This window comes from Gadus morhua, chromosome 11 (assembly GCF_902167405.1).
Source record: "Gadus morhua chromosome 11, gadMor3.0, whole genome shotgun sequence".
Classification (NCBI taxonomy): Eukaryota; Metazoa; Chordata; class Actinopteri; order Gadiformes; family Gadidae; genus Gadus; species Gadus morhua.
Window position 1 is genome coordinate 5,719,442 of NC_044058.1, and position 72,089 is coordinate 5,791,530.

General features: G+C 45.8%; 2 protein-coding genes and 1 pseudogene across 4 annotated transcripts; 1 reads left to right on the forward strand and 2 right to left on the reverse strand.

The window, feature by feature from the left end:
• Nucleotides 1-2,157: 2,157 nt before the first annotated feature.
• Nucleotides 2,158-31,410, forward strand: LOC115554262 (killer cell lectin-like receptor subfamily B member 1B allele B). 3 transcript variants are annotated; one of them, XM_030370919.1, is made up of 8 exons: nucleotides 2,158-2,243; nucleotides 20,754-20,873; nucleotides 21,343-21,435; nucleotides 21,699-21,812; nucleotides 22,336-22,392; nucleotides 30,207-30,358; nucleotides 30,490-30,584; nucleotides 30,767-31,410. In XM_030370919.1, exons 2-8 carry the CDS (start codon nucleotides 20,789-20,791, stop codon nucleotides 30,906-30,908), a joined length of 738 nt encoding a protein of 245 aa, XP_030226779.1. In that variant the 5' UTR covers nucleotides 2,158-2,243; nucleotides 20,754-20,788; the 3' UTR covers nucleotides 30,909-31,410. The 3 variants fall into 3 exon arrangements, with proteins under 3 accessions (XP_030226779.1, XP_030226780.1, XP_030226781.1); XM_030370920.1 differs by lacking the exon at nucleotides 2,158-2,243 and adding an exon at nucleotides 5,636-5,741; XM_030370921.1 differs by lacking the exon at nucleotides 2,158-2,243 and having other exon boundaries at nucleotides 17,040-20,873; nucleotides 22,339-22,392.
• A 577-nt stretch (nucleotides 31,411-31,987) lies between these two features.
• On the reverse strand, nucleotides 31,988-32,970 carry LOC115554264 (transient receptor potential cation channel subfamily V member 6-like). Its single transcript, XM_030370923.1, has 2 exons — nucleotides 32,931-32,970; nucleotides 31,988-32,724 (listed from the first exon to the last, which is right to left on the reverse strand). The coding sequence occupies exons 1-2, from the start codon at nucleotides 32,942-32,944 to the stop codon at nucleotides 32,451-32,453; spliced, it is 288 nt and encodes a 95-aa protein (XP_030226783.1). The 5' UTR covers nucleotides 32,945-32,970; the 3' UTR covers nucleotides 31,988-32,450.
• A 29,096-nt stretch (nucleotides 32,971-62,066) lies between these two features.
• Nucleotides 62,067-69,801, reverse strand: LOC115553823 (transient receptor potential cation channel subfamily V member 6-like; annotated as a pseudogene).
• Nucleotides 69,802-72,089: the final 2,288 nt, after the last annotated feature.

The window sequence follows — 72,089 nt, forward strand, 5'->3', positions numbered from 1 at the left end:
TGGTTTCCAGAGCTGGCCACGCTCTCGCGGTCGGCGCCGTGGCCAGTACCGTTCAGGCCGGATGCGCTTTCACAGGCCCACGGGACTGTGCAGCACCCGCCCGATGTCTCGGGACGGCTGTTGGTTTGGCTCCTGAGAGGTTGATCCTGCAGGGCAAAGGTTTGCCTGAGACGGTTATCAACACTACTCAGAGTGCTCGTGCGCCTTCTACTTCTTCCCTCTATGCGGCGAAGTGGTGCGCCTTCTCTAATTGGTGTGAGAGGAACCACGCTGTCCCATCTCAATGCGAGGTGGGAAGCGTGCTTTTGTTTCGTTTAAGTTTCTGCGAAACTTATTGGAAAAAGGTTTGGCCTTCTCCACTATCAAGGTCTATGCGGCAGCCGTTTCGGCTGGCCATGCAGGCTGTGATGGTGGACCGATCTTCAGCCATCCACTGGTCAAGAGATTCTTGCGTGGGGCAAGACGGGTTAGGCCTGTTTCACACGTGCTTACACCACGCTGGGATCTCCCCACCGTGTTGCGCGGATTGTCCAGGGATCCTTTCGAGCCTCTTTCTCAGGCCCCTTTGGATGCCCTGTCATTTAAGACAGCATTCTTGTTGGCCTTGGTTTCTGCCAAGCGGGCCGGTGAGCTAACCGCTCTGTCTGTCAGCCCGAGTTGCTTGTTGCTAAACGAGGACAGCTCCTTTGCGTTGCTTAGACCTAATTCTGCGTTCCTCCCGAAGAACATTAATAGTTATTTTCGGTCGAGGGATATTGTGCTTAAGGCTTTTCACCCGGCGGAGTTGAGGCGGAGTTGCATCTCCTGTGCCCGGTTCGGGCGTTGGCTATGTACGTGAATCGCTTGGCCGCGTTCCGCTCCACACAACAGTTGTTTGTGTGTTATAGCGACGCTAGCAGGGGCCGCGCTCTCTCTAAGCAGCGGTTTTCTCGCTGGGTATGTGAGGGTGTTTGCTTAGCCTACTCTCGGCAGGGCTTGGCGCCACCGTTGGGCGTTAAAGCTCACTCCACACGGAGCGTGGCCGCTTCAACGGCTCTACTCTTGTCTGCTTTGTGGAAGACATCTGCGCGGCTGCGTCTTGGTCTTCCCCCGGCCCTTTTGTCCATTTTTACATGTTAGACATGTCCAGGGGCTCACTCTGCAACTCTGTGCTGGAGTCCGGGACCCCTTTTACGGCTTAAGAATATAGACATGTTCTTTAAAGCGGCGTGGTTGGATTTCCTCTCGCCGGCTGGCGAGTTGGACTTGATTACCAGTCTCACTCTCCCACCTTTTTTCAAATGAAAAACAGGCTAGGGGGGTTTTCTATTGGCTCGCCAATTGTCAGGTGGTTTTGTTTGCCAGTGTGGCACTCCCGCCGTTTTCTTCTAATAAGAAACGGCCGAGAGAGTCCCCTTATTGGAGAGCCGGATTCCGTAGCTCCGCCCCCGGTGGTAGCGGACCTAATGGAAACCGTGTTGCTCTGGTTTTTCTTTTCCTTTTCATGGGTTCCATGAAGCACGGATTAGAGCCGGAGTCTTTACAGACTCACTTTTTTCTCCCTTGATCATTGCCTTGCTTGATCTAGGAGGAATTTGTTTTTTATTAAGCTGTTGTGTTTTACACTTCCTTGGCTTTTTTGAGTCTTAATGTGCTCTAGTGACTTAGGTCGTTTTGACTGGGGTCCAGCAGGAGTACATTGATTGGGCTCCGCTCGCAGCTTCACCTTAGCCCATAAGGCGAAGCCTAGACGGCGTAGCCTACATGAAATAGAACGATAGTTATGTTATTATAACTCTAGTTCTATGATTGTAGGCGTAGCCGTCTAGTTTCCCACCTGCTGTACCCTCCAAATGCTGAAAGAAAAGCGTTGAGGACGAGAACTAGAGTTATAATAACATAACTATTGTTTGGATTTGACTCAGGCCCACAGTAGGGGCAAATTATACTGCCACATTAAGAATAAAAAAGTTTTCACACCATAGGCCATAAATATAGCCTAGCCTTGGTAGACCATGCCTATACACATGGGCGTAGCGGACGCGGGGGACATGTCCCCCGCACTTCCCGTATCTGTGCCCTCTGTCCCCCGCACTTTTTATAGCCATTACCATTCAATTCATTTTTAACACGTGGAAACACGTTTTCCGAGCCGCCTTTGAACGCACCATGAGCAGGCGGAGCCAGGTGGCAAACACCGCTGTCGTGTTGTAATTTCGATCACAGAGACGTTGATTCATGTTCAGCAAACCAGCAGCCAAGAGGTAAAAAACTTTACCTTGTTTTATCCAAACAAACCGTGTAAGTTGAGTAATGCTGTTGCATGTTGTTTAACTAAATGATGACTGACTAATAGATGTCAATATATCAAGTTAAGCTAGTTAACAATTGTTAACTGTTACCTATGTCAAATCGCTTGCTAGGTGCAGAGGTGATAGTAACTAGTGACAATTACTCTGACACATTTCCTTGAGTAACTTTTTGGATAAATTATACTCTTAAGAGTTGTTTTACTGCAAAATACTTCTTTACTTATATTATTCTAAAGTAAGCACAACAACCGTGAGAACTTGTGCTCACGGTTGTTTTGTACTTATTTGTGACTAGACCATGACTGACATGTAGCAACACGTGCACCCAGTATTGCTTTCATGGAAATGGAATGCACCTTGCAGTCCATGCTAAGTTCGAAAAATACATATAGTCTAATAAATGAATAACAAATGTGGCCAAACTTCACCCAAGGTCCAAAGAAGGTCCACACATATTAACATTACAGTTATTTAACTGTAAAGGATAATAAACATTGAAACTTTATTACTTTTTAGTTAATATAACCATTATTTCATTTGTATTATATTATTGTTTCTACTTGGGTCGAAACTTGATTGGCCGGGGAGGAGAGAAGCCAATTGGATTTTTGCAGCTTTGCAAACTTTGTGGCTGAAAGGCGACCGTGCTGTGCAGGCAGCGCAGTGTTTATTATTTATTTGCAGATATTATTTGACCACAGCATTATTTGTGTTTTAAAGAAAGCAGGTATAGGTCATACCATCCATTTACTTAGTCAGTGGAGCAAGTAAGTTTCATATTAATTTAGTCTTTCGGCCTGTAGCATATAAACAAAATGAAGCAACTGTCCCATATTTCTAACTGCATTTGAAGTAGACATTGAGACTCACCAAAAATGGACGCTTTATGACAGTGATCATGATTTGTCTCAATATCAGAATAACAACAATGGGTCAAATAGCACTGGCTGGTGGAATGGCCATAAAGTAGGTCTGTATATGCAGTGTAAGCTTGTCCAGGCCCTGCAAGTCAGGATGTAGGCTATGAATCTGAATGGCAAGTAAATAGGTAGTGGCCATCCCCAAAATGCATCAGAATACAGGAAATAAAATCTATTTAATTCAATTTTTTTTAGGGGGGGGGTGGGGAACCCCAGAGCCCCTGTCTATTACTGTGCCCCACCAATATTTTTGATCACCAGCCGCCACTGGTCTTAGTCTTGATTAATTTCCCACATCTGTGCTGTCATAATTGACGACGGCAAATGTAAAATAGCTACATCTTCATGTCGATATGTATATTGCTGTCACTTTCACTTGTCAATTCTTGCCATTAAATTAAATTATGTGGCTTATTACCCTGTTACCTTGTCACTTCCATTCCATTTTGGTGCCGATAATTTGAAACAGGAATGGTGTTTTACAGAACTTTGCACTTAATTATCTGGCTACTTTACTTACCCTGTAGATGCTCGAGGGACGAGGGTCATTCTGTGTCAACTCAACCAGAGTTTGGCAGCTTTAGATTTTATATAGTATATCATTTTAAAGAACTAAAGTCGGTCCCCTGGTGCTGTGCTGTTGTTTGTGGTTATTTAGCCAATAAGGAGAGGTGCAACTGATTGCGAGAGGATGATAAATCACTCAATAGACCTCTGAATAATTTGTCCCCCTCACTTCTGAAATGATGGCTACGCCCCTGACTACACATGCCATTCGTACCTGGAACCCGCACCATCAAGCACCGGGTTACCACAGTACATACAGGGTTCTTCCCGTTTGTCTCGTCCCACCCCTAGTGCTGATAATGTAGTGGGCTGGTCTGGACAGAAAATGCCAGAGCTGAATTTGTCTGTCAGCATCCGCCGGGTTGGACGGTGTGCTTTGTGTTCAATGTACATCTGTCTGGTTGTATTTGCGGTAGATTGATGGTTAAATAATGTCACACCACGATCGGTTATACTTGCAGGCACTCACTTTTTAGTGCACTGATTGCTGTCCGATAGGCTAAGTTAGCCCATAGCTAGCATTATTCCTTCTATTTCTAGATCTTCTGACCAAGTTGACCGGTACTTACGACATAATCGCTGTCACTAGATATAAAGAAAACGTCGACTTTCACTCGGAGCTATTCACTGAGAGTAAAAATAAATAAAAGTGTCGTTATTGTATGCTCTGCTGTTCATTGACTAGCTCAAGCGCTCGTTGCTGCGTTGCTAAATGATAGCAACTCTTCACTCAATCTCCTCTGACCATGCATTTAATTGGCTTTGACCGCCAACAGTTCTCGGCAGTTCCTCATTCGCCCTCTCACGTCTGACAGGTTCGAAATTATACTGCTGTGGGCCATCATGCATGTTATTTGTGGTTCATGCCACCTCTCAGACGCCATAGTTCTCTAGTACTAGGCTGAGGCTACCTTCCACCACGTCTCCCCAACTTGATGTCATCGCCGAATGGCGTTAGAAAACACCTGTTACTGCCAAAAACGACAAAAACTGGACTTTAACACTATTTTGGATAGATTTTATAAATTATACACATATTTTGAGTGCTTTATGTACCCATTAATCAAAACTTCCGGTTAAACTGCACGTAGGCCTTTAACATTAGTTACATATTAGTTACTGCTACGGACAGTGTGTTGTGTTTGTGTTGTGTTTGTGTTTTACTGTGTTCTCTCCCCAGACTGATGCGCTTTCCCCCCCTTTCTGATTGCAACCCTAGCAATAGGGAAAATGAGTGCACCTGGGCTCACCTGATGGCTATATAAGGTGGGAGCAGACAGGCGCACATCCCTTCCTTTTTGTGCCAGCAAGCAGTTGACGATTGTTTGTGTGTTGGAGCTAGTGACGAAGTGCCGTTGTTGGTGTGATAGTGTAATAGCGTAATAGCTCACTCGGGTAGTGAGCTATTGGTTCTGAGTAGTAGAGTATTTGGTTGGTTTGTAGTTCTTTTTTTTGTGCTTTCCTCTTTTGGGAAAGTGGTTCTTAGTTCTTTGGCATGTCAATAAACCATTTTGCTTACCGTTACCCCGGTCTGTGTCTCCTCCTTGTCCCCCGGAAACTAAAATATTATTTGTTACTCCCCTGATCCCCCTGGATACCATTTGGGGTCGTAACAAGTGGGGGCTCATCCGTGATACGACAAGGAGTAGTTCGATAGTTGGTTCTATTGGAAACACTCAGGTTTAGCATTAGCAGTGTTGGCTAGCATGGTGAGTGACATCTTCTGTTCGGCCAGGTGTTAAGTCTTAGCTAAACCGTTAAAGTGGCTTCCTCAGTTAGGTAGGGGAGTGTCCAGCTGGACTGTATTTCCTTCGGGCACTCATTCGTTATTTTTCCTTTTTATGTTTTCGGAGTGAATCCTGGGTGGGGACTAATTCCCTGACGGAGGTAGGCGTTTCAAGGCTCCGTCCGCTGAAGTTCAGCCTTTCAAGTCGCCTCGAGCCCGGCAAGCTCCAGAAGACAGGTAGATTACAATAAAAGATTTTCACCCTTTTCACCAATTGGCTTGGTACTCATTAAACTTTTTCGAATAATAACAAACAGGTCTTGGGGAACTCTAACCTCCCCCCTAGGGGGAACTATAACTTCCCCTAGGGAGGACTCTAACCTCCCTTCGGGAAAATAAAAATAAAACCCTTGGGGGGACTCTAACCTCCGCTCTGTGAAAAATGACTAACTAACTTCCCCTAGGGAGGACTCTAACCTCCCTACGGGAAAATAACTAATTAACCCTTTGGGAGGACTCTAACCTCCCCTCGGTGAAATAAAAAGACCCTTGGGGGGGCTTTAACCTCCCCTCGGTGGACAGCTTCAGAGGGACTTGCAAGGAACGCATCCATCGATTCTGTTTCCTCATTTTCTCCTTGCGTCAGAAAACTTGACTGGTTTCCAATGCCTAATTATTTGGCGCTATACATGACAATTTAGACCAGCACTCAATTGGAAGCACAGGTGCACCACCACCCCAAAACAAACCACAACCAAAGAGCCGCCCCGCATCTACCTGAAAGTCCCTTGGCCTAACCATTTCATAGTCTAGTCTTCTGTGTGCTCACATGCAATTGAGTTGCAGAAGCAACCCCAGCGCGTTCGACACACGAAAAACAACAAACAAAAATAAAAAGGCAAAGAAACAAACTCTGACTGTTGTTTGTGCGTATGCACCAAACAGCAGCTCAGAGTACTCGGCCTTCTTGGAGACCCTGAATGGAGTCCTGTATGGGGCTCCAGTAGGGGACTCCGTAGTTCTGCTGGGAGACTTCAACGCCCACGTGGGTAACGATGGAGACACCTGGAGAGGCGTGGTGGGGAGGAACGGCCTCCCTGATCTAAACCCGAGCGGTCGTTTGTTATTGGACTTCTGTGCTAGTCATGGATTATCCATAACAAACACCATGTTCGAACATAAGGGTGCTCATAAGTGTACCTGGTACCAGAGTACCCTAGGCCGAAGATCGATGATCGATTTCGTGATCGTGTCATCTGATCTGAGGCCGCATGTTTTGGACACTCGGGTAAAGAGAGGGGCGGAACTGTCAACCGACCACTATCTGGTTGTGAGTTGGATCAGGGAATGGGGGAAATTTCCGGATAGACCTGGTAAGCCCAAACGAGTAGTGCGGGTGAACTGGGAACGTCTGGAGGAGGCCCCCGTCCTAGGTATCTTCAAACTCACGGAGCTTTTCTGGCATTCCTGTGGGGGTTGGGGGCATTGAGCCAGAGTGGGCGGTGTTCAAAGCCTCCATTGCTGAAGCTGCGGTGGCTAGCTGTGGCCTCAGGGTCTTAGGCTCCTCAAGGGGCGGTAACCCTCGGACACCGTGGTGGACACCGGTGGTCAGGGAAGCCGTCCGACTGAAGAAGGAGGCCTTCCGGGATATGATATCCTGGAGGACTCCTGACTCGGTTGCAAGGTACCGACAGGCTCGAAGGGCTGCAGCGGCTGCCGTGTCGGAGGCTAAGCAGCGGGTGTGGGAGAAGTTCGGAGAGGCCATGGAGAAGGACTTTCGGTCGGCACCAAAGTGTTTCTGGAAGACTATCCGGCACCTCAGGAGGGGGAAACGGGGAACCATCCAAGCTGTGTACAGTAAGGATGGGACTCTGTTGACCTCAACTGAGGAGGTCGTCGGAAGTTGGAAGGAACACTTTGAGGAACTCCTGAATCCGAATAACACGCCCTCTATGTTGGAGGCAGAGCTTGAGGTTGATGGTGTTTCGTCGTCAATTTCCCTGGTGGAGGTCACTGAGGTAGTCAAACATCTCCGCAGTGGCAAAGCACCAGGGATTGATGAGATCCACCCAGAAATGCTAAAGGCTCTGGGTGTTGAGGGGCTGTCATGGTTGACACGCCTATTCAACATCGCGTGGGAGTCATGGGAGTCGGGTACAGTGCCAAAGGAGTGGCAAACCGGGGTGGTGGTTCCCCTGTTCAAAAAGGGGGACCAGAGAGTGTGTGCCAATTACCGGGGTATCACACTTCTCAGCCTCCCTGGTAAAGTCTACTCCAAGGTGCTGGAAAGGAGGGTTCGGCCGATCGTCGAACCTCAGATTGAAGAGGAACAATGCGGTTTTCGCCCCGGACGTGGAACTACGGACCAGCTCTTCACTCTCGCAAGGATCCTGGAGGGGGCCTGGGAGTATGCCCTTCCGGTCTACATGTGTTTTGTGGATCTGGAGAAGGCGTATGACCGGGTCCCCCGGGAGAAACTGTGGGAGGTGCTGCGGGAGTATGGGGTAAGGGGGTCTATCCTCAGGGCCATCCAATCTTTGTACTCCCAAAGCGAGAGCTGTGTTCGTGTTCTCGGCAGCCAGTCAGTTTCGTTCTCAGTGGGTGCTGGTCTCCGCCAGGGCTGCGCCTTGTCACCAATCCTGTTTGTGATATACATGGACAGGATATCGAGGCGTAGTCGTGGTGGGGAGGGGTTGCAGTTTGGTGGTCTGAGGATCTCGTCACTGCTTTTTGCAGATGATGTGGTCCTCATTGGATCATCGGCCTGTGACCTTCAGCACTCACTGGATCGGCTGGCGGCCGAGTGTGAAGCGGCTGGGATGAGGATCAGCACCGCTAAATCTGAGGCCATGACTCTTAGCAGGAAACCGGTGGATTGCTTACTCCGGGTAGGAAATGAGTCCTTAGCCCAAGTGAAGGAGTTCAAGAAGAGTTCAAGGTCTTGTTCGCGAGTGAGGGTACTATGGAGCGTGAGATTGGCCGGAGAATCGGAGCAGCGGGGGCGGTATTGCGTTCGCTTTACCGCACCGTTGTAACGAAAAGAGAGCTGAGCCGCAAGGCAAAGCTCTCGATCTACCGGTCGATCTTCGTTCCTATCCTCACCTATGGTCATGAGGGCTGGGTGATGACCGAAAGGACGAGATCGCGGGTACAAGCGGCCGAGATGAGTTTTCTCAGAAGGGTGGCTGGCGTCTCCCTTAGGGATAGGGTGAGAAGCTCAGCCATCCGTGAGGAACTCGGATTAGAGCCGCTGCTCCTTTACTTAGAAAGGAGTCAGCTGAGGTGGTTCGGGCATCTGGTAAGGATGCCCACTGGGCGCCTTCCTTGGGAGGTGTTTCAGGCACGTCCAGTGGGGAGGAGACCTCAGGGAAGACCCAGGACTAGGTGGAGAGATTATAACACAACACTGGCCTGGGAACGCCTCGGGATCCCCCCGTCAGAGCTGGTCAATGTGGCCCGGGAAAGGCAAGTCTGGGGCCCCCTGCTTGAGCTGCTCCCCCCGCGACCCGACCCCGGATAAGCGGATGACGATGAGGATGAGGAGGATGAGGATGAGAAACAAACGGCGTTAAGCGCCCTTCAGCTGCGCAGGGGTTCACGATAGCTTGGTAGGTTTAACCTACCATCCCCCACCCAGTTACCAAGTACACCTGTTCCCCCAAATCAAGCGCTGCCTGCACAGCACGGTCGCCTTTCAGCCACAAAGTTTGCAAAGCTACAAAAATCCAATTGGCTTCTCTCCTCCCCGGCCAATCAACAAAATCTCGGCCAAATTAAATCATAAGGCTGCCAAACAAAATACCAAAATTATCTCATTTATGTGCATGAATAAAAATGGCCAAATTAGTCTTCAATTAACCTAATAAACTAACCAAACAACGCGTGGGTCTCCCCAATTCTGATAACTGAGCTGCGCAGGTACTTTACACCTGCCAGCAAGATTCTTACATTTTAATTTAGCACTGCACATTAGGGCTTTGACTCCGAACTTCGTGATTCGAATATAATTTGAATATCAAAAAAGAAATCAAAATTCGAACGAATATTAGGCAGCCCTTAATATTCGAACCTGTTATGGGCAGGCCAAGAGGGAGAGACGTCGGAGAACCCGACGCAGTCTATTCATAATATTGTAATGACCACGGAAGAGGCAGTGAATAAAGTATTGATTAGACAGCGATTTATTAGAAACCTAATAAACCGTTGGAACACGCATGACCGGTAACCATAGCAACGCCGGTAAACAAACATCGCAAAGCCCAATCCAGGGTTGAATCCGAATACTAATACTATAGTATGCATTTTGTAGTGCGCCACAAATATAGCGCGTCCGAATGCTCAGTACGCATTGTGTAGGACGGAAAACGTTTCCGAATGCGTACTACCGCCACAGTATACAACGGTAGGTCACTACGCTATCCCACAATGCAACCGGAGTCTGGTAACGAACGAAGAAGAGATGGCTGACCCGACACCACCAACAGCGGCTTAGAAACGTCGTAGAAAGCGGCGAAAAAAAGAGACATTAAAAAGAGTAAAAAAGTAAAGTAAGTAATTAAGTAAAAAGAGACATTTTTAATAGCAACGATGACAAGACGGAAACAGGTAACTTATCAAGGTAATTTTGCCGGCATCTGAGGGGAGATACGTCATCCCCAAACATCCGGTGGAGTTTCGGCGGTGTTCGGAAGCGTTCATAGGCGTTCTACGCATAGCTGTAGACCGTACTACACTGTAGTACCGTCAAGTAGTAGACACTGAACAGAAATAGTATGTAATAAGTATTCGGATTCAGCCCAGGTCTTACTGAAGGCATTTAATGGTCAAAATATTATTAATAAATATTCGAATATATTCGAATATTAATATTAATGAACAAACAAACTTCGAATATGATTTTTGGGCAAAAGTCAAAGCCCTACTGCACATCCACACTAGGGATGTCCCGATCCAGCTTTTTGCACTTCCGATACCGATATTGTAGCTTTTAGCATCGGCCGATACCGATACCGGCCGATCCAAGCATGTATTAAAGATTAAAGATATTTACTTATTTTGTTGTACTACTCATTAGGGCTGTGTTCAAAAAATCGATCCGCGATCCGATATCGATTCCCGCTCAAAAATCACAATATCGATCCAAAAATGTCTGGATCGATCTTTTCCAGGTGACTAAAGGCACTATTTTCTTTGACACGCAAGGCGCACTACAAAAAGCGAGTGCCGGCTAAACGAAACCGAAACTTAAAGGAGCATTTCACCGGTGGAGGCATGAATATGTATTGAAATTGGGTCCTATCTGTAGTCGAATAATAAAATAAAATTCTAATTTGGTGCCGTCTTGACCGAGAAAAGGCAGAAAGTGACTTTTTGGCGCTTGTGGATTGAAGACAACAACTCCCACCATGCACAGCTTCGCTGGCGGCCACTCCCGCTGATCATCTCCGCCTATCGGACACCTCCTTGTTCCATCTACTAATGGAACAAATCAGCGTGGAGCTTGACCCGACGTCACTGGCAGAGAGTAGTGACGCTTGCACAGAAGCATACGGCCGACATCTTTCTTTATTCTGGGAGGAAATAGTAACATAGTTACGCCATTAAATGCGTTTATGTAAACATTTTTTGCGAGAAATGTGCATTTTACTTTCATAATGTTCGCTCGTTGAATGTGAAGGATGTTTGGTTTGATAGTTATGACGAAGAGGGAACGCTCCATTCACTTGCATGGACAGCGTCTCTGGTTGCTAAGCAACCTCAACGTCTTGGCGGACTATCTGCTGATCAACACTACGAATGCTGGAAACACACCAGACACACCATGTGAAGTTATTTAACCCGATTATTGTTATTTATATCCGAGATTATTTAATCTAACCCGATCTAAACTCTATCATGCACCCAAACACGGCGGTGTTTGGGTTTCCTACCTCGGACTCCTAAATCCAGCGCAGCCACAGGCGCGTTGGCGCGTTGAACCATTTTTGTGACACACAATGATCAAGCGTCAAGTTAGACACGTTACACGCGTTTGGTGTGGCCGTAGCATTATGCGGTTTCACCCAAAAAATCGGCTTCGTATGGCATTTCACAAGTCTCTGGTTGTCAAAGACTGGGTACAGGGGTTCTTCTTGTAGTTTTCTAATATAGAGGGCCACTTAATTTTAATTTATTTATATTTTATTTGGTCATTGTTGTTTAGTTCTGGTCATTGTTTTAATTCTGCCATGGATATGTTACTTAAATTTCAAATAATACTTGGATTTTTGTCTAAAATATATACTTGATTCTTGACTCTTCTCTCTCTGTGTCCCTCTTACACGTACACAGATACAATCACAAACACATGGAGCAGTTTTGTCTATGGGACAGTATTTATTTGCATTATGTCTGTAAATAGATCGATATCGAATCGGATCGAATCGTGGATCGAATCGGATCGTGACCTTATGAATCGGAATCGGATCGATCCAGGAAATTCGGATCGATTCCCAGCCCTACTACTCATGTTGAAAAGGGTTTTACTCCTAAGAACAATTAGCCAACTTGATTAGGTTAGTTTGAATAATCCACAATATTTGGTAATGAGAAGCTGACCTGTTTATTCAGGGTTAAATAAACACAAAATAGACAAAATAATAAATAGTCAAATTACCACACACACACTGAATTGGCATCAGTGCTCTGTTCTTGAACAACAAGAGTGTAAACAATATTGTAAACAATATAACATTATATATAAAAGCAACACACACAAAACCTGAGTAGAAAATAGTCAAATTACCACACACACAGTGGCCCTCATTTATCAAACGAACGTAGAAATGAGCGCAAATCTGAACGCATGATTCATCTTACGATAGGACCCACGTGAGATTTACGAAACCTTCGTATCACACCAATCCCAGCGTACGAAGGATCTTGGTGTTGATAAATACGGCGGCTGAGATCGATCGTAATTAACGTAACACGCCCATATAAAAGCACGTCTTCAGAAGTCTCGCCCCTAACTTTTACGACATGGAGAAACGTCCAACGGTAAAATAGAGGAATTTTTCCGAGACCCAAATGGAGACGCTCGGGTCACTGGTGGATGCGAACCGTCTGGTTTTATTTGGTAGCCTAAAAGCTGGCATTAAAGGCCAGCAAAAGAATGCTATATGGAAGGAAATAACTGTTGCAGTGAATAGTGTTTCCAATGTTCGTCGGGCTACGGAAGAGGTTTGTTAATTAAATTAATTAAATAATAAATGAAATGTACAACTTCTGTTATCCAGCTTAAAACATTTCACATATATGCTATTGTTTGCATTCCGTTAAAGTTATTTAATTCCGAATAAGGTGAAGAAAAAATGGTCCGACATGAAGCTCAGCACCAAAAAAACGTGTTGCGGCTGTGAAGCCGGCCAAGCAAGAAACGGGAGGAGGCCGGTGCAGTGCGACTGCAGCGTAACTCACCGAGATGACTCTGACCATGTAGTGCGCCCTGATGTAGACGATGCCCAACGTTGCTATTTTGGAAAATAAAAGAATCGTGCGTGCCCCCAGGCCATCGGGCTACCATGTTCAGGATTGACATTCTGGCATCGCAAATAATCGGAACATTAACTGAATGGTAGCTTTTGCGGTTGATGTACGCGTAATCATTAATAGATGGTTCATACGCACATGGGTACAATCAACCGCACCAGTCACATTTGGAAACCTAGCAATAGCATAAAAAGCCCGTTTGATTCCAGTTTGCTGATCGTTATTATATGGGAATTTAATGTAACGTTCGGAGAGGGACATTATAGCTGCCAAAACTGCTGGCATGGTTCGGCTAATACTTGGCTGGGAAATAGCAGACCTGTCCCCGATCTCCCGCTGCAAGATCCCGGTGGCCAAAAATCCCAAGGTAGAGCAAACCTGCACAGGTATTGCGTTTGATCGCCTAGTTTCTCGCCTTAACTTTGGCCCCAAAGCATTGCATAGCTCCATCAGGAGATGCCTTGGGAGACGAAAACGACTCAAGAGCCATTCATCGCCCTCCTTAAAAAAATCTGCGCGGTCTCGAAAAACTCTCTCGTCTGTGCGTTGAGGTCCTTAACAGAGCCAGATCTGCCATCGCTGAGACACGACCACCTATTTGGCAAAGCTCCTGTTAATATAGACAGCTGAATAAACATTTCACCTGTCACATTCTAATTATTTTCATAGCAATACTGTTTTTAATTAGGCCTGACTTGATTGTAATTGTTTGAACGGCTGGGCTAATTCCAATTTATTTAGTAATTAATACAGATGTTGAACATGGGCTACTTGTGCTGCACTATTCATCATTGAAATACCCGTATGTTGCGCCAAAAAAACTTGCGTACACGAGCTTAGACCTGACGTGAGATTTCATCGCAGCCTGCGCTCACGTTCAAATTGATAAATGCCAAGCTCAACGTTGAAATGAGCGTACGTCCATTTTACGCACGTTTTCTGTCGTACGCTCGTTTGATAAATGAGGGCCAGTGTGCGCTAGGTGTGCTGAACAACGCGGACCGGATTTCGGGGGAAAAGCTGAAAAAAACTGGAATGGATTACCTACATTGGTGCGCTACGAAAACACGGACCGGAGTTTTGAAAACAAACTGGATCGGGAGTCCGGATCGGGATTTTCCCGTGCAGGCCGATCCGATATTGATATGCATTTTTTTGCTAATATCGGCGGCCGATCCGATCCAAATATCGGATCGGGACATCCCTAATCCACACTATGCTCCCAATAGCCAAAAGTGGGAATCAAAATGACAAACTGATACATACCAATTTCCAGGTTCCAAAAGCACGGACGAGCCCCCATAATGTAACATGCTTGTCTCTGGCATGAACATAAACTGGGGAGGCCACACGCAGGGTAAAGGAATAGAAATTATTTATTAAATAAGATTGAACAGAAACTAAGGTAAAGTTAATGGGATGTGGTGTAAGCAGAGCCGGACAGTAACGGAGTACATTTACTTGAGTACAGTACTTAAGTAAAATTTTGAGGGATCTGTACTTTACTCAAGTATAATTTTCGGGAGTACTCATGACTTTACTCGAGAGGCAAATATTGTACTCTTTACTCCGCTACATTTCTATCCATAACCGTGAGTACCCGTTACTTCTTCTAAAAAATAAAACATAAACGGAGAAAAGAAAAATCTCGGAAACCCTAAATTTGTTTTTCCCCTCTCAAACGTGATTGGATTGTGCAGGCGCCACTGTGATTAGGACAGCCTTCAGCCTATCAGCAATCACCTTCGCTTTCCGCCAAAGTCAACTCCATGGTCAGATTTAGATGAGAAACGATTGTTGATTTGATTGATGAAAAAACAGAGAAACTCACACATACATACAATTGTTAGCTGAATTTTCTTTTCTGATGTTACATATTTATGTAAGCTGAGCAATTTTTTTTATGTTCTTGAGTATACTGTATACTGAGTATACTGTATACTATTGTGCTTTTGCCTAGTGGGCAAGTGAGAAATGTTAAATAAAGCAACATGGTAAAAAGATGAAAATGACTTGATTTTACTTTCAATTCCTTTTACATTCTCCAATGTATTAACATTTTTCATAACTCCATGTAGGACGTTTCTTTACATAAATGTAAGCACTGTGGCAGTAGTAATGCAATATTTAGCAAATGTACTCTTGTACTCTTGATACTCAAGTTCTTTTAAAAACAAGTACTTCAGTACTTTTACTTAAGTAGACATCTGACTGTAGTACTTTTACTTGTACTTGAGTAAAATTTAGCAAGGGGTATCTGTACTTTTACTCAAGTAAGGTAGCTGTGTACTCTGTCTGCCTCTGGGTGTACGTCAGTAATATGTGATGTAACCAAAAGTGTGGTGTGAGATCAGTCATGGGAACAACCAAACAAAAGCCTAAAGCCAGCGGAGGAGAGGAGAGAGCCCCTGGGTGTTGGCACGGCAGGCCTTTTCTGCCCTCGCCCATCAGCAGGTTCATTGCACACACCTGAGACCTGCACACAAGAAAGGGCGGGGACAGAAAAGGCAAGCAGCACAAATGGGGGGAGCCTTGAGAGACCCGCCTGGGTCGTTACAGAGAGGATAGTGGGGAAGAGGTAGAACCATACACGATGCCACGGTTTGAACCACGCTCTACATCTTCAGGTTCCATGGTAAGTGCCCGGGTGAAAATGCGTATAGCTCGTCTTCAGCAGGAGACGCAGGATAGGAAGGAAGAGCGAGAGTTTCAACTCCAGAGAGAGTCGGAACGGAAGAAGTTGGAATTTGATTCAGAGCTTGGTTAAAGAAATGGAGTCAGAAACGGCTGTTAGGATGCGCCAGTTAGAGTTACAGAAGAGTGAAGCCGACGCTTCTATCTCTGGCAGACGACCACCGTCAGATCCTGATAACGTCTTTGACGTACGTAAGAATGTGGCAATGGTTCCTATTTTTCAGGAGACTGAGATAGAGTCCTACTTTGGTGCATTTGAGCGCATTGCCCTGCTCTGCATTGGCCAAAGGATGTGTGGGCTATACTCCTGCAGTGTAAACTAACTGGTAAGGCTCAGGAAGTGTGTGCTTTTCTCTCCACGGAAGACAGTCTTGTGTACGAGACGGTAAAAAGTGCTATTTCTTCGAGCCTATGAGCTAGTGCCAGAGGCCTACCGGCAGCGTTTTCGATGTCTCAGGAAAACGATAACCCCGATTTTTTTAAACTGCCAGGGAGAAAGAGATTCTCTTCGACAGATGGTGTGCATCCTGTAAGGTAAAGTACTATACTTTACTGCGTGAGCTGATGTTGGTGGAAGAGTTCAAAAATGTGACTGAGCGTACTGTGATTTACCTGAATGAGCAGTAGGTAGGTACGCTACAGCAGGCTGCTACACTAGAGGAGGAGTTTGCTGTCATGCACAAGAGTGTTTTTAGTAAATCAGATCCTCCCTTCCATCTTGGTTTTTCGCAGAGGTCTGATGACGCTCGTTTCACTCAGCCCAGAGCAGCCTTGTCAGGTCCTATGGCGGAGAGACAGTGCTTCTTTTGTCACAAACCTGGTCACCTCATTGCAGATTGCATTTCCATGAAGCGTAAGCAGCAGGTGCCAGGTCCAAACCAGCTGGGGTAGCTAACAGGCCGACGAAGGGAATGGGCTTAATTAAAACGGTGTCCTCCGGTAGCCGGCCCGTAGATATCTATCCCTGATGAGTGTTTTAAGCCATTCATCTTTACCGGATCGGTGTCTCTCACCGGAAAGTCGGAGGACCAGCGTTCAGTCACCATGTTGCGAGACACGGGTGGCTCTCAATCATGAATTCTTGCCAGCATCCTGCCTGTGAGTGATATCTCTGCCTGTAAAACAAGTACTATATTAAGAGGTATCGGGATGGGTTTTGCACCTGCACCTCTACATTAAATCCATGTTACATCAGATTTGGTTACTGGTCTCTTCCCAGTTGCTGTCCGCCCCTGTTTTCTAGACGAAGGTGTCGACTTCATAATGGCGAACGACATAGCGGGAGGTTAGGTTTATCCTACTTCTGAGGTTGTTAGTGTTCCTATTGATGACTCAGAACCTGATGACCTGGTTAACCACCATCCGGATGTGTTTAAGGTTAGTGTTTTGACTGGGGCTCAAGCTAGCCCTAGCTCAAGAAGTTGAGTTGTCTGACTCCTTATTTTCTTCAGTGTTGTCTGAGGAAGTGTTGCAACCTGGTGATGGGTTGGTGGATTGCACATCAAAGGAGAGTGAGGAGTTGAAAGAGTTTGTTAGTGCTTCTGAAATATCAGTGTCATTGACTCAGGAAGCACTAATTAGTGCTCAGAAAAGGGATTCTTCCCTATCATAGTGTTTTGCCGCAGTATAGGGAGGCGACTGTAAGGGCAGTAGGAAACAGTGCTTCTGTGTTGACGATGAGGTGTTGATGCGTGAATGGGTTCCACGGATGGGCAAATCATCAGAAGATTCAATTGAGGATTGGGGCACGGTTCAACAGCTAGTGGTTCCAATTGGGTGTCGGCAGCAGGTGCTAGAATTAGCGCATGAGCATCTATGGTCTGGTCATCTAGGTGTCACGAAGACGCATGACCGAATGTTGAAACATTTATTTTGGCCGGGAATGAAAGCTGATGTGAGGCGTTTCTGTAACACCTGCCGCACCTGCCAGTTTGTGGGGAAACCCAACCAGGTTGTGCATCCGGCCCCCTTACGACCTATTCCTGCCGTTAGTGAGCCATTCACACAGGTCATTATGGATTGTGTTGGCCCTCTGCCCAAAACGAAGTCTCTTAATTAGTTCTTGCTAACTGTGTGTGTTACCACTCGTTTTCAAGAGACAATTCCCCTGCGGAAGATCACCGCGCCGACCATTACGAAAACACTGACTATGTTTTTCACTACCTTGGGTTAACCAAAGTGGTACAAACTGATCAAGGAACAAATTTCCTTTCCAAAACCTTCCAACAGACGTTGCAGTCTTTAGGCATATCGCACTCTGTGTCTAGTGCGTACCATCCAGAGTCCCAAGGTGCACTTAAACGTTAGCACCAGACTTTGAAGTCGATGTCAAGGAATACTGTCATGATACGGAGAAGGATTGGGATGAGGGGTTTCCCTTTGTTCTCTTTGCAATTCGTGACGCTACACAGGAGTCTCTCGGGTTCAGCCCAGCTGAACTAGTGTTTGGGCATAATGTGCGTGGCCCCCTTAAAGTGTTGAAGGAGCAGTTTATGTCAGATTCCTCTCAAGAGACTAATGTATTGGATTTTGTCTCCAAGTGTAGGGAGCGTCTGCATCGTGCAGTCCTGCTGGCTAAAGAGGCACTCTCCTCATCCCAGGACAGTATGAAAACACAGTTTGACAGGAAGGCGGTTGGACGGCAGTTTCAGCCTGGTGATCCAGTTCTGGTATTACTACCCTTGCCTGGATCTGCTCTAACGGCTCGTTTCTCTGGTCCGTATGTGGTGAAGAGTAAGGTGTCAATCACCGATTAGGCGATTACATCATACACACACCTGAGCGCCAACGAAAAACACGGCTATGCCATATCAACATGCTTAAGCCTTATCATTCCAGGGGAGAGGTCCGAGAAGGTAACTTCAGATACTGTTGCTCCCGAAGCAATTTCTGCTTCATTGGTTTGTGGGGAAGCCATGTCTGATGATGGATTGCCTACGGTCCGCAAGGTTGTAGGTTACTGAACTCAGAGTCGATGTCTGAAATAGGAACACATCAATCTTATCTCTCTGATTGTCAGCGGGAAGATGTAATCTGTTTGCTTCACTCTTGTCCCACTCTGTTCCATGATGTGCCATCGTGCACCAATGTGTTAAGCCACGATGTCTAAGTCGGTAATGTCGCCCCTATCAAGCAGCATGCTTACCGTTGCCCTATGGCAAAAAGGGAGGTCATGAGAAAAGAGCCAGAGTATCTGTTGTCAAATGGTTTAGCTAAGCCAAGTCGCAGCCCTTGGAGCTCACCATGTTTGTTCATTGCAAAGTTAGACCTGTTAAAGGGATATTGGCAGGTTCCTTTAACCTCACGGGCTTCGGATATCTCATCTTTTGTAACACCTGACCATTTCCTGCAGTACACCGTAATGGCCTTTGGCATGAGGAATGCACCTGGTACTTTTCAGCGTCTGATGCAACTGGTGTTGGGGGATGTGCCCCATTGCAATGTGTATCTTGATGACGTGGTGGTGTACTCTGACACCTAGGCTGACCATCCAGGGCTGTACAGTGCGACAGTTTTGATCGCATTTGCTATTAAAATATATAACGTGTGAAGATAAATACAAGTCCACTCGCACCGGTGCGAAAGGGTGAGAAGGACCCGTGCCGAAAAAAAATACGTTTTTCTGTACGACTTTCAATGGCACTGCTAAGCGCGAATGTGTGGGAGCATGATGGGAGCGATGCATGTAGGGAAATGTATTTTGAATTATAGGCTCGCCAGTTTCGCTGAACTACTAAAAAACAACATTTCCCGAACATTCGCACGTTGAGGAAGAGGCTTTCTAACGGTCGCGGGAAATTCACTTTTAAGCAAAACAGAAAAATGAAAAGGTATTTCTCTGTATTCAGAAGTTCTTCTTCATCAAATAAAGATGGAAACTTGGAAAAAAATCCACGTATGGAAGAGATTGGTGTTGGTTCCAGTTTCTTGCCAGTAACTGTGTACACTGACCATAACCCTTGTGTTCCTAGGCCAGATGTACAACCATAACAGAGGTTAATGCATTGGGCTTTGTTAGTGCAGGGTTAGAATCTGGAGATCCGGCACAAGAAGGGGACACAGAATGTTGTGGCAGACGCACTATCCCGCGGGTAAGGTGGGAAGAGAGTAGGTTACCCATTTGGACATGTTTTGGTGTTGAATGTACGGGTAACTGACTCACGTGAATGGTGAAGCGAGTTGTCGGTTTCCCATGTGGTGACAATTAGAGTTTGTGGTGGCTCTGATGTTGCACAATTACATGTTTGCTCTTATGGGAGGGTATGTTACGGACGTAGCGTGTTGTGTTTGTGTTGTGTTTGTGTTTCACTGTGTTCTCTCCCCAGACTGATGCCCTTTCCCGCCCTTTCTGATGGCAACCCTAGCAATCACCTGATGGCTATATAAGCTGGAGGCAGACAGGCGCACATCCCTTCCTTTTTGTACCAGCAAGCTCAACTGCTTGTAGTTTGTGTGTTGGAGCTAGTGACGCTGTGCCGTTGTTGGTGTGATCTTCTGATCTTGTGGATCGGGTAGTGAGCTTTTGGTTCTGACTAGTAGAGTATTTGGTTGGTTTGTAGTTAGTTCTTTTGTTTTGTGCTTTCCTCTTTTGGGAAAGTGGTTCTTAGTTCTTTGGCACGTCAACAAACCTTTCTGCTTACCGTTACCTCTGTCTGTGTCTCCTGCTTGTCCCCCGGAAACTAAAATATTCTTTGTTACTCCCCTGATCCCCCTGGATACTATTTGGGGTCGTAACAGTTACATTGTCAGTAACTAATACATAGAAATGCCCCAATTCCTCATTATTAAATATCATCAGCTATGTGTAGATGAGGAAGCATGACAAAGCACTGGTCAGAATTATTATTTATTTGATGATGATATAAAAACGCCTCTTAATGGGGAAGCGACGACTTGTCGGAGAGGAAGTGGCCAAGACCTCTTGGCTGCCCTGTTTCGTGGTTTAGTATATTGTTTCAACGCACAGATTTGAAAGAATTGGTATGAACATCAACGGTTCAAAGCTAAACTAACGAGTCCATTCAGGCTAAACAGGTAGGCAGAAAGTTCAGATTGTTGTCATGGAGATGAAGGCGATGGAGGTGGAGGCAGGACTTCTGGACAGAGCTGGACCGAGTGACCAAAAGCTGGAAATCAAAACTGAAGGTAAGACAAAGGCTCTAGGTTTCACCCTATGAATGAAGCAATACAGTGTCCAAAATAAGCATAAAAAAAAAAAAAAAAAAAAAAAATCACTTTTCTCTCATATTTAAAGATTTATAATGATTCTCTCTTAATGTGTTTGTTTAATTATATTTTTATTTGAAGTTGATACGTATAATCCAGTCAGTGCATTCAATAAGATGTGACAGCAGAAGCAGAATAACAGGACAAGAAAATAACACATACACAAATGTTTTTATTTATTTTAATAGCAATATGCAGCAAACAAAACATGTATCTCAAATAAAAAGTAGAACGCAGAATGTGAATAAGGAAGTATTTATTATATTAAATTTATTAATGTATTTTTTGATTATTAATAGTTATTATGTGTATGTAGTATGTATAACTCATTTATTGGTTTTACCTATATTTAATTATAATATTATTAATGTTTGTTTTGTGGCGCTAGCGAAAGAAGCCTCAAAGGAGTACTGCAAGCTGAAAGCCCCAGCTGATGACATCTACTCCGAGGCTGTGTTCCCCAGCCCGACGCTGCCAGAAGGTACCAGGGCTGTTCTGAGTTATGTTTGATATTTTCTTGATGATCTTGGTGGAAATTTTGTGTATTTATGTCTATGGTCAATTTCTTAAAATAATCTGGGAAAATATAGATTGAGCACACACACACAAACACACACACTTCCGGTTCCTCTTCTTCGGTTGACTCTTCCTCCCCTCTCGTCTCGTCTCCTAACCTCCCCTCTTCGTCTCCTCTCCTCTCCTCTCCTCTCCTCTTCTATTGTTGTCTTCTCATGTCTTTGCCAGTGAAACCCACCAAGCCAACTAGGAGCCTGAGGAATGTGTTGCCGACTTTGTGCATTGTCCTCGGTGTGATATGTCTGGCCGAACTCATCATCATCTATATTCTGAATGGGAAGAGTGAGTATCCCCTCATATGTATGTATATTCACATGATTCATCATTTATATAAAAGGTGCTGTAATAAGGGGAGCAAAAAGGATCGGAAGAGAGCAAGATTGATACCAAACAACGCCAAAAAAGTGGCGAACCCGCCCCATAAGTGTTTCTGCTTAGTGGATAAGGATATTCAGATTGGGAAATGGCGCCGTTTCAGACAACCAGGCCTGGCGGTCTCCACTTAGCTGCTGCCCCGACCCCATCTCACTTCGGGGGAGAGCATATCAAGCATCCCTATTTATTGTCATCACTGATGAAGTTCACCACCCACACTTGATACCCCCGCGATTGAGCCGCCCCGCCTCCTTGTTGGCAGCTGACACCAAGCCACGCCCCCTGCAATTATAAATAGTAACTCTTAATTGTTTCCTACAACACCTTAAGAGCAGAGCGGTTCATATCTCATAGGTGCTGTTACATTAAATGGACATGTAGTCGAAAGTAAACAACACTTCTGGTGTTTTCTGCTCCATCCGTCCTGCAGCAGCTTCTACCCCCAGGTCTCCCTGCTTCAAGAACACCAACACTCCGACCACCAAATGTGAGTATACTTCTTTTCTATTTTACATAAGAAACCAGTCATGAGGTGTGCTGAACTGCTATTATCTATCCTACTCACCAATGACAGAAAATACTCTGTCTCTAGGGCTACAACGGGGGGGTAGTGCCCTCAAAGCCTGGGATGAAAAGCAGTTTTTTGTTTGCAATATTTTATTTAAGTAATTAATGTCAAGTACCTTTTAAATTGGCTGAATAACATATTTGAGTGACTGAGCATTATATATAAAAAAACTGTGGGAGGCTCACTGTCACCCTTACAAAATGCGCCAAATGTTCTCCCACTGCACAAGGATTCCCAAAAACAGTGACGCAGCTCATCACGGGTTGAGTGACGATGCTGGAGCGCTGATTTGCACAACGATAGTCGTGTCTTTCCCCAAGAACGGGAAATCAGCCTAACCCTAAAAAGAAAAGAAACTAGGGAAAGAGAAAAAGAAACAAGCTAAAGAAGGGCGAACACAACGGTTTGAGAACCGTGGTTTAGAATGTTTGTTGTTTGGATTGAAGACAGTCAGCGAGGAATCTATAGCTTGGAGCATAATTGCATTGAATAACATTAATCAATCAACATCATAAATTAATCAGCATTATGCCTACAATGGCATGTGACATTATACAACCCAGTCGCCAAGAAAAAACGTCTACGGTGTACGTTTCCATGAACACTGGATACGTAGCATTTCAACGTAAAAAATAGCGTGTTATACCTACAGTATCCACGCGTGCCGCTGTGGAGGCGGGTTTCGGGGTTGGGTTTCACGGCTTTCGCGGCAAATTGTGGACACGATTGTTTAGGGGGGGGGGGGAGGTAGACTGTTGTTGACCGGGGAGGGGGGGGGGGGGGGGGGAGACACGTTTGTTGAGGGGGGGGACGACGACACGTTTGTTGAGGGGGGGGGGGGGGGGGGGGGGGGGGGGGGGGGGGGGGGGAGACACGTTTGTAGGGGGGGGCACGCTCGACAACGTGAGTTGGTTTTTATTGAACGCTCGACAACGAGAGTTGGTTTTTATTGAACGAGACTTCAACACGGAACAGCTGCACGAAACGATGGTCACGTCACTCTCGGTGACAGTGTCGACAACAATGAACACACGAACAATGTTAATAGAACAACACACAACCACATAACATCCCGAACCCATTAACCCCACTTAATCCTAACAACAAAACAAGTTAACAAAAGCCCCATTTGTCAACTGACAACCCCAATTCCCAGAATCCCCCGCGGCTCCGGAACACGGCGTAGCTTATATTAATCTTTATTATCTGAATGGGAAATGCAATATTTTAGGACAGATACACCATTAAACGCGTGTCTAATGACATTTCTAGCGAGAAATGTACATTTTCCTTACATAATCTTCAGTCAGTGAATGTGTATGATCTTTATTAATCTTTATTATCTGAATGGGAAATGCAATATTTTAGGACCGATTCACCGTTAAACGTGTTTCTAATAACATTTCTAGCAAGAAATATACTTTTTACTTGCATAATCTTCAGTCAGTGATTGTGTCTGATCTTTAGTTTTATAGTTATTAGGATTTGATCGGCTCGCTCGCATGTTTCAACGACGTCAGGTTGTTAGGAATAGGGACGCTGCTTTCGCTAAACTAGCAGCTCACGTGCTTCCTGCGTTTGTGTTATTAAACTGTTACTTTATGTAACTTTTAATGATATCATCTTGTTAGAAACACGTATATCTGAGAGCCAACCCAGTCTCCAAAAGCATACGTTGACAGTGTACGTTTCGTGAACACTGGATTACGTCGCATTTCAACATAAAATAGCGTGTTATACACACACACGCACGCACACACACACAAGCACACACACGCACGCACAGACACACCCAGACACAGACACACACACACACACACGCACACGGTGCATTTCGCTACTAAAACAACAACAAAATTCCCTCAAATATTATTACTAAAGAACCGTTTTCCAAAGAACGAAATGTAAACCAATGTATTCTGAATGGGAGTGTTTCTCAGATTTTTCCATGCTACACAGAACGAAATGTAAACCCATGCAAATAAAGACTTCATGGTCATAATAATTTAAATATCATTAATATCCTGAGTGTGTTGGGTGGTATTCTATTTTTTTCAACGGGGCTGCATCCAGTCACTTGACCGTCATGGTTGCTATGGTGGTTGCTATCGACCGCCCCCTCTAATCCTTACATGGCTCTAAAAACCACGCGGCAAAGGAGTTGCCATAATGGTGTTGTTTTTGTCGTAAACTGGGGTCCGACGGTTAAAAAATAGACAGATAATTCCGAGGTATCCTTAAAAGGCAGCTTGGATGTTTTTATTTTCTGCAGTTTAGACTTCTTTTATAACCTATTTTTGAAAGCAAAACACCAAGTTCATTGATTTAACGAGGCAGGGTTATTTGAAACAATTTATTCAATAAATATTTGTGAGAGGTCATTCCTTCTCCTGAGTTTGCTTCCTATTTATGTCTAGTGTACACCCCTACTGTCCAAAGGCATCCCCCCCCCCCCCAATATGGATTTGGAGAGTTGTTGCCACGTCCCAGTGGTGGAAGTATCATATAATATGAAAGAGGGCATTCAATTATACTACAATGATCAATTAGGAGGCCGAAGCCCTAAAGGAAGTGATGCAATAGGTGACTGAGGCGAGAACATTTAAGTAAACTGTACCTTGGGGTCTCTTATATATCAAAGGGGGTTTCAAAGGACGCATATACGCTTCAACCTGTGGCTCCAGCCCTACAAGAAATGACTCAGCAAGTGCTCCATCTCGTTGCACCTGCACCGAGCGGCTCGCTTGCAAGATTTTGGCCTGAAGTTCTTCCCAGACCTATACCCTAACAGTCCAACATGCATATCTGAGAATCAGGCCTCTCTTCAATAATGACAAAATGTTATGAGAGAAATACAGATTCACTTTTTGTTATCTCATAAGCGGCGTGGTGCCGGCTCCTTTTGACCTTTTGACCCCAGACTTCAAAGACGTGGCCACAGGCCAGCTGTGTCTACACACATTAAGCCACAAATGTACACCTCCATCCCGCAAAAAATGGGGCCTAGAAACTAACCTCTGTCTTATGTACAGTGACTGTACTGTTGGAGGTCACGCCCCTTTTCCGGCCTTTTCGAGATAGCTAGGGATGCTAAAATGTTTACACACATTTCCCGGGGCCCCCGAGAACGACATATCCAAGATTTGTAGTTCTAGCCCATAGAGAAAAAAAGTTTTCCCAAATGGACTGTCATTTGGACAAAGCCCCTTCAGAAGTGTTGCCTGCGAGACCTAATGGTTCAGAATGTGGTGGAAAAACAGTTTTTGAGATAGGAAGGTCCTACCGCCCTGAAATTTGAATACCATATTCTAGGGCCTAACTGGGACCCCCGCACCGAAACTTGGCCCGGTCGGACCCCGAGTGCAGGAAGGGGGGGCCTGGACTTTCATAATCTTCCTTTACATTCGGTGAATGTAAAGGATGTTTGGTCGGATGTTATGACGAAGAATCATAATGTGAATGGGAATATTCTATTAATGTCTTGATATCATCTTTCGTCTCAACACTTCTGCTGCAGCCGCTTAAAGTCTCACTCCGAGAACCTTAAAATATGAATCAATCCATTAGAAGTATGAAATATCTTCCCGGTCGTGCAACAGGGCAAACAAGGTGTCCTTTGACATCTACGTTTCGAGACGATTGCAACAGTGCCACACATGATCATATTTGAATATGTTTTGGGGTAGTAATTAGCTGTCGATTTTGGAGGCCTTTATCAATAATGACCAGCTATAGATTTGCTTCCCGATGGAGATTTTTGACAAATTACATGTTAATTAGCATCTACACGTTAAGCTGAGTCCAATGAGATCAAGCTCGCCCTCTTGCTACACCGAGATCATGTCCTAGACCTAGGTGTACCATGTAAAATACATGTTACCATTAGCTACAGTGTCATGCTTGGTGTCATTGGACTCAGCTCAACGTGCAGATGCTAAATAACATGTCATTTGTCACAAATTTTTATCGGGAAGCAAATCAATAGCTGCTCATTATTGATTAAGGCCTCCAATTTCGACAGCTAATTACTACCATTAAACATGTTTGAATATGCTCATGTGTGGCACCGTTGCAATCGCCTGGAAGCGTAGATGTTGAAGGACACCTTGTTCGTCCTACGCCACTGGGAAGATATTTACATGCTTCTGATTGACTAATGAATTGATTCAGCTATTCCCCCAGAAGTCTGGGGTCAAAAGGTCAAAAGGAGACGGCACCAGCCCCGTGGAAAAAAATAGAATACCACCCAACACACTCAGGAGATTAATGATATTTAAATTATTATGAGCATGAAGTCTTTATTTGCATGGGTTTACATTTCGTTCTGTGTAGCATGGAAAAATCGGAGAAACACTCCCATTCAGAATGCATTGGTTTACATTTTGTTCTTTCGAAAACGGTTCTTTAGTAATAATATTTGAGGGAATATTTTTTTGTTGTTGTTTTAGCAGCGAAATGCACCGTGTGCGTGTGTGTGTGTGTGTGTGTGCGCGTGCGTGTGTGCGTGTGTATGTGTGTGTGTCAGTGCGTGCGTGTGCGTGTGTGTGCTTGTGTGTGTGTGCGTGCGTGTGTGTGTATAACACGCTATTTTATGTTGAAATGCGACGTAATCCAGTGTTCACGAAACGTACACTGTCAACGTATGCTTTTGGCGACTGGGTTGGTTCTCAGATATACGTCTTTCTAACAAGATGGTATCATTAAAAGTTACATAAAGTAACAGTTTAATAACACAAACGCAGGAAGCACGTGAGCTGCTAGTTTAGCGAAAGCAGCGTCCCTATTCCTAACAACCTGACGTCGTTGAAACATGCGAGCGAGCCGATCAAATCCTAATAACTATAAAACTAAAGATCAGACACAATCACTGACTGAAGATTATGCAAGTAAAAAGTATATTTCTCGCTAGAAATGTTATTAGAAACACGTTTAACGGTGAATTGGTCCTAAAATATTGCATTTCCCATTCAGATAATAAAGATTAATAAAGATCATACACATATACTGACTGAAGATTATGTAAGGAAAATGTACATTTCTCGCTAGAAATGTCATTAGAAACGCGTTTAACGGTATATCTCTCCTAAAATATTGCATTTCCAATTCAGATAATAAAGATTAATATAGGCTACGCCGTGTTCCGGAGCCGCGGGGGATTCTGGGAATTGGGGTTGTCAGTTGACAAAAGGGGCTTTTGTTAACTTGTTTTGTTGTTAGGATTAAGTGGGGTTAATGGGTTCGGGATGTTATGTGGTTGTGTGTTGTTCTATCAACATTGTTCGTGTGTTCATTGTTGTCGACACTGTCACCGAGAGTGACGTGACCATCGTTTCGCGCAGCTGTTCCGTGTTGTAGTCTCGTTCAATAAAAACCAACTCTCGTTGTCGAGCATTCAATAAAAACCAACTCTCGTTGTCGAGCGTGCCCCCCCCCCCCCCCCCCCCCCCCTACAAAGTGTCGCCCCCCCCCCCTACAATCGTGTCGTCGTCGTCGTCCTCAACAAACGTGTCTCCCCCCCCCCCCCCCAGTCAACAACAGTCTACCTCCCCCCCCCCCTGCGTAAACAATCGTGTCCACAATTTGCCGCGATAGCCGTGAAACCCAAACCCCGAAACCCGCCTCCACAGCGGCACGCGTGGATACTGTAGGTATAACACGCTATTTTTTACGTTGAAATGCTACGCATCCAGTGTTCATGGAAACGTACACCGTAGACGTTTTTTCTTGGCGACTGGGTTGCATTATATATATCAAATAAATAAAATCCCTAGTAAATAAAATAGCAAAGCCTATCATCTTGAAACCCATGGCCCTTAGTTTCAGAAACAGGCACAGAGAGTGGAACAACAGCAGGTCCCTCTTCATCTCCTGATGTATCTGAGGATGTGAGACAAGTTGAGCTCATAAAGTGGCAACTAAAAGTTATTTCAAGCAATCATGGGGCACTTCAGACGGAAAGGAGCTAAACAACATTAATAACAAATAGCCTATTGTATGCTATGAGCAGGTTAAGAGGCTGTTATCAATCCTGTATGCTTCATGCTTTTAGAGAGGTCTCTCCTTCAGCAGACAGTGAGAAAGAAGGCATGATAGAGGAAGAGGGAGGTGAAGAGATTGAGGGAAACGAAGGCTGCTCTAAGGGTGAGGAGTGGTCAGAAGAGGAAAGGGAAAGAACTGAGAGCACTGCAGATCATTTGGACCCAGGACTACTGTGAGATACTAAGATATGGATCAAGAGAGTAAGAGAGACTGCCTTTGTATAGGGCCACAGCCTTTTTGCTACACTCCTGTATATTTAGTGTGTTTAAGACAGATAAAACACACACAATTACATCCAGGAGAATGATGATTAATCCCCCTTTTCCTATTCTAAATATCTTATTAAGAGCCTCTTTAATTAAGATTGGTATTTTTCACACTTTTGACAATGTTGCCACACAATGAGTGCCACACAATACCACCAAGCGATCGAATGGGTGAAATATTGTTCAATGTTCAGTCTTTAAAAAAGGACTAATCTATCTTTTTTCCACAAGCTATTTGATTTTGCAAGCGAATATCATCAAACTAAAATTAATGTGTGCAATGCTCTTCTAGCTAAACACACACACACACACACACACACACACACACACACACACACACACACACACACACACACACACACACACACACACACACACACACACACACACACACACACACACACAGAGAGACAGAGAGACAGAGAGAGAATATACACAGAAATCGTACTATTTCAGAATACATTTAGACAGAGCTATTTAAACAGTTTCACAACCTCCCCACAATGCAGATGTCAATAATCATATCCGGTAACGTTTACCCAAGACACAGAGCTGCTTGTGTTCTCATCCAGCAGAAGAATGCATAAGGGGATGCCTGCTCCCTGGTGACCGGTTTACCCCAAGCACAAAGGCTAACATTTAGATTACTCTGAGGAAGTTAGGGTGGGCTACCCCAAGCACAAAGGCTAACATTTAGACTACTCTGATGAAAGGTATGGTGGCAAGACAATGCAAGGAACAGGAAAACAAAGCTTTATGATTGAAAGGAACCAACATATGGATTTTTCCAGCACAATAGTTATACGAAAAAGATATTAGCAAAGCTTGCGGTTGAGACCTCTAGCCCTACTCTGCGTGCATAGCAATGAATCTCAGACACAAGTAGGAACAGTTATTGTATTGAGGGTAGGCCTAACAGTTTGAGAGACCAAACAGCAAGCAGGGCTGACGTCAGTGCAACCCGCTTGACACCAAAACCATCTAGTACACCCTAGCAACCACCTAGAACACCATCTTACACCATCTAGAATGCCCTAGCAACCACATAGAACACTAGAGAAACCAACTGGAACATCTTAACATCCACCCTAGGACACCTCTAAGCAACCATACAGAGCACCCTGGCAACCACCTACAATATCCTCTCAACCGTCCACACAAAATAAGCCACATATAACCACCATAAAACTACAGCACTACTCCACGACACTCAACTGTACATTTAAAATATACCAGGTCCTAGAAACCTCTTCATCAGGCGGCACACCTCAATTTGTTCTGAAATTGTACTTTTTCAACTACTTCTTTCATTCTCATCTCAATACAATTGCTGTGTACTTATCTTTGTGTTGTGCTGTGTGTGTGTGTTGTGTGTGTGTGGTGGCGCGTGTGTGCGTGTCTTTCTGTCTGTCTATTCTTCCCTCACAGCCCCTGACAGCGACCGATGCCCTGACAGCTGGGTGTTCCTTGGGGGCTCCTGCTTCTACCAGCCCAAAGAGAGAAAAAGCTGGGAGCAAGGCAGGATCTTCTGCCAGAATCTAACAGCGGACCTGGCTGTGATCTCTGACAAGAGCATCCAGGTAACATCAATACTTTCCTTCTTTCCCATGTCCTCTTCTCCTCTAAGAGCAAACCTGGGAATGCCCTCATCTACTCTTACAGCCTATCTGTAAATAAACAACGGTATGAAAATATAACTTGATGTTTTCAGAATTCTCTGGCGCAACAAATCAAAGTACCGCACTGGATTGGCCTACAATACCTAAGGAGTTGGAAATGGGTGGACAACCGGACCCCATACACAGGGTAAGAAAAGCATAGGATCTCTGGTTACATCTGGAGATAAAACAATTAATCGATATAAGGCGTGCTTTTAATTTGATTGAGGGATCATTAAGGGAACGAGCTGGATAGCACACACGCACACAGTCATCATCATCCACTTCACCATCCTCTAAACCTCTGTATTTTCTGTTTTTTCTCGGTAGTAATTTGCCTGCAGGAACTAAGGAGTCGTGTGCTTTACTGGAGAGCAAGACACCTGGAGAACAAGCCAACATTCGAGGTGCCAGATGTCCAATTTCTGCCCATTTCATTTGTCAGAAGGAGGCGTCACTTGCTAGTGCCTAGGGCTTCTGATGCTCTTCTAGCTATAGGCCTGTGTCTCATCCTCATTTATATGAAGTATGATTAACAAGTATAATGAAACTCATTGATGCGGCAAACTCTATCCTTTTATCTCAAAGCCCAGCACTGTATGACCAACTGACTAGGCTTCATGCAGTGAATATTAGCCTACTTTGTTTGGGTGAATATCCTCAATTTATGTTTCTATGCAGATAATCTAAATGAGGAGTTTGATTTCCTACCATACTCTTTCACTCAAGGGCATTTCAAAGCATAAAGCTTCTTTAAAACCGTGCTTATTTATTTATTAGAATGAACTTAATCCACTCCACTTGGAGCATAATGTGATATGATGCTCCAATATTCTGATTTTACACCTTAAGCGTCTGCTGAATTTAGTATTATTCAACTATTAATTGTATTCAACTAGTAGTCAACTTTTTGGCATATTTGCTTTCGATGTATCCTGTGCCTATTTTCGAAATAAAGACATCTTTTCATTTAAGAGTGGTTATATTGTCATTGTACATTTATATATATTATATTAAAAAAAAAAAAAAAAGGTCAAATATACAAACAAAACATGGCCACTATAAAACCAAACATCTAGAGAATCAAAAAATACACTCACAATAACAAACACACAAAAGAAATGAGTGCAATAGTCACTTCCACGTCCGTTTTAGCTGTGACCAGACACAATCAGATACAACTTAATTCATCTCAATGGTCCACACACAACACAGCGCAGCATATCTCTGTTACTTCTATAAAAATAATACATATATTCAGTTCTATGGCCTAATACTGCTTAAACTGCACCGATGGCTATGTACAGACATAAAAAATAAAAATAGATGTCTTCTTTGAGTGCTCTAACGTAGCGATGGACCAGGGGGAAGGACAGCCAGAGGGTTTTCGTAGGCCACGAGTCTTTCTGAGAACAAGCTACTTCTACTTCTAGACCAGGGGTGCCAAATATGTGGATTGCGATCGACCGGTCGATCGGTGTCGATATTAACATTTCAACAAAAAGAATTGCATCCCTATGACATTTACCACTGGATTGATGAAAATTGTCTGTTGGACTTTGACCAACTTTTTCAAGACTCTCAAGACTGCTATCCATTTAGGGAAGATGTTGAGGTTGATTTACTCAATCACAAAAAATTGCAGCACTGTTTCACCTGAACAAGTCTGCAGTGAAGGAAGAGATTTTGATAGTACGAACTGATATTGAGCTTCAATCCAGGGCTCATGGACAATTTTGGAACTTACTCACAAAGGAAAAGTATCCAAACATGAGGAAATGTGCTACTTCCTTGACTGCATTATTTGGCTCTACTTATTTATGCTTGTCCTTTTACCACATAAAGATTATTAAGTGCAAACACCGTTCCACCATGACTGATTGTCTTTTGGAAGCATGCTTGAGACTACTACCAGCAGCCGCTGTGTCTAGCATTTTGCCATGTAGGTAGATCATTTTGACCTGCTCATTTTTAAAGTAGCTTGCACGCCCTTAAAGTGTGGGCCCCCCCTGTTCTAGACAAATCGGATATCCCGCACCTCCTGCTCCTCCTCCTCATACTCAGGCTCCAGGTCCATGCTCAGAGCGCTGCGGCGGATGGCCTGCCAGCCCGCGTGGACCTTGTTGAAGCCCCTCCTCTGCTTGTTGCTCCTGAGCTCCGGGCCGCCGCCACTCTCCCCGCCTTTCTCCCCCTCCTCTCTCTCGGCGGCACCACCCTCGCCATCCTTGGCGAAGGCGTTGATGTAGCGCCGCATCTTCTGCACCATCAGGTCGTTCCTGTCCTCCACCCTGCGGACGGGAGACCAGCACAGGAAGAGCTCCAAACGGTTCTACTGATACGGAGTGTGTTTCATTTTAATGAGGAAGAATCTCTGCCAATGCTATGTATTTGCTGTAGCTTTGATATAATTGTAGAAGTAATGTATGCATGTATGCTTGAAATATGTTCAATGGCAGAAGCAGACGCAGCCAGGAGGTCTGTAGGGGTTCCTGACCTCAGGTACCACATCTGCTTCAGGCCGTAGTTCAGACCACACACGCATCATTTTTTTATATGTTGTATATTGACCTTGTTTTTCCACAGGCACCGGGGAAGCCTTCTCTCCAGCATCAGAGTGGTGGCCACCACCTGCACACACACTTTACAATTTACAAAATAAAAATGAATTGATGGAAATGATTTCAATAAACTCACCCTCCCATTATGTGGTGCATTTACAAGGAGGGTGCGTAATACTTGCTTTCTAATATCCATATCAACACTTTCCACAATTTGTACCAATGTGTAACACTTGTTGAATCAAACGTGTGCGCACTTATTTGAGTGCGTGTGTGATCGGCGTGCGCAAGCCCAAAGCCGCTCCCCACCTGCGTCCTCCAGAGCTCGTCCCTCTCCTGCGCCACACGCCAGTGGGTGTCGCTCATCATGGCGATGAGCAGGTTGAGCAGCAGGATGTAGGACACCACGGAGAAGGTGCAGTGCAGCACGTGGACGATGGGTGGCGTGTAGAAGGTGTGGTCCACCGGCGGCAGGTCGATGAGGCCCACACTCAAACTGGGAGAACAGCGTGATGGGGAAGGAGCGGTACGCGGGGATGGACTCCGGGTCCAGGGTCATGTACACCATCCACAGGGCTGCCGCGGCAACCAAACAACTGACAGAATGTGTGGACACAATGAACAATCAATAAACACTAGTATATACACATATATATATATATATATATATATATATATATATATATATATATATATATATATATATATATATACATATATACATATATATATATATATATATATATATATATATATATATATATATATATATATATATATATATATATATATATATGTATATACATTGCATCTCCACTAGGGTTAGTGGTAATTGAATAGGGATATGTATGTGCTGAAGTTATAGCAGTGGTACAGCTCTACAGTTATGGATTGCATTAACACTGTATGTGGTCGTCAAGAAAGTATTGCAAGACTTGACTCAAATGTGGAAACCCGATGAGGACAATGAAACTGAGCCACATGAATTTGGTCAGGTCTCCAAATATATCTAGAGAGAGACCAGAAACACATTGCAACACATCAGATTAATAAAACAATACTCATAGTCATAGTACTAACTAATATATATCTTGTTATATATATATTTATATTATCCATAAATTTATCTTGTTTGTATATTTGTATTTCTTAGGTTTGTATCTTTTATATATATGTACATATTTATATTATATATATATATATATATATATATATGTATATATTTATATTATATATATATATATATATATATATATATATATATATATATATATATATAATATTATACATAATATTATATTTTATTCTTAATATTTGTGTATGTAAAGCCTATCTGGAGTTCGTGACAAAAATAATTTAAACACAAATAAATATGTGACATATAAAATATATGTTAATATAGATAAAAAATAAATAAATAAATAAATATATATATATATATATCAGTGTATATATATATATCATTTTGCTTCCGCGTTATGGGGCCAAGACACGTGACCTATTCCCTGACGTACCGGATGCAGAGATCTTCTTCTTCTTCTAGTTTAGTGGTGGATCATAGTTTTTCCCCATATACCCGCCACCTACTTGACTACTACACAGGAGTTTGTGACAAGGCCGTTTGCAAATTATACTTTAAATCGTAAAAATAAATTCAAAGAAAAAACCAAACTAACGAAACAAAATAATACAAACTAACAAAAGAAATGAATAAAAAATGAATAATAAAGCTAATTTATCAGCAATTTCATTGCCATATATTCCATGGTGGGCTGGAATCCAACAGAACTGAATAACTAAACCAAGGCTTATAATATTTAAAAGAAGATGCTTTACATCTATCACCAAATCTTCACGTATTGAATTATCTGTTATAAAACTATATAAAAGTATCTACAACCCATCTAAGAGCGGTTATTATTGTGGCCATCTCGATTGAGTATACTGATAAAGTCACCCACTCTATATCCATAATATGGATATAGAGTGGGTGACTTTATCAGTATACTCACTGAATAAACAGTTCATAAACACAAGTGCATCTTATTGAACATTATTTATTTTCATCACCAATTATAGTAGAACAGCTTTCTCTAGCAGTTTGTGATGCATTTTGGAAACAGGAGATGAGCCCCTGGTCTAATTATTTAGGTAGCACACATATATTATGAATGCCTTCGGCAGAATTCAAATTAGCCATTTTAATCTAGATTAATCTAGATTAATTTCAAGATTAATCTAGATTAAAAAAATTAATCTATGCCCACCTCTAATATATATATATATATATATATATATATATATATATATATATATATATATATATTAGGGATGTCCGATATTATCGGCCCACCGATATTATCGGCCCGATATTAGCATAAAAATGTAATATCGGTCAATATCGGTATCGGATTTTTTTTGCCTTAAAACCGATTTTTTTTTTTTTTTTATAGCTCAAATAAATGTTTTCAAAATTGTGCAGTACAGTGCACATTGTAATTGACTCATATTTGTGCATTTATTCAATAAAGGTTATTGAGTTTTAGTTAAAGAAACATACTGCCATGTTGCACATAGTTGTTCAGGTACAATGTTTTATCATTTGTGAAGTCAAGTTTGCCCTATTTGTTGTGGGCATTGTCAAGATTATCTCAGGGAGAGTGTAATCCAAACTGTTGTCTGAGACCATTAAAAAAATAAAAATAAACATGGCACTTTTCCCTTAAATTAAGTTGAAGTATTTTTCTTATTTTGCACAGACAATGTTAACATTTGGAAAGCCTTGTTGCATTCAAGAATGCATCCAATGGGGCATCACAAAAACATTAAGCATGTTGTGTTAATTCCACAACAGGAGATATGTAATGTTACCTAAATTAGGTTTGAGGAAAAATAAATAACCCAAATATCGACATCGGTATCGGCTGATATCGGAATCGAAAATTTAGAGTTGGACAATATCGCATATCGGATATCGGCAAAAAAGCCAATATCGGACATCCCTAATATATATATATTAGAGCTGTCAGTTAAACGCGTTATTAACGGCGTTAACGCAAACCAAATTTAACGGCGTTAAATTTTTTATCGCGCGATTGACGCAATTATTTTATAAAAAAATAAAAATAAAAACTTTTTTTTTTTTTTTTCTTTGGCTCAAAACAAAGAAGCAGTAGCCTGACTGCTATGTTCAAATGCCATTTGCTCAAAGCAGTCGTTTAATTGCACTATAGGCTCTTTTTTTGTAACGTCCTGTTTTGATCAGTGTATATGCCAATGTTGTTATCAATAAAAAATCATTTGCACAAGGCAAGCTGATGCACTTCACCATGTTGATAAGAGAATTAAAATGAGAAGAATTATGGGACAAAAAAATCAAGGGATATTTAGCATAGAAAAATAATTTGCGATTAATCGCGATTAATTAGAGTTAACTATGACATTAATGCGATTAATCACGATTAAATATTTTAATCGCTTGACAGCTCTAATATATATATATATATATATATATATATATATATATATATATATATATATATGTAGTGTATGTATGAAGTGCTACTCACCCTACTACTGACCTGTGAGAGGGTCCATCAGAGATCATCCTGAACACAACTATTTACCAACCACAACCTATATGTGCCTTCATTTAAATCTATATTTATTTATTTATTATACAATATTATTAACATTGTTTTATACAAAATTGTAGTCGCACACCACTCATGTTCCACAACCAATAGCAGGCTATTCTTAACAGTAATCATACATTTTCAAAAACGTCTTGCCTGCCACCAAGAAGAATTTACAGTAAATCGAGAAGAAGAAATCATATGATGGGGAGCTGCTTACTTGCGCCTCCTGGTGTTGAGTGCAGTATACTACAGCAAAGTATAATCCACCATAGGGGTGGTTCAAGATATATACAGTATATGCCACATTTTAACAGTTGGTTTTAAAAGACCCCCTCATCAAATCAGGGGAACCCTGCTCCCCACTCACACACACACCCATAATGCCCCCCTAACTTACAGGATGATGTGGAAGGGCCCTCACAGGGCCGTCTGACCAAAGTAGCACGCTCCGAATCTCAGTATGTCTGGAATCTGTCAGTAAAAACAACAATACAATCTGGTTACACTTCCAAAGCACTGTGCACAATACTCCTGTAAACAAGTTAAAGCAAATACACCCCCTCAGAAAAGAGAAAGAAGAGAATGTGGTGACCCACAACTGCTGTGTAAGACATTCAACAAGGGACACCAACAGTTCCGGTTTACGGCAGTTCCGATTTACTACTGTTGTGATTTACGACAGTTCCGATTCTCGGCAGTTTCGCAGTCAGCCCCCGGGGTACGACCCGGACACCGCAGCCGCTGTGACCGCCCGCCGACAGCGTGACGACGGGTGTTGTTACTACCACGCCAGATTTGGGGCCAAGGCCAAGCAGTGTCGCCAGCCTTGCAGTTTTGGGGCCTCGGGAAAAGCCCGGGCCAGTGCTCATTATCAGCTGTGAGCGCTGGTCGGGACTGCAGGCTGTTGTTCGTCATTGACACCTTGTCCGGCCGGCGGCTGCTGGTCGATTCTGGGGTTCAGCGCAGCATCCTGCTGGCAACACCTGTGGACACTATGGCTGGCGGCCATGGTCCCCCGATGGACGCCGCCAACGGTACACCCATTCGTACCTACGGCACGAGGTATGTGGATGTGCGTTTCGGTGGCCGGCGTTTTGGCTGGGATTTCGTCATCGCTGCCGTGTCTACGCCACTCCGTGTCTACGCGAATTTCCTCTGCGCATACAGGATGCTGGTGGATGTTACCAACTACCGCCTGATCGACGCCCTCTCTTTTGCTTCGTTCCCCTGCACGCTGGGGGGGGGGGGGGGGGGGGGGCTTTGTCTTGCGAACACGTTTGCCACCGGGGACCTGTATCAACGCCTGCTGGCGGAGTTTCCTGACATCACCACGCCCACGTTTTAATCGGCTGTGGCTAAGCATGGTGTGGAGCACTACATCACCACGGTTGGCCCCCCGGGTCTATGCACGGGCCCGCCGCCTCGACTCTGCCAAGCTCGCGATCGCCAGGGAGGAGTTCGCCACCATGGAGCGCCTCGGCATCGTACGCCGTTCCAACAGTCCGTGGGCCTCCCCCCTGCACATGGTGACCAAGGCTGATGGCGGTTGGCCTACCTGTGGTGATTTCCGTCGCTTGAATAACGCCACCACCCCTGAACGGTACCCGGTACCGCACATTCAGGATTTCTCCGCCCACCAGGCCGGCGCCACCATCTTTTCAAAGGTGGACCTGGTACGCGGTTACCATCAGGTGCCCGTCCGCCCGCAGGGTGTCCCCAAGACGGCGGTCATCACGCCCTTTGGACTTTTTGAATTCCTGAGGATGCCTTTCGGCCTCAAGGGTGCAGCACAGACGTTCCAGCGCCTCATGGATTCTGTGCTGCGGGACATGCCGTTCCTGTTCGTCTACCTGACGACATTCTCGTTGCCAGTGCGTCCGCGGACGACCACCTGACGCATCTACGGCAGCTGTTCGGTCGGCTCAGTGAGCATGGTCTCATTGTCAACACGGCCAAGTGCGAGTTTGGCCGGTCATCCATCACCTTCCTCGGCCACCACGTCACCCCGCAGGGGGCAGTTCCCCTCCCGGCCAAGGTGGACGCCATCGCCAGTTTCCCACGCCCGCGCACTGTGAAGTCCCTGCAGGAGTTCCTGGGCATGGTGAACTTCTACAACCGTTTCCTCCCCCATGCGGCCCAGCTCATGCGACCCTTGTACAACGCCTTGCGGGGCAGGAAGCCTGCAGACGTGTTGGATTGGCCCACAGAGATGACGGCTGCCTTCGATGCTGCCAAAACCGCGTTGGCCAACGCTGCTCTGCTGGCGCACCCGTCTCCGACCGCCCCTGTTGCTCTTACTACGGACGCCTCTGATTACGCCGTGGGGGCTGTGTGTGAGCGGAGCCTGGCAGCCGCTGGCCTTTTTCAGCAGGAAGCTCCGCGACAACGAGAGGAAATACAGTGCTTTCGACAGGGAGCTCCTGGCTCTTTTCCTCGCCACCCGTCATTTCCGCTTCCTGTTGGAGGGCCGTCGGTTCACGGCTTTTGTTGACCACAAGCTGCTGACGTTCGCCATGGCCAAGTCTTCGGAGCCATGGTCTGGTCGACAGCAGCGTCAGCTCTCCACCATCTCGGAGTACACCACTGACGTTCAGCATGTGGCCGGCAAAGACAATTTTGTAGCCGACTGCCTCTCTCGGGTGGTTATTGGTTCCGTCCACTTGGGCCTCGACTACGCAGCTATGGCTGGGGATCAGGCTACGGACTCTGAGGTGCAGGCCTACAGGACAGCCCCCACGGCACTCCTCATGGAGGATGTGGTATTTGGCACGGCCAACACTACGCTCCTCTGCGACGTCTCCACTGGCCAACCACGCCCCATGGTGCCTGCTGGCTGGAGGCGTAAGGTCTTCGACACGATCCACAACCTTTCCCACCTGGGGGTGAAGGCCTCTGCCAAGCTGGTGGGGGCCAAGTTCGTCTGGCCGGGCCTGCGGAAGGACATCAGGGCCTGGGCCGCTGTCTGTGTGGCGTGCCAGCGTGCGAAGGTGACTCGTCATACGAAAGCCCCCATGGCACTCTTCAAAGTGCCGGAGAGGCGTTTCGACCATGTGAATGTGGACCTGGTGGGCCCGCTTTCGCCCTCTCGTGGTTCCAACTACGTCCTCACCATGGTGGACCTGACTCCACTACAGCAGCTGAGGTGGCCCGGGCGTTCGTTATGGCTTGGGTGGCCCGTTTCGGCACACCTTTCCTCGGACCGGGGGCCGCAGTTCACGTCGGAGCTTTGGACTGCGGTCGCCGGGGTCCTGGAGGTGAAGGTCCACCATACCACAGCCTATAACCCAGAGAGCAGCGGGCTTTGCTAGCGGTTTCATCAGGACATGAAGGCTGCGCTCAGGGCCAGCCTTACGGGCAGCGACTGGGCTGACCGCCTCCCGTGGGTTATGCTTGGCCTTCGCTCCGCCCCCAAGGACGATCTTCAGGCCTCGTCGGCAGAGCTGGTGTACGGCCAGCCCCTGTGCGTCCCTGGGGTGTTTCTTCCGGACGCCACGGCCCCGTGGTCGGCTGCCTCCCATCGTTCAAGTTCAAGTTCAAGTGTTTTTATTTGTCACATACAATAATTGAAGTGAAATGTAAAAGGGTCAATGCACCACACTGTGCAAAAATAAATAAAAATATAAAATAAAATAAATTAGTTAATTTAGATAAAATAAAAAATGTAAATAAAATCAAATTTAAAAATAAGGTGTTGAATTAAAAATTTGAATTCAAGTGTCTCACTGCCTGTGGATAAAAACTTCTCTTAAGTCTCTCAGTCCTTGAGTTAAGGCTTCGTAGGCGTCTACCCGACGGCAGCAGGGTGAAGAGGTTGGCATTGGGGTGTGTGTCATCCCTCCTGATGTTTTTTGCCCTCGACTCCACCCTCTTGTGGTAGATGTCCTTCACGTTGGGTAGGGACGCTCTGATAGTCCGCTCAGCTGAGCGCACCACCCACTGTAGGTTGGCCTGGTCTTGAGCGGTACAGCTTCCGTACCAGACGGAGATGCATCCTGTGAGGACGCTCTCCACGGCTGAGGAGTAGAAGGTCTTCAGGATGGAAGGGGAGACCTTGAATTTCCTCAGCCTCCGGAGGAAGTACAGTCGCTGCCTAGATGACTTTGTCACATGTTGTGTGTGGAGGGTCCAGGTTAGGTCTTCAGTGATGTGCACACCCAGGTACTTAAAACTAGGAACCCTCTCCACAGGCTCCCCGTTGATGATGAGGGGGGTGAACCCGCTGTCCTGCTTCCGCCGGGAAAGTCCACCACCATTTCCTTTGTCTTTTTATATTTAGGGCCAAATTGTTGGACTGACACCACAGTGCCAGGTCTGCCACTTGGTTCTGGTAGGGCTGCTCGTTGTTATCAGAGATAAGACCCAGCACCACAGTGTCGTCTGCAAATTTAATGATGGAGGTTGAACTTCCGGAGGCTGTGCAGTCATAAGTGTAGATGTTGTACAGCAGCGGGCTCAGAACACAGCCCTGGGGGGAACCGATGTTGAGGGTCAGCGGCCCAGAGGTTACACCACCCTCCACTTTCACCACCTGGGGGCGGTCAGTAAGGAAGCTGAGCACCCAGTTGCACATTTGGGTGTTGATCCCCAGCGACCTCATCTTGTCGATCAGGCGGAGGGGGACTATGGTATTGAAAGCTGAACTGTAATCAATGAACAGCATCCTCACATAGTTCCCCCCCCCCACCATCCAGATGAGTAAGAGTGGTGTTAAGCAGGTTGGAGATGGCATCGTCTCTGCTTCTGTTTGCTTTGTAAGCAAACTGGAGGGGGTCGAACGAGTTTGGCAGGGTGGTGCAGATGTTATTTTTCATCAGCCTTTCGAAACATTTCATCACTGCAGATGTCAGGGCCACTGGACGGTAATCGTTCAAACATGATGGTTTACTATTTTTGGGCACCGGTACAATGATAGACCTTTTAAAGCAAGATGGGACGACAGCTTGGGCCAGGGATGTATTAAAGATCATGCTGTACACTGGAGCTAGTTGGTCAGCACAGGATTTAAGGACCCTTTCAGGGATCTGGTCAGGCCCGGCAGCCTTTTTCCCATTTACCCCTTTGAACACCCTCCTCACATCACTCTCACTTACTATAAAGGGGGGTTTGTTGTTATTCCCAAACATATCGGCCATGACTACCATTGAGTTATGATCTTCACTCTCCATCTCAAACCGTGCAAAGAAAGTGTTGAGTTCATCAGCAAGGGAGGGGTCAGAGCTACACACCGAGCCGGCCTTGTACTTAAAGTCGGTCATTATTCGCAGGCCCTTCCACACACTAGCGGGGTCACCAGCGGTGAAGTCGGCTTCCACTTTGTCCTTATATCGGCACTTTGCAGCTTTTACGACCTTCCTTAGGCCATAAGCAGCCACTTTGTAGTCCAACATGTCCCCCGTAGTAATCCCAACATTATAGGCAGCAGTACGCGCTGAAAGTGCTGCCCTGACAGTTCCATCTACCCATGGCTTCTGATTTGGGAAAACTTTTATTTTGACTGTTGGTATAATGTAATTTACCAGTAGGTGTATGAAGTTCCCGACCACTTCCGCAAACTCACTGACGTTGTCGGAGGACTCCCGGAACATTTCCCAGTCAGCGTTGTCAAGCGCGTCTTGCAGCAAGCCTTCTGATTGGTCATTCCAACGTTTTACTTCTTTAGTCACCACAGCTTCGTTAAGGATCTTTTGCTTGTATTTAGGGAGAAGGAAGATGGGCAACATGATCGGACTTTCCGAATGCAGGCAGGGGGATAGCCTTGTAGCTGTCCTTGAACGGAGTGTAGCAGTGATCCAAGGTGTTGTCTCCTCGCGTCGGGAAGTGAATATGCTGTTTTAAATTCAGGCAGGGCCCCGGGAAAGTTTTGGCTTTGTTAAAATCACCGAGAACGATGATAGCAGCTGCCGGATGACGATGTTGTTGTTTGTTTATCACCTCCTGCAGCTCGGATATGGCAGTATCTGTGTTGGCTTGTGGGGGGATGTAAACCGCGGTGGTGATGATTGCGGTGAACTCACGGGGTAGATAGTGGGGGGCGGCACATAATGGACAGATGTTCCTGATGGGGAGTACAGCCCTGGGAGAGAACGGTAATGTTCCTCGGATCAACACCACTTGTTGTTAGTCATGAAACAAACTCCTCCACCCTTGGACTTTCCGGACTCTTCCGTTCTATCCATGCGAGCGATGGAGAAATGCTCGGCGGTGTAACAGGGTGATCCGGGATAGATGGGGATAGCCAGGATTCGGTAAAACATAAAATACTACAATCTCTGATGTCACGCTGGAAGGCAATCCTTGCTCTAATATCATCCATCTTATTCTCTAGAGACTGGACATTTGCTAGCAGAATACTGGGCAAAGGTGGATGGTTTACCTTCCTCCTCAGTCTGTCCCGGATCCCCCCTCTTCTCCCTCTGTGTTTTGACCGTTTCCAGGGCTTGTCGCTATTACTGTTATGACCGTCAGTTTGTCGGAGAATCTCAGCTGGAAACGCCGACTTGCTGTCAAAAGACGTGCTAACATAAAATATGCCGCACTGATCCCTTATTTCTAAAAGCATTCGGTGATCATATGTGATCATACTAAAAGTCACATCAGTAAAAAAGATTAAATATAAAAAAAAATAGGTAAAATGCACAGTCTAAACATAGAGACCCTGACGGCGTCTGGACACAGCTGCGCCGTCACCTTGGCCAGAAGCATCGTGCTGCGTCCCGGGACATTGCGGACGCTTTCGTTCCCGTTCCGACGTCTCGCCATGGCCTCCCCGGTTCCTACGTTCCCAGGGATTTACCGTCGGCCAAGTATGTTTTCATCCGCCACGATGGCCACCGTACCCCGCTGCGGCCCCCCTACGATGGGCCCTTCCGCGTCTTGGAGGGTGGGCCTAAGAACTTTGTTGTGGATATGGGGGGCAGGCCTGAGCGGGTGGCTATAGACGGCTCAAGCCTGCTCATGTGGATGTTGGCGAACCGCTCCAGCTGGCTAAGCCCCCGCGGCGGGGGCGCCCGCCTGCGGCAGCCTCGACCCCTGACCCTGCGGCGGCCTCGACCCCTGCTCCTGCCTCTTGCCCTTCTCCTGTTAAGCGCAGCCGTTCTGGCCGCTTGGTCCGCCCCCCTCTGCGTTGATTTTTCTAGGGACTGTTCTGTACTAGTATATTCTGTTTAACGCTAGTGGGTGTCCGATGTTCTCTGTGGGTTACCTGTTCGGTCTGGACCTGTTGGTTTGGGTGAATTCTGGGGGGGTCTGTGTGGTGACCCACAACTGCCTGTGTAAGACATTCACCAAGGGACTGTACCTTTAAGGTAAACAGTTCGGTTTACGGCAGTTCCGGTTTACTACTGTTGTGATTTACGACAGTTCCGATTCTCGGCAGTTTCGTTTGAACTCATGTACGAGTAACACTGGTTTGTTTTGAAGTGGAGAGTAAAGCTGACTCGACCCATCTCCGTCTCTTGTCTCATCATTTACATCACTCCACAAGAACACTATTCAGAAGAAGCAGGCCTACTAGAGGTGGCTACTCAAGCTATAATGTCGTAGTAAGAAGGACTAAGGTGGAGTATTAAACCTTCATTATACAAACATTTAAAGTGTTTTCTCGGCCCATCTTGCATTGATTCCGTTTTTTTTATTTTATTAGATCAAATATTGAATCACACCAAAGTGTGTTTAATAGCTGATTGCAGCTTTAACTACCTCATTGATGTTCACGGCCTTGTGAGCTTGAGCTGACTTACCTCTAGCAGAAGGATGAGGATGGCTCCCAGGACACTGAGGATCTCTCCGACCAGCCACAGGCTGTCTTCGTAGGTTGCGTAACTCTCCTACATGCCATTAGGAGGGGAGATACACTTGTTTAATTAACGGTTAAAGCTTATAGAATTCCTTGCAGTGGCAACCATTAGTAAAAGCACTCAACCATAAACCACAAAATATAACCTGTTCATGATTTGTCGGCTTGGATTTCTTTTTGGATCTGTTTTTGTAAACAAGGCCGATCTCTGAATAATGACAATAATCTAGATATAAATCAAGTCAAAGTGTGTTTGCCACCTATTCTACTTGCTGAACAACTGTGTCCTTTAGGGGAGGAATACATGGCCGTTTCTCAATTCCTAGTACGCGTACTACCAGAGTATGGAGGTAGATTTGTGTCTTTATTATGCAATCAAAAATAATAGGTTTGAGAGCAAAACTTTCCACACTGCAATCAAAAAATAGGTTTGAGAGCAAAACTTTCCACACTGCAATCAAAAAATAGATTTGAGAGCAAAGCTATCGACACTGCAATCAAAAAATGTTTTATTGCAAGATAAATTAATGTGATAAAAAAAATATTAATGGGAATCCAAAAGTTTTGTTTGTAAACCCAAAAGTTTTGTTTGCAAATCCAAAAGTTTTGTTTGCGAATCCAAAGTTTTTTTGCGAATCAAAAAGCTTTGCTTGCGAATCCTAAAGTTTTGCTTACGAATCCAAAAGCTTTGCTTGCTGTTGAGCTGAATCTCGTGGACGGGACCTACGCCAAAAGATGTAAGACACGTCTCTATTGGCCAGTCTCGATCGGAGTGACAGCTTGGCAACATCCACAGTTAGTAACGAGAGAGGGAGTTCTATTTCATGCAGGCTACGCCGTCTAGGCTTCGCCTTATGGGCTTGTCCCGTGCGCGCGCTTGCGTGCCCTGAAAATCCCGTAGGCCTCCCTGTCAGCCGACAAGGAGACCATGGCAGAGGAGAGCAGGGCGATGTTGTTGACCGCCGCCGCGGATTGAGAGGCACAAACGAACAGGCCGACAATCTGCTTCTGGAGGCGGTCGGGGGGCAGCGGCTTTTCGGATGTTGCCAAACTGTCACTCCGATCAAGACTGGCAATAGAGACGTGTCTTACATCTTTCGGCGTAGGTCCCGCCCACGAGATTCAGCTCAACAGCAAGCAAAGCTTTTGATATCGCAAGCAAAACTTTAGGATTCGCAAACAAAGCTTTTGATTCGCAAACAAAACTTTTGGATTCGCAAACAAAACTTTTGGATTTGCAAACAAAACTTTTGGGTTTGCAAACAAAACTTTTGGATTCCCATTAATATTTTTTTTATCACATTAATTTATCTTGCAATAAAACATTTTTTGATTGCAGTGTCGATAGTTTTGCTCTCAAATCTATTTTTGATTGCAGTGTGGAAAGTTTTGCTCTCAAACCTATTATTTTTGATTGCATAATAAAGACACAAATCTACCTCCATACCAGAGAATGTCTAATATGAGGAGAATGGGCACTCGTTGGTTAGTTCCGGTTTTCTGGACTGGTTGCAGTGATAATCTCTGTCCACGCGGGGCGCCCGCAGGCGAGTCCAGAATGAATGGGAGCCTATGGGGTTTTATCCTCAGAATCCACTTTCTCATGATATAATTTTTTGTCAAGTAATTTGAAAGTTGCGTTCAAAAGGTGGGGCTAAGATAATAAACTCAGCTGAATATTGCATTTTTTAAGGTCACGTATCTGTTCTAAAAAGGCGTTTAAAAACATACGATGACGTCACACATTGTCATACTGTCAGAGGTATTGCTTTACGGCAGTTTCTGAAGCACTTCGGCACTTCCCTTTTCCCGCAACGATAACACCAGTGCCGTGTTCCAATACCCGTACTTCCATGAGTACACTTAAAGTGAGTGCTATCCGTACTAACTTTAGTACGTTAATTTTTCAGATGTGAGTGCTGTTCCAAGTGCACTAACCGGAAATTACGATCACGACTGCCGCCGCGGCTCCTCCCCCGCAATAAACATCCCGCTTTGAACGGTGAACTCTTTACGCCTAGCAGCTATACAAATCTATAAAAACTATAAAAACTACAAAATGACTCTATTAATGCAGGCTATGTTGAAAATGCGCCGACTTTGGCTCAGCCTGGCTCCGCCTCTTCCGCTACGTAGCTAAGATGGCTGCCGTTGAGTACGGAAAGTGTCCTTCGATCCACACTTCACGATTAGCCCGTTTTGAGTACGACATCCGGATCCTTGAAGTATACTTCTTTTCGCCGGATCTGAATTGGAACGTACTACGTACTCAAAATTTGGCTAGTAAGTACGGATATTGGAACACGGTACAGCTGTTGGAGGTAAGGCTTCTTTTTGCTTAATACATTAGTTACAGAGTTTTAGTGAGCTAATGTAAAAAAAAGAAATGCGCAAATGTTTTACATATGTATGTTACTTACAGAGAGTGTTTTTTCTAATCCTCACTAATGCCGATGATAAAGCTTTTTTTTTTATTAACGATTATGAGCCATTTCTTTCTCCTGAAATAGAAACCTGGATTAGAATCATAATTTTAAGACTGCATCAATTTAGTTTAGATCCGTAAACAATCTCCTAGAGAGCAGTGTTCTGTTGTACTCCTCCTCATGCCTCTTCCTTTCTTGATCTCTACAGTTGGACCTTGATGCTGTGACAACGGACAAGTCTTCTTCCTCTGTCCTTTTCCCCTGCCTCTGTTCAGTGTTGTTAAATCATTTCTCTTTTTTTTTATTAGTTACTATTAGTTACTGTTCTTATTGTGTTCTTGTTAGTGTGATGTTTGAAAAAAATTGGCCAATTTGCAATGTTGGTATAATGTTTGTATAATTACTGTTATACAACAAGAAATCGAAAGGACATAAGTACTCATTCATTCGACTTTTGAACTATAATCTATATTGAACTTGCGGAATCTACAATAAAATTTGCAAAGTGCCCAGGCTCTTCGTAGACGGCTAACTATGTCTCTTTCACCTGCTTGTCGTTGAAATATTGCAAATTTTATTGTAGATTCCGCAAGTTCAATATAGATTATAGTTCAAAAGTCGAATGAATGAGTACTTATGTCCTTTCAATTTCTTACAGTTTGGGCCGTTGTTGGCCATACACGCTAGCATTCTGCAAATGAATGCTGATTGGTCAGGGACGGACTTGCGACTGATAACGACCAGAGACCCCTCTTGACGGCATCTGAAGCTGAAGCACGATCAGAAACATTCCGTCGAAGTTAATTTTTGCGTACTGTATTTATATTTTCCTGCAGGCCCTTTTATTTTTTATATAATTATGTATGTTGAAAGTACATGGGCATAATGGAATTTCTTCCATTTCTTGTGTTCAATGTTCAATGTGTTATACACATGGTAGGTACGGTATGACCACCTTAAATAATACAGTCAATGTCCCGCTCAATATCATTTCATTTGTCATTGTCTATTTTTCGAAAATACAGATAGTTTAAAAAAAGAAATGCCTCGTAAATGTGCAATGATAAACTGCTCTAACAGTGGAAACGATAGTTATGTTATTATAACTCTAGTTCTATGATTGTAGGCGTAGCCGTCTAGGCTTCGCCTTATGGGCTTGTCCCGTGCACGCTTGCACACGCTGAAAATTCAAACTATGCACCTATCAGCGTGGGCACCGCCCACATTTCCCACGGTATCGTGTATATAACGCGGTGTATACCGTCGCTCATCCTCCACGCTTTTCTTTCAGCATTTGGAGGGTACAGCAGGTGGGAAACTAGACGGCTACGCCTACAATCATACACTGTAAAAACGAAAACTTAAAATTGTTGGTCTCATTATGATTTCTGAGTAAAATGAATATAAACATGAAGTATTCATGTCAACTGTGCAATGCAATTTAGTCCAACCAACAATGTTGAGTTTTGGGTCAAGAGTTGGGCTCAGTGTAGTATCTTTGTTAGCAAGACACACGGGTTTAAGTCAGACTCTGTCTGAGGCTGGGCCAACTACGGTGCACATGCGCATTTCAACTCCTACCCCCCGGTGAGTCTGGGTATTCGTGATGCCGGTTGGGAAAAAGGGGTTTATTGCCTTTTGTCAATTTGTTTCTGTTAGGTTAAGTGGGGTTAACGGGTTTGGGGTCTTATTGTTTGTGTGTTGTTCATTGTGCGTAGTGTTGCCGCCACCGTTACCGAGACTTGCATGTCCGTTGGTTGGGTGTGCGGTGCACTGTGTGTTGTAGGTGTGTGTTAAATAAAGGCAGCTCTCGGGATCGTGCGGTGTAGGAGGCACGAGAGTTGCATCCACCGTTTAACCTGGGCTCCTGTATCGTGCAGAACAAGTTGACCCATAATGTCGAACTTGTTCTGCACTTTGGTTTGCTGCATTTAGACAGTGATTCTCTGCTGCTGAACTAGCTACATGTTGCTTGTTCTATTGCTGTCTGGCATTCAGAAATGTAAAATGGAAGTTTGCAATTATTAATTTTAATAAAGTGAACTTAAAACTAGTTTTGCATTCTTTGAAATGTTTTTTTTTTTTAAATAATATTAACAATAATATTAATATATTTGAAATAATAAGTTAACAACCCTGACTTACTTTTTTGAGTTTTGTAAAATATAAAATCTTAGTTGGTATAACTAACTTTCAAACTTTGTCTAAAGAAGAAAAATGACATTTTGTTGGGCTCAAAACTCAAAATTGATTGCAGTAAGTTGCCTTGCAATTCTGAGTTTTCTCAACTTTTTATTTTTTACAGTGTAGAACTAGAGTTATAATAACATAACTATCGTTCTATTTCATGTAGGCTACGCCGTCTAGGCTTCGCCTTATGTGCTAAGGTGAAGCTACGAGCGGAGCCCGATCAATGTACTCCTGCTGGACCCAGTCAAAACGACCTAAGTCACCAGAACACATTAATGCCGCTTTTCCACCGCACATGTAGCTCGACTCGACTCGACCACGGCAGCAGCACGGGTCGTTTTCCACCGCAAATAGTACCTCCTGGACGTGGGCGGGGTCGGCTGCGCGAAAGGGCCGTGACGTATTTTTGTAGGCGACGCAAACAACACCTACGCAACCCACACATGGAGAGAACCGCTGCATCCGAATACCTAGTACATACTATTTCTGTCTAGTGTCTACTACTTGACCATACTACACTTGACTGTGTAGTACGGTCTACAGACATGCGTAGAACGCCTCCGAACGCCGCCGAAAACTCCACCGGATGTTTGGAGATGACGTATCTCCCCCCAGATGGCGGCAAAATGTACCTGTTTTCCGTCTTGTTATCGTTGCTATTAAATAAAAAAAAATCTCTGTCTACGCGAATGGCTCTTGAAATGGATATCTCTGCTAGAAGGCGTCGTCGTCGGTCATCTCGTAGAGCGGCTTACCGGCAGGTTACGTTTATATAATGTGGACATTTGGTAAGTCATTTTTTTGGAATAATAATAATACATTTACAGTTATTTGTTACTCCGTGAAAAAGACGATTGCAGTTAATTTTTCCTTTTTTATTGAACACACACACACACACACACACACACACACACACACAAATAAAAAGCCGCTGTTGGTGGTGTCGGGTCAGCCATCTCTTCTTCGTTTGTTACCAGACTCCGGTTGCATTGTGGGATAGCGTAGTGTGGTCCGTGGCAGAGCCCGTCTACGAAGAGCCTGGGCACTCCCTATACGCCCATTGTACCGATTTTGGTTGTAGTTCCATGAGACATCCACTGGGGGTGATCGCGGGGCGAGTCCAGATTGAATGGGAGTCTATGGGGCTAAACGGCTAATTATGCCTCTTTCACCTGCTTGTCGTTGAAATATCGCAAATTTTATTGCAGATTCCGCAAGTTCAATATAGATTATGGTTCAAAAGTCAAATGAGTGAGTACTTATTTCCTTTCGATTTCTTAACAGTTTGGCCGTTGTTGGCCATACACGCTAGCATTCTTCTAATGAACGCTGATTGGTCAGGGACGGACTTGCGACTGATTACGACCAGAGACCCCTCTTGACGGCATCTGAAGCTGAAGAGCATTCAGAAACGTGTTAACTCAATTTTTGCGTAGGCCTACTGTATTTATATTTTCCTGCAGGCCCTTTTATTTTTTAGATAACCTCTCTCAATTTCTCTCTCGTTCTCGTACCTCTAATAAGAACCTCATTGTGGAAAAGGATTGTTTTTTGTATTTTGCGTTGGACAAGTAAACCCTTTAAAAACATCACGCGTGGTCCGGTGGATTATTATCGTGGATAGTGGATGGAGGTATGCGACGAAGGGAAAACGGAGCGTCAAGCTGAAGCTTCACATTAGAAACATTGTTGGCCGAACATTAGTCAAAAAAAGGTATGGTGAAAGTACATGGGCATAAATGGAATTTCTTCAATTTCTTGTGTTCAATGTGTTATATACATGGTAGGTACGGTATGACCACCTTAAATAATACAGTCAATATCCCGCTCAATATCATTTAATCTGTCATTGTCTATTTTTCGAAAATAAAGATAGTTTTAAAAAAGAAATGCCTCGTAAATGTGCAATGATAAAACTGCACTTACAGTGAAACGGATTGTTCGTCTTTTCGTTTCCCAAGGACAGAAAAAGGTAACGTTGTTGCTTGCTCCTGTATGAATGGTCCTAGGCTACCTGAGGCTTCACCTGGTAAGGAAAAGTGGCGCTGGAGCCCGGGTAATATCACACATGGCTTATTCAAGTTGCGCGCTAGACATTCTCTAAAGTGTCGAGACTCAAGCACTTAACTTACCTTAACCGATTGTTCCATACAAATGGTTAGTTAACGATTTAACAACTTCAACATCTCTATTACAGTCGTTATTTTTTTGTAGGACTTGGGCTAATGACCTTGCACAGAGGGAAAACCATCTACACCACTTGTCATTGATTTCTATGCATTCACTGATCTTTACAGATTTGTTTTAAAGCCATTGAATATAATTGCTCTGCCAATGCAAACACATTATCAGCTACACATGTTTGTTAAATGAGAAATATGGTCTGGGTCACATTGAAACAGTAACAGTTGTATAACAGTAATTATACAAACATTATACCAACATTGCAACAGGCAGTTTATTCAAACATCACACTAACAAGAACACAATAAGAACAGTAACTAATAAAAAAAAGAAATGATTTAACAACACTGAACATACTGAACAGAGGCAGGGAAAAGGACAGAGGAAGAAGACTTGTTCGTTGTCACAGCATCAAGGTCCGACTGTAGAGATCAAGAAAGGAAGAGGCATGAGGAGAACAACAGAACACTGCTCTCTAGCAGATTGTTTACTAATGTAAACTAAATTGATGCAGTCTTAAAATTATGATTCTAATCCAGGTTTCTATTTTTAGGAGAAAGAAATGGCTCATAATCGTTGCGGGAAAAGGGAAGTGCTTTAGAAACTGCCGTAAAGCAGTACCTCTGACAGTATTACAGTGTGTGACGTAATCGCATGTTTTTACACGCTCTTTTAGAACAGATACGTGACCTTAAAAAATGCAATATTCAGCTGAGTTTATTATCTTAGCCTCACCCTTTGATAGAAACTTTCAAATTACTTGACAAAAATTTACAATCGTGAGAAAAGTGGATTCTGAGGATAAAACCCCGTTGGCTCCCATTCATTCTGGACTCGCCTACGAGCGCCCCGCGTGGTCAAAGATTATTACTGCAACCAGTCCAGAAAACCGGAACTAACCCGCGAGTGCCAGTTCTCCTCATATTAGACATTCTCTGTCCGTGGTTCACTTTGGCGGTAGTATGCATTCGGAAACGACTTCCGTACTACAGAATGCATACTGAGTATTCGGACGCGCTAGATTTTTCGCATACTACAAAATGCATTACTATATAGTAGCAAGTACTAGTATTCGGATGCAGCTAGGGACATCTTATAGATAGCATTGGCTGCTGGGACGCGAGAAATACGGCCGCCATCTTGGAGTGGTCAACTGGGAGCAGCAACAGCAGCAGAAACAGGATGCCGGGCTGTTGTTCAGCGTATTCCTGCTCAAATCGGCGGACAATCCATAATAGGAATCGGGGGATTACTTTTCACAAGAAGATTTAACATTACCGTACTATTGGTATAATTAGTATTGAATAATAAAACACGCCAAACCATGTGGCCTTATCATAGCTACACGTATGACAAAAAAACGCATGAAAATCAGTGGTATTCAGTGAGGTATGATTAATTAAATGCGCTGACAGTTCATTGCTCCAGCCAAACGGATTTACACTGAGTGGAGCGGATGACCACTCCAAGATGGCGGCCCCGCGTCTCGTCAGCGCCAGTAGGCGGTAGCATTCGATGCTCCGTCTATCATATAAGATGTCTATGGAGAGAACCCACATAACAACAATGGAGGACATTCGATAACATTATTATTATTAGCTTGCATGTTGAAGGAAGTTGAAGAAGTGGAATATGTTGGCTGCGGCGCTGCTACACTGTAAAAAATAAAAAGTTGGGCAAACTCAAAATTGCAAGGCAACTTACTGCAATCAATTTTTGAGTTTTGAGCCCATCAAAAACGTGATTTTCTTCTTTAGACAAACTTGAAAGTTAGAGTTATACCAACTAAGATTTTTATATTTTACAAACTCAAAAAATAAGTCAGGGGTGTTAACTTAATATTTCAAATTAAGGTTAATATTATTTAAAAAAAAATACAATTTCAAAGAATGCAAAACGAGTTTTAAGTTCACTTTATTAAAATTAATAATTTGAAACTTCCATTTTACATTTCTGAATGCCAGACAGCAATAGAACAAGCAACATGTAGCTAGTTCAGCAGCAGAGAATCACTGTCTAAATGCAGCAAACCAAAGAGCAGAACAAGTTTGACATTATGGTCAAACTTGTTCTGCACGAGACGGGAGCCCAGGTTAAACGGTGACGCAACTCTCGTGCCTCATACACCGCACGATCCCGAGAGCTGCCATTATTTAACACACATCCGCAAGCACAGCTCACCGCACACCCAACCAACGGACATGCAAGTCTCGGTAACGGTGGCGGCAAACACTACGCACAATAAACAACACACAAACAATAAAGACCTGTGACGACCCCGTCCTACTTGTTGACTACCTCTCTACAAAACATAACTTGCTGATCACCTTAAGGGAGAGAGGTAGTCAACAAGTAGGCGGGGTCGTCACACACCCCCCCATAAAGTCGGTGTCCCAAAGGGAACACCGGCACATGCTAAACCAGTTGACCTGAAATTATCCACCCCAAAAATATATTAATTCACCTTAAGGGAGATCACCTTAAGGGAGAGAGGTAGTCAACAAGTAGGCGGGGTCGTCACACACCCCCCCACCCTCCCCCAAGTTATGTTTTGTATGGAAATAAACCTTTATTTTGTATTGGTAATGCACCGTCTCTCCCGTTTTTGTCATCGCCATTGAGCCGGGTTATGACAAATGGGGGCTCCTCCATTCGGTTTGCGCAATAGTTGAGTGTAGATTTTGTTTTGCCTTTGTTTGTTTGCCTTGAGGGTAAAAACGGTTGTTGCTCATTTTGCGAGTGTTTTTTTCAGTAATTAAGGGGAGAGTTCATGGTGCATGTGGCTGACGGATTAGGGTGAGTATCAGGGTTGCTCATTTAATTTATGCCAGTACCGAAAAGCCGGTTGAGTGTTGTCCTCAGCGTGTGGATCTTAGTGCGGTGCGGAGTTTTCCCTGGTAGGCATAGCGGCGTTCCCCTTTGGGTTCGTTGCGGGGGTCGTGGTATTGTTGTGGCGGCATAGTGGTTAAAGCATTGTCTTGGAGCATGTCCGTGATTTCGGGGGGGTTGCTGGCTTGCTAGTCGCTTTCCCGGGTCAGCGGTTCTCTAGTGCGTAAGTACCCGCCATGCCCGCTGCATGAAGACTAGCCGGGAGTTCAGTTAGGGGGTTGGTGTTTAGAGAGCGGGGAAACTCCAAACTGGGATCCTTCTTAGTGCGCACGGGGACACTTCGCTGTCTTGCTGGTCCGGTTCGGGCATAACGGTGTGTTTTGCTTGTCCTGGTGGTGGTTTTGAGATGGCTGAATGTGAAGCGTTTGTGGCGGCTCCGTCAGAGGAGGCCTTGGACAAGTGTACCAAGGAACAGTTGTTGAAACTGTCGGATTATTATTCGGTGGCCGGGATAGAAAGGAAGCGTAAAGAAGATATTAAAATTGCTTTGAAGGTAAACTTATTGAACTGGGAGTCCTTACGTCTGGCCCGGTGCCAGCTTCTCCACCTGCCGTAGGCATGCCTTTTGAGGACTCAGGGGCTGACGTTTGAGCAGCAAAAGGAGCTCCTCTCGATGCAGTTGGAACATGAGAGATTTAAGTGTGAAATAGAAGCAAAAAAGCAAATAGAGCTGGAGGTGATCCGCCAGCGGGAGGGTTATCGTCTGGCTGCTGAGAGTCAGAGGGGGCAGGTGTCTGGGGTCGGGTGCGCGGCCCTTTGACATCAACAACTTGCGGCTGTTGCCACTGTTTAATGAGAGGATCCTGACTCATTTTTTGTGCTTTTGAGCGTGTTTCCGCGGCCAGGGGTTGGTCTGATGAGGACTGTGCTCTGCTGCTCCAGTGCGTCCTCACGGGGTAAGGCGCAGGGGGCATATTCGTCTATGAGCGCGGCTGATAGCAGTAGTTACGTTAAAATAAAATCTGCAGTGCTGAAGGCTTATGAGCTTGTGCCTGAAGCATTATCGCCAACGTTTTCGGGCTTGGGAAAGGGAAGTGGCCAAACCTATGTTGAATTGTTCGGGATTAACTACCCATTTTAAACGTTGGTTGGCTGCGCTTGATATATCCACTTTTGATGAGTTGTGTGAGTTAGTAATTTTGGAGCAGTTTAAGAATACGCTACCTGGTTTGATTAATGAACGGAAGGTTGCCTCTGCTGCAGAAGCGGCTGTGTCAGCAGATGAGTACGTGCTGCTCCATAAGGGCGATGTGACGAGAGCGCACACCCGGCCGCAATGATTCTGTCTGGGGTGGAAACAGGCGAGGTGTTTGCAGCGGCTGACCAGATGCGTTCCGAGACGTCTGGCATGTTTAGACCTGAGTCTCACTCACGGAGCAGTGTTGACAGCAGTATAACCTGTAACTATTGTTCGTGAGAGGGGCCATTGGAAGGCTGATTGTCCGGGTTGCAGTCTAGACATAGGGGAGCAGCTATAATGTTAAGCCAGCTGCGGCTGCAGCTACGCTGGGAAATGGCTGTGTTTCTAATGGGTTTTCCTCTGTCTGTGAGCCGGATGTTCTGAAAGCATACGCTCCTTTCATTAGAAGTGGTTTTGTATCGCTAGTTGGTAGCGATGTTAAAAGTCCCGGTTACAATCTTGAGAGACACAGGGGCATATGATTCCTATATGACTGAGTCAGTGCTGCCTTTGTCCGCGGAGACGGACAGCGGGGACCGTATTCTCAGTCGAGGGGTGGGGTTGACGGGTTTTACCCGTGCCTTTGCATAAGGTGTTCCTGGATTGTGAGCTCGTGCAGGGTGAGGTAGCTGTGGGAGTGCGGCCGGCGTTGCCTATAGAGGGGGTTCATTTTATTTTGGGCAATGGCTTGGCTGGCGGCCGCCTCTGGGCTGATGCTCCTCCCTCACCTGTTGTTACGCTCTGTCCGGATCGTACTGTCTCTGACTGGAGTTCCAGTGAGGTACCTGAGGTTCTTTCAGCCTGTGTGGTTACACGAGCAATGAGTAAGGCTGAGCCTGGGTTATCAGATGGGGAGCTTGGTGACGATGATTTTGAGGATCCGTCTTTGTCTGATTTTCCACTGTCAGTGTCACAGAAGGAGTTGCTGCAGTTGCAGTTAAAACAGCAGTAAGAGTTGGTTGGTATGGGAGATGAGTTGGTTGGTATGGTAAGAGTTGGTTGGTATGGTAGAGTTGGTTGGTATGGAGATGAGTTGGTTGTATGGAGATGAGTTGGTCGGTATGGAGATGAGTTGGTCGGTATGGAGATAAGTTGGTCGGTAGGGTTAAGAGTTGGTCGGTATTGGGTGGAGTTATGCGTGTTCTTTCTTAGATTTATCTTGTCTTTGAATTAATATATTTTTGGGGTGGATAATTTCAGGTCAACTGGTTTAGCATGTGCCGGTGTTCCCTTTGGGACACCGACTTTATGGGGGGGTGTGTGACGACCCCGCCTACTTGTTGACTACCTCTCTCTCCCTTAAGGTGATCAGCTGATGCCATCAGCTGGATCTGGAGCACCCTGGGACCGGTGCTCCAGCCGAATAAAAGAGCAGCTGATTGCTTGCTGTGGGCGCTACTCATTGGCTCCGTGCAGGCGTCCACACCTTTTGGGGTTTTCGTTGGCGGTTTTGTTAAGTTATGTTTTGTATGGAAATAAACCTTTATTTTGTATTGGTAATGCACCGTCTCTCCCGTTTTTGTCATCGCCATTGAGCCGGGTTATGACAGACCCCAAACCCGTTAACCCAACTTAACCTAACAGAAACAAATTGACAAAAGGCAATAAACCCCTTTTTCCCAACAGGCATCACGAATACCCAGACTCCGCAGGGGGTAGTGTCGAAATGCGCATGCGTACCGTAGTTGGCCCAGCCTCAGACAGAGTCTGACTTAAACCCGTGTGTCTTGCTAACAAAGAGACTACAATGAGCCCAACTCTTGACCCAAAACTCAAAATTGTTGGTTGGACTAAATTGCATTGCACAGTTGTACATGAATACTTAATGTATTATATTAATTTTACTCAGAAATCATAATGAGACCAACAATTTTGAGTTTCGTTTTTACAGTGTATGGCTGTTACCAGCATGGTTGCCATGTCGCTCTCGTGACTTCGTCACACTCTCTGGCCAATCAGTGGCCGGCCGTCTGCCGACGTCACCCTTTAGCATCGGCTCAGCCGCTTGGAACCTAGAGTGAGGCAGTACTAGAAAAAGCAGCCACTTCAGGTACCAGATACCATGTTTTCGCGTGGAAACGCCAAAAATGCGAGCTGAGTCGAGTCGAGTCGAGCTGGTACCATGCAGTGGAAAAGCGGCATTAGACCAAAAAAAGCCCAGGAAGTGTAAAAACACAACAGCTTAATAAAAAAACGAATTCCTCCTAGATCAAGCAAGGCAATGATCAAGGGAGAAAAAAAGTGAGTCTGTAAAGACTCCGGCTCTAATCCGTGCTTCATGGAACCCATGAAAAGGAAAAGAAAAACCAGAGCAACACGGTTTCCATTAGGTCCGCTACTAGCGGGGGCGGAGCCACAGAATCCGGCTCTCCAATAAGGGGACTCTCTCAGCCATTTTTTATTAGAAGAAAACGGCGGGAGTGCCACACTGGCAAACAAGGCCACCTGAGAATTGGCGAGCCAATAGAAAAACCTCCCTAGCCTGTTTTTCATTTGAAAAAAGGTGGGAGAGTAAGACTGGTAATCAAGTCCAACTCGCCAGCCGGCGAGAGGAAATCCAACCACCCCGCTTTAAAGAACATGTCTATATTCTTAAGCCGTAAAAGGGGTCCAGTGGACGGCTGAAGATCGGTCCACCATCACAGCCTGCATGGCTAGCCCGAAACTGCTGCCGCATAGACTTGATAGTGGAGAAGGCCAAACCTTTTTCCAATAAGTTTTGCAGAAACGAAAGCACGCTTCCCACCTCGCATTGAGATGGGACAGCGTGGTTCCTCTCACACCAATTAGAGAAGGCGCACCACTTCGCCGCATAGAGGGAAGAAGTAGAAGGCGCACGAGCGCTTTGAATAGTGTTGATAACCGTCTCAGGCAAACCTTGGCCCTGCAGAATCAACCTCTCAGGAGCCAAACCAACAGCCGTCCCGAGACATCGGGCGGGTGGTGCACCGTCTCGTGGGCCTGTGAAAGCGCATCCGGCCTGAACGGTACTGGCCACGGCGGTACTGGCCACCGCGAGAGCGCGGCCAGCTCTGGAAACCACAGAATTGAATGGTTCTCCGGGGCCACTAATATCATGGACAGTCTCTCCTGTCTGACCCTTCCAGAAGAGGAAGGATCAGCTGGAGCGGGGGAAACGCATACAAGAGAGCCCGCGGCCAAGGTGTGTGTGCCAAGGCATCTACCACCCACGGGGGAAGATCCCGAGGGCTGAGGGAGAACCACCACCTGCAGTGTGTGTTCTCCCTGGACGCGAAGAGGTCCACCTGCGCTGTCCCGAACTTCTGCCAGATCAGTCTGACAATGTCGGGATGTAACCGTCACTCGTCTCGGCGGGGACCGCCTCAAGACATGAGGTCCGCCCCAAAGGTCTGAGCGCCCGCGATATGCAGGGCTCTCATACTGAGGTTATACTGATGAGGCCCAAAGCCAGAGCTCGACCGCCTTTCGGTGGAGAGCAGGGGAGCGGACTCCCCCCTGTCTGTTGATGTACGCCGCCGCCAACACGTTGTCTGTCCTGATCAGAACGTGGCGGATGCGCACCAGGTGAAAGAAATCCAACAGCACTTTCCTCACAGCGTCGAGCTCCAACACATTTATGTGTGCTGTAGGGGGCGTGCGCCACTCGTCTCCGACCGAGTGAGAGAGGCACGTTCCTCCCCAACCCGTCAATGAGGCGTCCATGAAGACCACTACGTAGGACGCCACCCTGCCCAGGGGAACACCCCTGAGAAGGGCGGAGGGGTCTTTTCCAATATTCCAGGTCTGGCGACACCGAACGGGGAACGAGAAGCACCCTGAGCTTGTGTCGCCTGGGGTCTAACCGTTGCGAGCAAACCACCGCTGGAGACCCAGGGGACCACGGGGTGGGCAGTTGCCATCAGCCCTAACAGGCGCATGGTGGACAGTGCGCTCATGTTTCTGCCAACGCGAAAACGAGAGGGCGTCGACAGGATGGCGTCTCGCCGAGGAGGCGAAAGCATCGCAGTCATGGTGGCTGAGTCTAGGCAAAGCCCCTAGTAGATTGTCTGCCGGCTGGGGAGCGGGGAGTCTTCTCCCAGTTGATGGCAAAACCCAGGAAGGAGAGATGGTTTATCACCAACAGAGAATCCTCTTTCCCTGACGCCTGAGCGGTTCCAACGCCGTCTCCACAATCTTCGAGAAGGTGCGCGGAGCCAGGGAATAGCCGAACGGCAGACACTGCTACTCGTACGCCATCCCCATAAAGGTAAAGCGGAGAAACTTCCTGTGCGCCTGCCGAACAAGGACGTGGAAGTAAGCATCCTTGAGATCCAGGGATGTGAACCAATCGCCCCTCTCTCACACACCGAAACAACGCTCAGACAGTGAGCATTCTGAACTTCCTCGTGGCAACGAATCTGTTGAACACGCGAAGATCCAGAATAGGTCTCTTTTTCCCCTGACTTCTTGGAAACCAGGAAGTAGAGGGAATAAAACCCTAGGTGAGACTCGTGGGGGGGAACGACAGTGATGGCCCCCTTTACCAAGAGACGTGCCACCTCTGCTGCCAGAGCCGTGCTCGCAGCCGGGTCCCGTAGCGTGGTCTCCACCAACCCCATAAAAGGTGGAGGACGACGCTTGAACTGTATGGGATGGCCCCATCTCAATGTGGTGTCCAACCACGATGGCAGAACGCACCTCTCTTGCCAACACGCATAGCGGTTAGAGAGGGTGAGCCGACAGCTGAGGAAGACCGTCCAGGAATAACCCCGTATTCCTCTGCCCCTACCGCCTCCACACTGCGTGTGAACCAAGGGGGGCTTCCCATGAAAGGGAGGAGGCTCAGCGAGCGTAGGAGACGTACCAGAACCAGCCGCTGTAAAAAACAACGATCTGTCTAGAAGTTGTGCTCGTGACCGCTGAACAGGGAGCGAGCCGTCCGGCCGCCGCACCCATGCACATGCGCTGTCCGCAGGCTGTAGCCACAGTGCGCGGACCCGTCTCCTCACCTATAATGTGGGGAACCAGGAGGACCGGTACAAGCGGCCGTATCCACGGGCTCGTGCAACGAGTCTCTGATCCGTCCACGAGGCTCCAAGGGGACACCGCTTCTTAGAAGCAGGTGAACCAGAGGCCATGTGAACACGCCGTCCGACCGCCACCCTACAGCCACCGGGCTGAGGGGGGAGGAAAGAGGCAACATGGAGGAACGCACCACAAGCGTAGGACGCAGGTGGCCTAAGGAATATCGCTCTTTAGGTACCATGTACTGCCGTCGGCCGAACGGTCTTCACTTTTTTCTTTATTTGGGAAGTCTGAGCCATCTTCCGGAACTTCCCGGTCCGTGGCGCTGCTCTACCCGTCTGCGGCGGCGGCGGCTGCGGCGGCTGCTGCTGCTGCTGCGGCACCGGGGCTGGAGTCGGAGGCGGTCCCCTGGAACGCTGGGACCGGCCTGGATCCCGCTTCCTCCCGGCCTGCTGGTGGGAGGAGCCCGTGAGAATCGCCCCGAACCGGGAACGATTCTCACGGACAGACTGCTGGTGCGCGAGAACCTCGGAGAACCGGGGACCAAATAGGCCATCCGGCGCTAGTGGACCCAGGACCAGGCTGGCCCGCTCCCGTTCCGGCACCGCAGTGTGGGAGGAGAGCAGAGCGATGTTGTTGACCGCCGCCGCGGATTGAGAGGCACAAACGAACACCCTGTCCGTTAGGCCGACAATCTGCTTCTGGAGGCGGTCGGGGGGCAGCGGCTATTCGTTAGGGCGCCATCCGGCGCCCGGACAGAGAAGCGCTGCCAGGGGAGGCTCCAGGCGAGGATCCCCCTCGCCTGAGTATCGGCCCACCCCTCCACGTTGGTGAAATCCGTGTAGGATTTCACCGGGGCCTTCAGGGTAGAAGGGTCCCCACCGGCAGCACTGAAAAAGTGCTGCACAGGCGGGAACAAGGGGCACTGGGTAACCCGTCGGGAAGAAGATTGGGGTGCGAAAGCACTCGCCCTGCATATCGTCCGATATGGGGGCGAGAGGCGGGGCCGGCCATAGGAATCCCTTTGATGGCCTCCGCCTCACCCATGATCTCCCCGAAGAGATCGGCCATCCGGCGCGGTCTCTCGCGTTCCACGGCGGTGGCGGTTGAAACCCGGGAGCGGGAAACACCGGACGCCGAGTCGTCGAAGACGTCGTCTATGGAAACAGCGTCGTCGTCGGCGGTCGATGACGCCATCGTGGTAGTCAGGGCTGGCCCTGAACAGGTCAATGGCGTCAGCCAGGTCCACCGCAGGGGAGAAGTAGAGATGCCTGGAGAGGATCCCCTCTTCAGGCAGCTCCCGGCAGGCGACACAGGAGACGAAGGGCGCCATAGCAGCTGCGGCGTGGTCGGCGCCGAGGCACCGAAAACAAGCCACGTGCCCATCAGCCGGTGCCAGGGAGGCGGGGACAGGAGGCGCAAACGGAGTCCTGAGAAGGACCTAGCCCCAGGAGCGCTCTCAGGTGGCCCTGAAAAGGGCTGTTTGTCCGAGGCCTCTCCCGAGCCGCTGCCACCGGCTTGGGAAATCCGTTGTTCTGTTGTAGAAAGTCATCTTCTTAGGTAGTATCTCAATCCTTATTCGCTGATAAGCACAAGTGCTGAAGAAAAGGGAGGATGAGCGACGGTATACACCGCGTTATATACACGATACCGTGGGAAATGTGGGCGGTGCCCACGCTGATAGGTGCATAGTTTGAATTTTCAGGAAACGAAAAGTTTATTTTCGTTTCCCAAGGACAGAAAAGGGTAACGTTCTTGCTTGCTCCTGAATGAATGGAATGGTACTAGGCTACCTGAGACTGCACCTGGTAGGGAAAGTTGCGCTGGAGCCCGGGTAAAATCGCGAGTGTCGAGACTCAAGCACATAACTTACCTTAACCGATTGTTCCATATAAATTGTTTGTTAACGATTTAACAACTCCAACATCTGCTATTACTGTAGTTCTTTTTTTGTAGGACTTACTTGGGCTAATGACCTTGCACAGAGCGAAAACCATCTACACCACTGGTCATTGATTGCTATGCATTCACTGATCTTTACAGATGGGTTTGTTTTAAGCCATTGAATATAATTGCTCTGCCCTGCAACACATTATAAGCTACGCATGTCTGTTAAATGAGAAATATGGTCTGGGTCACATTGAAACAGCAACAGTGTATAGCAGTAATTATACAAACATTATACCAACATTGCAACAGGCAAGTTTATTCAAACATCACAATAAGAACACAATAAGAACGGTAACTAAAAAAGGACCGAGGAAGAAGACTTGTCCGTTGTCACAGCATCAATGTCCAACTGTAGAGATCAAGAAAGGAAGAGGCATGAGGAGGAGCACAACAGAACACTGCTCTCTAGGAAATTGTTTACTGATGTAAACTTAGTTGATGCAGTCTTAAAATTATGATTCTAATCCAGGTTTCTATTTCAGGAGAAAGAAATGGCTCATAATCATTACTAAAAAAAAAGCTTTATCATCGGCACTAGTGAGGATTAAAAAAAAACCTCTGTAAGTTACATACATATGTAAAACATTCGCGCATTTCTTTTTTTTACATTAGCTCACTAAAACTCTGTAACTAGTAAGCAAGAAAAAGCCTTACCTCCAACAGCTGGTATTATCGTTGCGGGAAGTGCTTCAGAAACTGCCGTAAAGCAGTACCTCTGACAGTATGACAATGTGTGACGTCATCATATTTTTTTAACAAATTTTTAGAACAGATACGTGACCTTAAAAAATGCAATATTCAGCTGAGTTTATTATTTTAGCCCCACCTTTGAACGCAACTTTCAAATTACTTGACAAAAAATTACATTGTGAGAAAAGTGGATTCTGAGGATAAAACCCCATAGTCTCCCATTCATTCTGGACTCGCCTACGAGCGCCCCGGGTGGACAGAGATTATTACTGCAACCATTCCAGAAAACCGGAACTAACCAGCGAGTGCCCATTCTCCTCATATTAGAAATTCTCTGGCCTGTCCCAATTCATAGGACGCATCCTTTGAAGGCTGCATTCGAAGGATGCGTCGACGCCGATTGCGTTACAGCGCCAAGTGCTGTCCCAATTCCAAGGGCCTTCAAATGCGGCCTACGAATGCAGCCTTCTTTTCCCAAATTTGAAGGATGCATCGGCTGTATCCTTCACGGCCCACGTATCCCAAGATCCTTCACGGCCCAATGACACGACAGGGAGGCGGGAAAACAGGAAGAGGAGACCAGACAACAGAACGTGAAAGAGGAAATGAAGGTTTAGAGTAGATAAAAATAGGCTTAGGGTTAGGGTTAGCTAGGGTTAGTTTCAGTTCAAACAATCCCAGAATTTGTCCAATAATAACTTCTTATTCATAACATAAATGATCACAGAATTCTTTTGGGCCGTTTAAACGTTGTTTCGCTTCGAATTCTTTTTTATTGCTTTTCTTCGCTCTTTGTTTGAATTTGTGTTTTTGTTTGTTTGTATTGCTTTTGTCTTCTCGTTGGCCCCCTTGTCCGTGCCCCACCCCCCTCACCACAACGTTGCCCTCCTTGGCAGCCAGTTTGAAGGGGGTGAGCTCCTTGTAGTTGGGCACCATGTCCAGGGCAGCGAGTGGTCCAGCTCCACGTCGCGCGACAGGATCAGGTCCATGGCCTGGCACGCGTTGGTCTTGTTAGGCTGCATAACTAAGATGTGGAGCACTGTGTTCCCTGGAAGAGAGATTGAGTGAGCGTGAGATGAATAGTAGATCATAATGAGGATACTGACGGATTAGCGTGGTCTGATCCGAATCAAAGTTCCATTATCCTGAACCTCTTTGTAAAGAGTGGAAGTAAGGAAGAGAGGGATGGTGCTGATTGGTCCATACCACGGGAGTCCTGGACCCTTGTGCTGGCCCCGGCGTCCATCAACATGGTCATGATGTATTCGTTCCCCATGCACGCAGCAAAGGACAGGATGTGCTCATCTGTCGCACACAATGTCAATGTTAAGATAATGTCTTGACCAATAACAATAGCTCTCAACAACCTTTGAGAGTCAACCACAGTATACATGGATCAATTAACCCACCAATAAATTACTCTACCCCTCATTCAAGCATCAGATTCAATTAACCCTTTCACAGTTGTTATTGTAGGACAAATTCAGGTGTTGCTCATAACACAAATTTTTGGTCTGTACCAGAGCCACGGTTAGTAGACCTATCTGCACTAGTTAAGTCTACTACGCATTCCATCGTACATAAACAGTTGCAGACCCATTATTAGTGTTATGAGCCACACCTGTGTTTATCCTATGAAGCCTCTGTGAAAAGGGTTTGGTGAAAGAAATACAATTTAGTTTGGCGGTATGGTTCCACTCTTATCCTGCTGTAGGATTTAGCATGACGTACAGATGTCAAATACAGAATACCAACAATATACCATCATTTGAGATTAGAGATATCTCAACCCATTGTATAAGTAACATACAATACAGAGCAAAACCAAAGCTGGGTTGATGGTGGTGGACGAAGTTCTGCTCAGTACACCTAACTTTGAGTGTTTGGAAGCTCTTAAATTGACCGCCTATCAGTGTACGTGCGTTTGATTGGACCGCGTTAGCTGTCAGCTGATAGGCAGCGTATGACTAGAGTGTCCCACCAGAACTATAAGCCCATATTTGTTTACAGGCCAGTCTTTGCCTCTCCAATATGGTGGCGATGTTGATATACGATCCAAAGGCCATAGATCGTATTTGGATAACAGCCAATGTCGGAATAGGTGTGTAGTCACTGTCCCCCCACGCATGCGTAGCAGCAGACTGACCGTAGTACACCAGCCCTCCTGGCCTCTTCTTGAAGTAGAGGCCGGTGACTCTGGGCGTGGCCACGTCCCCTCCGCGTGCGATCAGCTGACCCACCAGGGTGATGTTCTGGTTCACCACCGCAATGTGGAGCGGAGTGACACCTGGTTAGAACATCCAGAGAGAGGTTATTCATTGGTGCTCACACCTAATCCATTATTCCATTTACTCCTTGAGCATCTTGTCCTAGAATGACTACAGGTAGACTGTGGATGCCAAAACCAGGGTCAGACCAGCCAAATGTCCGCTAAGTCCTTTTATCTAAAAATGAATACAAATAAAAATAGATATTTTGTATCTTCATTGTAGACCCTATCAAAAAAATTAAACACATTTTATTTAATTATTCTTTAACTGTTAACTATTCTCTCATTTATATTTTTTCATTTATAAACAACTCTCATAAGTGTGTCCGTCTGTCTGTCTGTCTGTCTGTCTGTCTGTCCTGTCTGTCTGTCTGTGTGTGTGTGTCTGTGTCCACCTTGCATAAGTTCAGAGGTCATGGGCTCGTTGATGAGTTCCGGGGCCCCGTCCATGAGCGCCACGGCTGCGTCCACGTTGTCGTTCATGACGGCGATGTGCAATGCCGTCTCCCCCAGAGCACCTGACGCAAGAACAACAGAACACCAAAACACCAGTACATCAGAACACAAGAACACCAGAGCATCAGAACACCAGAACATCAGAACACCAGAGCATCAACAAACCAGACCAAGAACATCAGAACATCACATTCTCTACTGACTGACCGACCACAAAGAACCACACCACACAGAACCACACAGAGCCACACCACAAAGAACCACATAGAACCACACCACACAGAACCACACAGAGCAACACAACACAGACCACATAGAACCACACCACACAGATCCACCCCACAGCAGCAGCATTTTCCAGGGGACCAGTTAGTTTCCTCACCTCTCTCAAAGATGTGGTGGAGGCACATCCCAACAGTTTCTTGACGCAGCCAGCGCTGTTCTTTTTAGCAGCAAAAAAGAGAGGAATGTTATTCGTCCTAAATGGATAAAGAGACAGAGAGGTGGAGAAACATGAAGTTGACAATCAATCGAGAGGAACAGGTTGGTGTACAAACCGAGTGAATGAAAGTCTAGTGAGTGTTTGGGGTGTAATGAAGCTTGAGTTAGTCACCCCTCGGTTTGTTTCATTAGGCTGAATTCAGACCTACCGTTTAGTACAGAGTAGGAATGTTTCATCCAGCATTTCAGTCCATCCTTTCTTGTTCTGCAGGCGGAACCCCAGCTTGTTCCATCAATGGTTGAGGTCGCTTGGAGCAGATCTGGCCAGACACGGAGCCATGGTAGGTTGATTTTAAGCTGGAAGGAATACAGTTTTAAATAATGATGACAGTTATGAATTAGTGCTGTCAGTTAAACGCGTTATTAACGGCGTTAACGCAAACCAATTTTAACGGCATAAATTTTTTTATCGCGCGATCAAAGCAGTAGCCTGACTGCTATGTTCAAGGAAGTATGTTTGTATGTTCATTGTTTAATTGCACTATAGGCTTTTTTTTTGTATCGTCCTGTTTCGATCAGTATATGCCAATGTTGCTATCAATAAAAAAACGTTTGCACAAGGCAAGCCAATGCACTTCTCCATGTTGATAAGAGTATTAAAATGAGAAAAATTAATGGGACAAAGAATCAAGGGAATATTCAGCATAGAAAAAAGAATTGCGATTAATCGCGAGTAAACTATGGCATTAATGTGATTAATCGCGATTAAATATTTAATCACTTGACAGCACTACTAGTGAATATTATATTAAATAGATAATAATCAATAATTAGAAAATGTATACAATTTATTATTTGCACTATGTATTTATTTCTGTATGTTATTTGTATATTACTGTGTTTTGTTGAATTCTAACCCAAATATATTAAATACACTATAAACAACATATGTAATATACTAAATATAAACCACACCATTACTATGAAAACAACAACAATCTCTTACCGGTGAGAGCGGATATATTAACAGTCCTTAGTTTGTGGGATAACAGCACACAGTGTAATGGATGGCAGCACAGTTCACTGCTCTCTCTGCTGTCTGAGAGAAGAGGACCTCCATGCACCTGCCTTTATCTACTGGACAGCAGCCTGGGGGCGGAGCCTCTGGCTGTGGTGAGACCGCCCTGGGCCCTGGATCAGACGGGTAGGAATGGCAGCACTGGCTGCCAGCAATTAAACTTTCCCCCCCTGGTGAGGACAGCCCACAGGGATTCGTGTCATCTTTTGATAATCCACGTTGTGCAAAAGAAAATATTTCTTCATCAATTTATCTATCCACTGTCTGACTCAAATTAGTTTTCAATGTGGTGTGACAGTTGAGGAAAGCTTATTATCTTACATAATGTAATGTAATATAATTGGGACCGTTCTGAGAATGATCCTTCATCACTAGCTGCCATCAACACCTGCACACCAGCATACTTGTTTTTTTTGCCACATCATACCATTAAAAACGTTGCAGTCATTGTTCCTGAAGTCAACCATATAGAAAACCTGTTTGGAATATGCAAGTGTGATGCCCATGAGAGATCACATTGATTTCAAATATATTTGAATGAATTGAGGTTGGAAAACCGGTTCATGGTGTTGCGAGCACAGTAGTAATTTAGCGTTACGAGCAGTAGGGGGCAGTATGAGGCGGGGCGCCGGTGGCCGACCGAAAGTTTGCGACGGAGTGGGTTGCGTTGCGGTCGTCCTCTTTCCACGTGCTATCGGAGAGGAAGGAAGTGATGTGCCCGTGTCTCTGTTTGTTATATGTATTTCAGGTCGGTATCGGTGCTTTTGAGTTTCGTGTGTTGATGTGTTGGTGTGGTAGTGTCCTCGAGTGTGTGTTGGTGTTGAGAGAGTTTGTGTGTGCATGTCGGGACCTGTGTGTGTGCCGACGTTGGCAGCGGCGCGGTAGCGGCGCGTGCTCATGTCCTCGTCCGTGTCTGAATGCGAGTGTGTGTTTGTCGCGTCGGTACGAATGCGTGTGTGTTTGTTGCGTCAGTGCGAATGTGTGGCTTCCTGTACATTTGGTTAAAGTTCATGTTTTTATCATTGTTGAGAGTTGTGATTTGTGTGTCTGTTTGCTCCGGGTTTGCAGGGAAGAGGAAACACAGTTAGTAAACTGTTTTGTGGCAAGGTTTAAACCTAAGAAAATACTAAATATATTGTGTTATGTGAAGAGTGCATATATGAGAATATGTATAGTGGATTAATGAAGATTGAGTAGATCTCAAATTGTGTTCAAGTGTGAACTGTACAATAAATCTACTCTTTCCACGTGCTATCGGAGAGGAAGGAAGTGATGTGCCCGTGTCTCTGTTTGTTATATGTATTTCAGGACGGTACAACACTGAAAGAGCACCATTTACACCCTGCTACGCGGCCCGGTTCACGGGACCCGTAACAGATTTTGGAGGCCCCGCTGGGATGTATACGATGTCGAGAGCAGGGGGTCACCGACTGCCCGCATTGTTTTAAATGCGGAGAAGCTGGACACAGGGCCGTGGGTTGTCTGAGGGGACGAATGCAAGGAGACGGTCCCCGGTCCTCGGCATTGAGATCACCAAGTGCTAACACGCACATGCAATCCAAAGACGAGACCAAGACAAAACAAACCGAGGTCAGTAACGTGAATGCGACCTGTGCCACCCCAAATCAAGTGACTCAACCTGCACAGGCCCGCGTAGCTGAACTGGTGGGGAAGAAATGCTTGCTGAAGTGCTACCTGAATGGATATGCTACCACTGCACTCTTTGACACAGGCTCACAAGTGAGTATTGTTGACCACAATTGGAGGAAAACATACTTACCTGGACACCAAGTCCGACCTCTGGATGAGCTCCTGGGAACCAAGCCTCTCAATGTCTTGGCTGTGACTGGAACACCTGTACCTTATGACGGATGGTTGGAGATGACCGTGAACTTACCGGGAAACAGTGACCCCAACTTGTCCATCGAAGTGCCATTCCTGGTAGTAAACGTGTCCCTTGAACGTCCTCTTTTAGGATACAATGTGGTTGAGCACATTGTAAAAGCACAGAAGAACGGAGGATGTGTGGTCTCCACCATTGTCAGTCTACTCTGTAGTGCTATGGAGATTGAGGAGGACAAGGCAACCACAATTGTTAACCTCATCCAAACGCAACCGGTCACTAGACTGGGCGAAGCCATGGTCAACGTTGGACTACGTGATGTTGTTATCCGTGCTGGGCAGGTGGCCCATGTCAAATGTAAAGTTCCATCCCATCTCGACTCCCTTGAGGCTGTTTGGCTGTTTGAAACCAACCAAGAAGAATCACAGTTACAACAACTTGATATTGGAGATGGTTTGGTGGAGGTCTGTAATACAGAAAGCCCCTCTGTCAGCGTCCCATCGCAAATTACACCAGTAAAGATGTGGTCCTGCGTCGGAAGACTGTGCTGGGGAATATTCAATCTGTTAAGAAAATAATGAAGACAGACCAATCTGAAGTGACAAATCACACAGAGGTTAACAACATTAACACCCAGACTCGCCCAAGAACCAGTCAGAGTGAGACAGTTGAAAAGTGGGATCCCCCAGTTGTTCTAGCTCACCTTGAGGAGGCGCAGCAGAGCATTGTGAGGAAGATGCTGTTTGAGGAATCATTGGCATTTGCTCGCAGTGACAACGACATGGGATCCATCCCGAGCCTACAGATGTCTATAACGCTCAAGGATGACATACCAGTTCAGAAGTCGTACACCTCAGTGCCAAAACCTCTGTATCAGGAGGTCAAGGAATACATCCAAGATCTCCTGGCAAAAGGCTGGATTGTTAAATCCAAATCCCCGTACTCAGCTCCAGTGGTGTGCGTCCGAAAGAAGGATGGCACACTGAGGCTGTGTATAGACTATAGACTTCTCAATCAGAAGACTGTCTCTGACAGGCATCCCCTGCCTAGAATTCAGGACCTCATGGACAAACTTGGTGGCTATGGCTGGTTCTCAATTCTCGATCAGGGGAAGGCATACCATCAAGGCTTCATGGCGGAAGGCTCACGTCACGTGACAGCATTTATCACACCTTGGGGGCTCTACGAGTGGGTGAGGATACCCTTCGGCCTGACCAACGCTCCAGCCGCATTTCAACAAAGTATGGAGGAAATGCTGGACTCCCTGAGGGATGAATGTTGTGTGCCATACTTGGACGATGTCCTCTGCTATGCCCGAACCTTTGAGGAACATGTGGAAGGATTAAGGAAAGTCCTTCAAGCCCTCCAAAGGCATGGCGTCAAGCTAACGACCAACCAAGTGTGAACTGTTCAAGCCAGAGGTCCGCTATGTGGGTCGGCTAGTGTCTGCTGATGGTGTCCGGATTGATCCGAAAGATTTCGATGCTGTGCGTGTTCTGAGGGACAAGACACCGGCCACGATTGGAGATCTCCGTCGTGTACTGGGCTTCCTGAGTTATTACAGAGCCTATATCCAAGACTTTTCCAGGATCGCCAAGCCACTTTATGAGTTGCTGCAGGTAAAATATGCTATCACTGAGACCCCACACAACAAATTCAAAGCAGGGAAGAAGAAAGGTGCACAGCTGCCTTCACGAACCCCTGTGATGTGGAAGGAGGAACATCAGCAAGTGCTATGCAAATTGATTGGGGCCCTGATGACTCCCCCAATTCTCGCTTACCCAGACTTCAACTCCCCCTTCACATTGCATACAGATGCCTCGGAGGAAGGGTTGGGAGCGGTCCTGTACCAGCGGCAGGACGGGAGGATGAGAGTTATCGGTTATGGCTCCCGAACACTTACCGCTGCGGAGAAGAATTACAGACTTCATTCCGGGAAACTGGAATTCCTCGCTCTCAAGTGGTCCATCTGTGAAAAATTCAGAGATTATCTGTTTTACGCGCCACATTTCACGGTGTATACAGATAATAATCCCTTGACGTATGTGCTCAGCACCGCCAAGCTGAATGCTGTGGGTCACAGATGGGTGGGAGAACTGGCCGACTTCAGGTTCAACATTAAGTATCGGCCAGGGAAAAGTAATGTGGATGCCGGACGCACTCTCCCGCTGCCCGCTGGACGTTGACCAGTACATCAGTCAGTGCACGGAGGAGTTGCCCCAAGAAGTCGTCACTTGCCGCCTGGGAAGGTAGCAGGGCAGCGGAAATGCAGGAGGTTGCTTGGGCTGCAGCCCTGGGTGTGGCACATGGAGTGGTTGAGTGTGGTACTCCCGATCCTTGCCAGCTTTTGACCATGATGAATTGGTTAAGGCTCAGCGAACTGATTCAGCCATTGGACCTATCTTCAAACTCAAGGAGACCAATGGGACATTGGCCGATGAAATTAGACAAAGTGCTAAGGGGACAACCAAAAAGATGATGCATGAGTGGAGAAAACTCCAAATCGAAGACGGGCTCCTGTACAGGAAGACAAGCCAAAGACGTCAGCTTGTCCTACCTGCTCAGTACAAGTCGCTTGTCCTACATCAACTCCATAACGACATGGGTCATGTGGGTGTGGAGAAGGTCCCGAACCTGGTTCGAGAACGCTTCAATTGGCCATATATGAAACAAGAAGTGGAAGATTATGTGACCAAAAGATGTCCCTGCCTAAAACAGAAGAAACCGGCCACTCAGGTCAGGGCTCCAATGGGCAGCATCACTACGACCTTCGCCCTTGGAGTTAGTTTCCATTGACCTCTTGCACCTTGAATCCAGCAAAGGGGGTTATGAGTACATTCTTGTCGTAGTTGATCACTTCACGAGATTTGCCCAAGCCTATGCAACTAAAAATAAGTCGGGAAAACGGCAGCGGAAAGAATATTCAATGACTTCATCCCTCGGTTTGGCTATCCAGCAAGACTGCATCACGACCAAGGCAGAGAGTTTGAAAACGAACTGTTCATACTCTGCAGAAGTTGAGTGGGGTGGGACGCTCCAGGACCACACCATATCATCCTCAGGGCAATCCAGCAGAACGT

Excerpts from the sequence above, each read along its gene's own strand:
- LOC115554262 (XM_030370919.1), top strand. The coding sequence starts at position 20,789 with ATGGAGATGAAGGCGATGGAGGTGGAGGCAGGACTTCTGGACAGAGCT. Across the intron at positions 21,436-21,698 it reads CAGCCCGACGCTGCCAGAAG|TGAAACCCACCAAGCCAACT; the intron begins GTACCAGGGCTG and ends TGTCTTTGCCAG. Across the intron at positions 30,359-30,489 it reads TCTCTGACAAGAGCATCCAG|AATTCTCTGGCGCAACAAAT; the intron begins GTAACATCAATA and ends TGATGTTTTCAG.